Source organism: Diadema antillarum, unplaced genomic scaffold, assembly GCF_040938485.1.
Source record: "Diadema antillarum isolate AM-2024a unplaced genomic scaffold, OU_Dant_1.0 seq00001134_RagTag, whole genome shotgun sequence".
Classification (NCBI taxonomy): domain Eukaryota; kingdom Metazoa; phylum Echinodermata; class Echinoidea; order Diadematoida; family Diadematidae; genus Diadema; species Diadema antillarum.
In genome coordinates, this window is record NW_027271946.1 from 25,717 (window position 1) to 86,664 (window position 60,948).

General features: G+C 38.0%; 2 protein-coding genes across 4 annotated transcripts; both read right to left on the reverse strand.

Moving 5' to 3' along the window:
• Positions 1-2,950: 2,950 nt before the first annotated feature.
• Positions 2,951-8,441, reverse strand: LOC139744070 (SUZ RNA-binding domain-containing-like). The gene is made up of 5 exons (XM_071654524.1): positions 8,317-8,441; positions 5,985-6,034; positions 5,308-5,449; positions 4,606-4,706; positions 2,951-3,302 (listed from the first exon to the last, which is right to left on the reverse strand). Exons 1-5 carry the CDS (start codon positions 8,368-8,370, stop codon positions 3,215-3,217), a joined length of 435 nt encoding a protein of 144 aa, XP_071510625.1. The 5' UTR covers positions 8,371-8,441; the 3' UTR covers positions 2,951-3,214.
• Positions 8,442-33,127: 24,686 nt separating this feature from the next.
• LOC139744071 (serine hydroxymethyltransferase-like) lies at positions 33,128-49,892 on the reverse strand. Of its 3 annotated transcripts, none has more exons than XM_071654525.1 (8): positions 49,714-49,892; positions 45,557-45,824; positions 42,876-43,234; positions 39,225-39,437; positions 38,455-38,568; positions 35,824-35,946; positions 34,195-34,422; positions 33,128-33,417 (listed from the first exon to the last, which is right to left on the reverse strand). In XM_071654525.1, exons 1-8 carry the CDS (start codon positions 49,751-49,753, stop codon positions 33,248-33,250), a joined length of 1,515 nt encoding a protein of 504 aa, XP_071510626.1. In that variant the 5' UTR covers positions 49,754-49,892; the 3' UTR covers positions 33,128-33,247. The 3 variants fall into 3 exon arrangements, with proteins under 3 accessions (XP_071510626.1, XP_071510628.1, XP_071510627.1); XM_071654527.1 differs by lacking the exon at positions 49,714-49,892 and adding an exon at positions 49,572-49,670; XM_071654526.1 differs by lacking the exon at positions 49,714-49,892 and adding an exon at positions 49,232-49,449.
• Positions 49,893-60,948: the final 11,056 nt, after the last annotated feature.

Genomic DNA, 60,948 nt, shown 5'->3' on the forward strand with positions numbered 1-60,948 from the left:
CCATCGCTGTTTGTTAACTAATCTTACTGCTTTTCCACTTCATTCCTATCACACACGGCTAAGACAAAGAACTCGCAGATCAGTGCAGAGATATGCATACTCGGCTTTAAGAGCACATTTGCAATCTCCTCTTGATCCGTAATTGCTCATGACATATGTAATTGCAAATACTACTTTTCTATCCGGCCAGTGACCACATTTCATCATCATCGGTAGGTATTGAAGTGCCTATTTTTGCCTGTTTTTCCTCACAAACTTTATGTACAGTGGACTCTCCTACAATGTATGTCAAACTCTTGGTGGACCACTGAAATCACTTTGTTACATCCATGCAATTTCTAAAATCATTTCTGTGTAAGGGCTTGAACAACAACGAAGAAGAATAACAAATGTTGACCTCTGGGGTAAGGAAATTACTTCGTTACGATGAGAATTTGTTATAACAGATAATAGTGTTTGTTATAACGAGAGTCCACTGTATGAAGGCAAAGGAGAAACAAGAAGAAATATTTTAGGTTAGAAAAACCTTAGTACAACTGGATTTTTCTTACATGTAGATGGGGTTACACACACGTGGGGGTATAAAAGAAAAGAAAACAAAAACACAAACGTCTCATCAAGTCATGTACATGACGTGCAAATCTGAACTGGTTTGCATGTCGTACATGAAACTGGTCTTCATAATCATACAAAGCACAATCAAGCAATCCAACGTTTACATTGTACATCACCAACATGATACCATTTTCATAAAGCCTTTAATATATTCATTGCTACTTAGTAGAAAACTGTCTTGGACGCAATTTTCAAAATCTCACAGAGCTTCTAATCTGCTTAAGTCACAATTTGGCACAACTCAAAGTCAGATATTCCTATAACCCTATTGAATCCAAATAGTCCTTGATCACATCAGATTATCCAGTGACTTGGTGTAAGTTCCGAAGAAGAAAAATACCACAAAAATCTGTGCATTATACAATTTATAAATCCTGCTCCTACGAGTTCTGCTTCACACACGCAAAAAAAGAAAACGAAGACAAGCTAAAAAGAACACGTAAGCATTTTACAAGAGAGAAGCTTGAGAAATTCTTTTTTGTCATCGCCAAATGCACTAAAAGAACAGACAAGATTATTTCCTCTGATGGGATACATACACTGCATATGCCATAATATTATACTTATTCAGCGAGTGTTATTTTTTTCCAAGCTGGGCCTTCCCTGGGATCCCAACGATGATTTTGCGAGTGTCTAAATTCGCGATTGTGGAGTACAATGGTGAATTGAGAAATGTGCATACACTATGCATATGCCACATTCATGTTAGGATCAGTGTTCATTAAGTCATGTGTCATCAAATTTGCGAATAGCACCCCAACTCGCATATTCGCAAAAATAAAAACCTCGCAATTGTGTGTACAGTGCATGAACCTTTGCATGTGGCACAGCAATCACAGCAGCCTGTGATGCTGGCAGGGTGACAGATTGTAATTCAAGTTTGCGTAACCAACAACGTGCAAATCATTTCTTATTATTTATCTCATCTGTTATCTTTCTTTTTTGTAAGAGAGTCATATTCTGACCAGGAGATTCACAAGTTGGATGTAAATGTCATAACAACAAAATCATCATAGTACCCAAAAAGTCAATAGCAATAAAGCCGATATGCCTCCCCCCCCCCCCCAATTCAAAGCATGCTATCAAAGATATGAAACATATACACAATCACCGTACTATCTTACAGCCAAACTCTTTGGAAACAAAGACTCATAATCTGCTGCGGAGCATACAATGTAAGCATAATCTCCCACACTCTAACATCAACTAAAAAAGGGCACATCTTGACACTCTGAGCCACCATAGAGATTGCCGACAACAAAGGGTATAACCAAAAATAAAAAACAAAAACAATAATATGCTACATGTATCTTGCTCAACTGCCCAAAGGGGCATTGCATATATTGAACAAGCAAATGCCAGTTTGATTCACTTGCTCAACATTAAGTTTTGGTGGTCCTGGGCACACAGATGAGTGGGTTAGTAGCACATTGCAATACATGATGCAGAAATATTTGTGCTTCTCTTCTATACTCACTGAAGGGTACAGTGGCATAATATAGGCCACCAATATCACCAATGACCAATGTCAAAGTTCCCTGGTCACACTTCAAATTTAGGCAGTTGGTAAATTTGTTCAATGGTGCCTCAGAAAGTTGAGTACAAAATATAACCATAACTCTAAATAACAAAGATACTTCATGCATATTTACTTTGGTTTTGCTTGTTTGTTATTACTGGGCAATTCCTATTTCTCATTAACTTCATCATAATCTAGGGTGTTCCCACACCTATTTTGACAGCATTCTTGCACGATCTTCACCAATTTTACCTAAATTTTGTCACTACCATCTGTCACTGTAGTTCACAATGACAGTGGTTTCTTGAAGAAATGCCCATCGAGACTCTCAGAAGGTCAAAAAGCCCCAAAATCAAACACTGGTAATTCTTCATCTCCTCTACATGAGGAGAGTAACATGTGGATTTGAGTTGAGGGGCCGGTACTGAAGAATGGGGGGAAAATTGAATGGCAAGATCTCCCTGCACTTACTAATCATCTGACACAAAAGTTCGGATGCATATTACAAACTTTTTCTTTTCTTTCCTTTGCTTTGTTTTTAGATACCACTGGCTGAGCAGGCTACTATTAGCAGTCACTTTCACCAGCCTAAAAATGTTTATTGGTCTACATCTGCATCAGAGTTGTAACTTTCATTCTTCTGCTACATGTAGTCAGAGGGTTGGCATCATTTTGATTCCCGCCCATAAGATGTAGACATCTATCAAACGTGAATCAATGCTGATAGAGAGCTATAAGGTCTTATAATTCATGCTCTTTCATCACTCCTCCAGGAAATACAGTATGTCGCACAAACACGACTTTCCCCTCGGCTGAAGTATTTCCTCACAGACATGTGGGATATGCGGCATCCGTCAGTTGGAACTTACATGTACAACCACTCTCCTACCGCGGGGATCAGTCGACCGAGCTGGCTTCCTCCCCGCCGAACTGGTAACCGCGGCCCGGGACGGGAGCTTGGCACACTGGGAGACACTAATAGTGGGACAGGACTCGAGGCCTGACCACTGCCTTAGAATCTCCATGGTTACCATTTCTTTTTCTTTTTTCCTTGTTTGCTCCTCGTTTGACCTTGCGTTGTTATCTCTTGGCTGCGCTCCCGCTGTGACCAAAATTATTTGATTTTGATGAGCTGCCATCTCTTGGTGGTCTGGTCTCCAACGATGGCCTAAAGATACAGAGATAAAATTTTGTAACTCATAAATCAACTCAGTCTTTTTTTTTTTTGGCCTGTGTCAGGGGATGAGACCATCATCAAATCAGCACTTTTGTTTCCATATCAACATCAAGACAAAACACATGTGTTTTTCCATTTTGTCCTCTGATTACATGCAGTATTCTGATGTATAATTTTTCTACTTCTAACTCAAAACCACTGGCTGGTTGAACACAGAGATGCAAAAGCAGTGGAATTTCAAAGTTGTTTTTGTTTTTTCATGAATCTTTGGTCATCTTCCTGTTCCTTGAAGATCAAAGTGTTGAATTACTAGACTTACTGCTGATCTTGGACCACAACGTGTAAACTGAGACGTGCTCACCACACGAGACAAAGTATGGAGAGACTTTTTCCATTCCAGACTTCATACAATGTTGTAGTCAACGTTACATAACTCCAAGTACATAACTCCAAGTGAGTATGTCTGTGATCACAAATACAAGTATGCTTGACCCACTACAAAAAATTTCAAGTTTAAATAGAAAGTAGATGTGAATTTGGGCTGATAAGTACTCTATATTCCTTAGGAAGTAGACTACCTTTTCATTTCATACAACACCTCATTAGAATGTAGCTATCCGACTGGTCGATTGCCCATCACGTGACATTTAGTTAAAAGTTCCATCGCACATTGTGTGGCTATGAGCCGCGCAATTTTGTTTGAGCAAAATGGATAGTGCATGACTGACGTCACCAATTTCCATCGACTCCTGCGTTAATCTCACAAATGACTCGAAGTTTTTGTTCCATCGCACGGCTCTGATGTCACAATAAACAAATATTTGCCACCCGCACTCAACAAATTACAAGCGTGCTTACAAGTGTACAAGCGTGTACTTTTGTCACTCATTCTTGTAAACAACTTCAAACGACTGGCTTCGTGTACTACACTGTATGTCCGTATGCGGTGACTGTGCGGCTACTCATTCATCTCTCACGGAAATGGTTGCCATTTCTGTGCTAAATTCAAGAATCTGTGTGGACCACATCTGTTGACATTCGAGGTGTTGTATAAAACAAATAGTGTATGGTCTTTACTCCTGCAATGGAACAAGATTTCGTACTCGGTGAAAGATGAGGCGCACTATTCAACTCGGATTCGCCTTGTTGAATAGAGCGCCTCTATCTTTCACCTCGTGCAAAATCTTGTACCATCGCACTTGTGACCATTCACTATTTGTATACTATTGTAATGATGACATGTTCCACACAAAATGGAGGAGATCACAAACAGAAGCTCTGGCTGATAACTCACCTGGGTGAAGCCTCAGAAAAGTCGGTCTCAGCCGAGCCGAGAATTCTCAGCCTTGCCTGCTTGTACTCCTCCTCTCTCTCTGCCAGGGTCTTCTGGCGTGTCTGACAAACGAGAAATTAAACTATTATGCACGGATGGCCGAAGGATACAACAGTAATTACAGTAGACATTAGCTATGAAAAGTACTTACACCTACAACCAAGCTTAACGGGTGTTCATAATTCAGAATGGATTTTAAGGTGAACAAAGAATTATGGCGGTGAATGACGTTTTTGTATTAAACTCACTAGAACAGAATTCAGCATCAGCACAAATTTTTCTGATATTCAAAATTGTGAACAATGCCTGAAATTAAGCACCTAGCTGGACACAAAACAAAATATAACATTTGATTTTAAAACAGTTGACTTCTTTTCTCTATTTTTCCGCTGATCACATCAACTCCATTTATTGAGATAACATTCTTATAACCTCCTCTTTATCTGCAAATTGTATCTTTGAAAATAGAATCAATTCTATCTACCACGGTATGTACAATAGATCTGATGCTCTATAGAAGTTTCTTGATACAATGTAGGTCTGTCAGTGGTAGCTTTATCATGCAGAACTTAAGCAGAAAAATAAAAATGGGGAAAAAAATAGCAGGGAGAACTATGGTCTTTGTAACAGGGATGGGTGGATTGATAACTTGGTGAGACCAACCTTGTTGGCACCCTTGTTTTCCACTGGTCCTGGGTCACCGGCAGCCTCCGTGGGCCTCTTCAGGATCCTGAGCTGGGGTTGGTAGGATGTCCTGTGTGTGTCCTCCTGCAGTCTTGACACCTGGATACTGGCCTGCAGCTTCCTAGAAACATGCAAGCGGCAGAGAGCATTCTGTATGTGTGCAACACCACGAAGGTTCGAAAACTGTGCAATTGGGGTGATATTTGTGTAATACCTACATCTCAATGTAGGGGTACTAAACGATTCCTGAAACAGGAAGACTTTTATATTCTCTTACAAATTTTGACATGAAGAGACATTGAAGTTCTAATGAAGCCCCCTGCAGAATGAGGGGAATTTGGCAGCTCTGTTGTACATGTACATGTACATTTTGTACATGTATGTGAATATGAACAAGGGATGTTACATGTGTATGAGAATGGCTAGCACACCCACATGGAGAGGACTGGATGTAATACACGCGATGCATGTACATGTACCTGTTGCAAGTTCATCAAAAGCCCTCACATACAGTATTTTAAATCATCTTATAAAATAATCTTAAAACACAATGTAATATAACAAGATTCAGAACATGTTTACATATCTAGATTAGACTTAATAGTCCTGTTTGCATCTTTCTGAACACAGAATGTGACACTAGGTTTTTCACTTACTGCTGGGCCTCATGCTGTTTCTTCTCTTCCTCTAGTCTCCTATCAAGTACCTGTGTCAAGAAAAAAAGAGAAAATACTTTGTTGCTGTTAATAGCTCCATGTATACCTTTCTTGCAATAAGGGTGAATGTACAACATTGTACATTCTACAGATGGTTCCCCCCAGAGATGTTCATACCTCAGTCCGGGAAACCCGCTCACGAGGCCTGCTCCCCTGTACGAGCACTCCTCCGCCTCACGACATCTGACATATACATGTAAATTGTCGCAACTTTTCACGGTGATTTTTTTGGTACACACACATGTCCACTATCCATGATGAAAAGAAGAAAAAAATTATGTTTTTTTTTTTTTTTTTTTTTTACAACAAGCAAGTTTTAATCAACCAGTGCACAGCGACCCATCGAAACACGGGCGCAAGTGGGTTCGCTCAAAGCAAGGCTGCCGTACGTAGTGGCCTGATCCGACTATATATTTTCAGTGCTTTTTTCTGCGGCTCTCACCTCTCCGCGCACGAATCAGCCTCGTGAAGCTGAAGTCTGACATCTTTTTACAAAAATTCGTAACGAGAAAAATAAAATCAGTACTAACCTGATCTTGTGCATATATTCCAAATTACTATTCCACACTGATAGAGTAGGTGGGTAGGGTAACATCCCCAGTATTCGGTCACTTAAGCTTTTCTGCAATATTTTTCAAACTAAAATAATACAAACATACATCATATCTACAGCAATGTATGTGAAATATATCAAATTTCTTTAATCTCAATTTTTATTTTGTTAAATATCACACAGAATTTCACAAAATCGCAAAATATATCACCTTGAAAATTCCCCAGTATACGGTCACCGGCTCCAGTATTCGGTCACGCGATATGCGCGTTCAAAGTCAATGCGTGTTCAAGGCAGCTGAAAAACGCGCGCGCGCGCTACCTTGTTGGCGCAAAATTGCATCGGCGACGTTGCGGCGCCCGTTAGTGACCGAATACTGGGGACTCGGCACTTGCATTCAACCCTTGTGCATTGAGACACTGTATCGGCACGTACGGAAATTTAGTTTTTCCTTTGCGTTTTTGAGGATACCATCACACTCCAAGCTTGCAATAAACAAAAAATCCCGCGAGAGAACGGCCTATTTCTCGATTTTTAGCGCTTTTTCGGCGACCCGTATTCTTAAGACTGGGCCTTATCCACGCGCGCTTTTGGAAAGTAGCGCCGATTCTGCACTTTTTACGGTAAAATTTGGGATTTGGATGGATTTTTAGAGGGGGCTAAGGGAGTTTCCTGTTGTGAATGAGTGTGCAAGTATGTGAATTAGTGTGATTTGCGTGTGTTGGAACAGTTGAACTTACTGGCTGGTGACTAGTAATAAGTGACCGAATACCGGGGGCTGACCGAATACTGGTGCCCTTACCCTACTCCAGTTTGTTAGCAAACTAATCACTTTGTAGGTATGATGGGTTCACTTTCTTCGTCAATTCCGCTATCCGCTAACCTTTGGGCACTTTTTCTGGAATCCCGCGACGAAGAAAGTGAACCCGTCTCCACCAATGATGGCCTAAAGATACTACTTTACAGACATAAATTTTTGTAACTTATGTGTCAACCCAGTCTTTTTGCCTGTGTCAGGGAATAAGAAGAGCATCATCAAATCAGCACTATTGTTTCCATATCAACATTAAGACAAAACACACATGTTTCCTATTTCATTGCATTGTGGGCTGGATGGTATAGGCACATGCATGGTTCTGCTTCTGCTTCTGGTTCTGGTTGTATACTGCACACAACGCCCTGGTGGGCTATCATGGTACAGTGCATGCGTGTGGCTGGAAGGTTAGTTCCAGTGCTGGTTTAATACACAAACACTACAGGTTATATAATGTAGTTCCTGTTTTACTTAGCTTAGGCCTAATTACTGCCAATGCAATGGCAATGCATTACTGAGACTGAGACTAGCCAAGGACAAGGTAGATTAGAAAGTGTGTGGAAAGACATTTCATACACATTTATACATCAACGACAACGTATGCAGTAGCTGAGGCTTAAATATTCTTCATAATCTCTGGTAGATCTATATTACGCTAGTTTGTAGAAATTAAAGTGTGTCAAAGGAAAGCGTCACAATTTCTGGCACTGATAGTCATGTCAATAACACGAAAACCGAGGTACGGGACTACAGAATATCGGGCCACCATATCACAACCACTCTCAGTGATGATACAAATTTCGGCTCGCGCGGCGTGTGTAAGTGTGGTCACTGTCTGGGATGAACATGGTATTTTGCCAGACATTCATAACATCGTAGATAGAGTTTAGTCTCAGAATACTCACTCCACTGTCAGCCATATCTTCCCAGCTGTCCCAAACATCTTCTGAATCTTCCATATTCCTCGGATTAATACCTTAATAATCACAAAAACCTGCTAAATGGCACTTCGTTCCCAGCATATCATGCGTCTAAAAAGGTCAATGAAGAAGTTGGGTGACGTCCAGACGTTTGATTAAAAAAAATGATGTATTTGCCAGTATTTTTCCATGAAAAAGAAATTTCATTTGAATTTAATTTACTAAAAGTTTATCTTTAATAATTTTGTTTTAAATGCACTGTTGATAGATGCATAAATATACTTACAGCATCACTCATTTCTAGAAACGTCTTGATAAAGTCTAGCATACAATACCAGAGTAAAACAGTATACACACGTATTTCTTGTGTTCCCATCGTTGTTGTTGAACTGGCTGGTCCATGTACCTGTACTGTCGATGTACACAAGTTTCCCCCACAACGCAATCCAACGTGGTTCCTGGACAACTCGACCGCGGGATAAGTCGTCCCTGGACAAGTCGTCCCTACCCCTGGACAGCTCGACCGGGTCGAGTTGTCCAGGGTCAGGTTTGCGATTGGACAACTCGACCCAACTTTATTTGTGCCAGATTTTTGCAGAATGAAACACATTTTAGTCATTAAAATGGCATAGGTTAGTGGAATGATGTATGAAAAAAATGTTTTATCGCATTTTTAAGGCAATTCCTATTTATTTTCTGATGCTGCGAAGCAATATTTCACGGTATCTTCCCTGCTCTGAGAATCTCGGTGACGGAGCTTTTTCTTGTGACGACAGCCTGCATGGTAAGGTGACATTTGTTGAGAAATTTCCATTAAATGCTTATAACCAGCAAGAAAATATAGTATTTTACATAGTTATACGTGTTTTCTATCCTTAGTGACATTTTCATGAGCAGAGGAATCATTTCAGTATGAAAAATGAAACAAATGTCTACAGTATGTCGATTCGTCTTCGTTCGTACTTGTTCGGTTTCCATATCGTGGGACGCGCGCTGCTAGCTAGCTGCTAGCTGAGAGGCTAGGCTGAGCGTGGCGCTCGCTCGCTCCCTGGCCACCAGACCCCCTCCCACCGATACCAGCCCAACTTGTGACGACATCCTGTTTGGTAAGGTGAAATTTGTTGAGAAATTTCCATAAGATGCTCATAACCAACAATAAAATATAGTATTTCATATAGGTGCATGTGTTTTCTATCCTTGGTGACATTTTATGGGCAAAGGAATAATTTCAGTAAGAAAAATGAAACAAATATATCTATGTCGAATCGTCTTCGTTCGATAGGTGTCCACACCGCGGCACGCTGCTGAGAGTGGCTCACGCTACTACCGATACCAGCAGAACGGGATACCGGCCCGCGGGCCCCGCGGGCCGTAGGGCTGGCAGTCGTGGTGCTCGCTCGATGGGTGGAGCGAGCTGTGTCGCTGCGTAGCTACGAAGTCGACCGTGATCTTTTCTTCGACATTTGGACTAAATTCCAGTCAATGAAACTATTTCATACCTTTCTCTTAACTTTGAACGATGTTATACTGACTAAATGGTTTGAAAAGTGTCTGAAATTTTACCGTCACTGTATTGATTCATAAGTAAGCCATCAACAACATGACGACCAGGCTACAGTCTTTGTCTTGCAAGCCCAAATTCTCTGTACTACGTACCACACCACTACCCACAAGCTATGGAGAACCTGACTCCGTATTGATACAGTGGGGACCAGTACTGTACTACTGTACTGTCAACAAATAATGGGGGAAAAAGATAGTGACAAAAAAGGAAATAAGATTTCTCACTCTTTTTCTTTTACTTTTTTTTTGTGGTTGGTTTGTTTATTTCTGTTTTTGCCAAAAAAAAAAAGGATTGCCCTGCATGTCTTGCATTCATTAAAAAAAAAGAAAAGAAAAAGAAAAGAACAGGGAGTACATGAAGTACTGGCTGTCTTAGCTTGTCTGAAAACTTCAAATATGTAATCCTCTATTTTTTTTTTCTTCTACGCACTTCTCTCGGTCTTTGCCAAAGATACTGTTTTGAAGAAAAAAAAAAATTCTTGTAACTTACACTTGAACACTTGTAACTTATATTTACCGGTGATTTCGGACAGTACTTTTCTGAAGTTGATGATATGATCTGAACTAATCCTTTTTAAGAAAAAAAAGGGGGATGGGTGGGGGGGGGGGGGGGCATCCCAGGCCTGCATAGAACATCATTCTAATGCCCTGGGCAGAGTTGTGTCAGAAAAACAGAAATGTATATCTTAATTTGATTTTGTTACGTATGCATGATACAGGTTACATTGTCTCTGTCTGTCAAACTCACAGGTACTTTTTTTTTCTTAAAATAGAATTATGGTCATAATAAAAAAAAATTCTGTATGGTACGGTACTTAAAATTCTGTCTTTGTCAAAGATATAAACTGCGAAAACTGTTTGACGTTACAGACAGTTCACTACACATCGGTTACGGTGTAACATTATCCTAAATTCCTAAGGCCACGTTAAAGTCCATCAAACCATCCAGATCTCTCTAAACCTTAGTTTCATCACAGAAAACAATGTCACACCTTTCTTCACAACATATTTTGGGTCTGGACATGACTAATTTTCATCACATTTCATTTATCAGGGCATAAACAAAGGTGCATTTTAAATTCCACCTTGTCTTATTTTATATGTCCCAGTTTGATGTGAGCTCATCAATCTACTTATCTGGTATCTAGATAGAACAACCTCAAATTTTGCTGAATAGCCCTTTAAAGACAGGAGTATAAACGAAAACCAGAAATGTCATTGTCAAAATGATTTATACCCCCTCTTGAAGTACTGGTGCCTATTTGACCTCAAAAAAATATCATAACACTTACTATATCTACAGATTGAATGTGCACAAATTGGAAAAGAATTTCATGACCCTGCATGGCATTCCTCATTTTGAGGCCATCAGAAATGTGCTGTTACCATGACACCACACTTTACTCTTTAAAAATGTATCTTGCACTTTGAATATCAATTTTTTTATGTGTTCCATATATCTGGTAATTTCTAATTGAAAAAAATGGCAAATTAAGTCTAATTTGTTAGTCCATTACCGCACTTAAAGGGTTATAATTTGCTATTGCCATGGCAACACACTTTCTCCCCAGTGCTGATTAAAATGTTATAATGTAAACAGGACTCCACAGCTGGGATATTTGGTTGCAGGTGCAAGGTGGCTAGCAGTGCATAAAGCCCCCCCCCCCCCCCCCCCCCCCCAAATGCAATTTGGCCAAATGCAATTTGGCCTATAAGGCTGCGTTCACATAGAAGTATACTATTCGGGTATAGTACGGTACGCGTTTTCGAGGGCACGCGAATAGCTTGAATCGAACGATATGATTTTCTAACACGGGTAAGAGGGCACTATTTGAATATGCCGAATAGCACAGAATAGTAAAGCATAGTGGGAATCGCGCTTGTTCGATTTTTGAGCAGCGTATACCGTCTTTCGATTTTGAAATGGTAACAACTTTGGTCTCGATTAGCCCTTTAGCAAAAATAATCATATAGACTGACATTCTGATGCAGTTTAGAAATTGTTAAAGGACAAGTTCACCTTCATATACATGTGGATTAAGTGAAGGCAACAATGTTAGTAGAACACATCAGTGAAAGTTTGGGGAAAATCCGACAATCCGTTCAAAAGTTATGAATTTTTAAAATATCTGTGCAATCACTGCTGGATGAGAAGACTACTACAGTGTATGATGTCACATGCGTACAACGATATAAGGAAAATAAAAAGAGAATTTCACAAAACTTGACTTTTTAAATAAAGTGCACATTTTCTTGACTTGTTACTGACTTATGTTAGGGGTAATATTATTCCCCCTGACTTCTGAAAGAGAGAAGTCGAGTGTTCTTTTATTATGTGAGAAAAGTGAGAATATCTTGAATTTTCTTTATACTTTCTTTATATAGTTGTACTCATATAACATCACAAGCTACAGTAGTCTTCTCATCCAGCCGTGACTGAGCATAAACTTCAAAAATTCATAACTTTTGAACGGATTGTCCGATTTATCCTCAAACTCTCATTGATGTGTTCTACTAATATTGCTGCATTCTCTCAACCCACATGTCTATGAAGGTGAACTTGTCCTTTAATAAGATTGCTGGGATGGTTGTGTAGGAGGAAGACATTCGGATGGTGCGGGTGATGGTGTACTGGGTCGACTTGACGACGCATAGGGAATAACGAATACTGAATTCTTCTATGTTAACGCAGCCTAAGGGTATACACACCTTTACATTGAGCCTAACATGACCAATGTGTGCTATTAAACTTATGTCATCACTTAAAAACTGGAGAAGTGTGATCTGTAAGTCTTTTTGTAATTTCCTGGGCCATCATGTAGGGCTTACAATTGTCATGGCAAACACCTTCGAATGCATTTGTATACTAATATATCTTGCACAACTTTATATTGAGTCAATTTTTGCTTGAATCTCTTGAAAACCAGCATACTACAGTGTAGTAGTTTGAGAATTCTACAATTTTTAATGATTTGTACAAAAATGTTGTTACAGTGGCAAGACATCTTTTGACACTCACACAAAAGTGTCTTGCACAACTACACATTAAAATATAGGCCTACTGATTGTAAACATACAACTGAATTGCCAATTGAGAGAATATATTTCAATCCACAACTTTAGATGCATGATTTTCATAAAGTTTGCAGTTATCAATTAATAGGGAGGAAAAGGTGTCGCGCATATCTGCCTGTGATTTAGCGGCTACACCTGCCAAGATTTAGGTTTACAATGTACAAGTACTACTAAAAAAATGAGGGTAGTTTGATCCACAAGACTTTGCAATGGACTGACCGATGGACCATCCTTTACAAAGTCTTGTGGATCAAACTACATGTACTCTAATTTTTTTAGTACCAGCTTCAGAATGGGGTGCTGTTCGTTTAATTCGCAAATTCCCTATACCTAGAGGTTCTTTAATCCGAAAATGAAAAAGGGTTCGTTAGTCTTAACATTTGTGGCATTATTCCGAAGGTTCGTTATTCCCGAGATTTGTTAATCCGAAAATGAAATTTGGAATGAAGAACCTTCAGAATAACGAATCTTAGGACTAAAGAGCCTTCGGAATAACGAACCTTTCGAATAACGAGCTGTAACCTTCAGAATGATTCCTCTTGCTTCAGGTAGTATTTCTGCTCAAAATGAAACCTCAAAATGTGGTATTACTGTATGAAGGTGATTACCTTGTATACAGGTACTCCTGTCTCCATCCAGTTTCCTTCTCTCTGGGAGGTTTTCTCTGAGTTATAATGCAACAGGCCATGACCATGTCAAGGAAACCTAGTGTCTTGCATTCTCTTATCGAGGCCAACAATAGTGGCAAAATTCATGAAAATTACTGGTATCCTGTGATAAGGTTTAATAATCATGCTTCATCCTTTATTTTTGCTATGCCATTACCATAGCAACCAATTCAGGACACTGCAAAGATGTGTCATGGACTTTTTCATATCACAGTCATCATGTGTACCAAAGTTTGAGATATTTGCCTAAAAACTATGAATACAGATTAAAATACATTCATAATTAATTTTTTTAAAAGAACATACATGTACTATGTAGCTTTACATTATCATGAATTCATTAGCCTTCACCACACCTTCAAGAAACGGCATTATCTTGATAAAGACACAAACTCAAATAATGCTTGTCACATTTTCAACTAATACATTGCTGTTGTCTTGTACGACCTGATTGGAAAAAATTGTTGCAACACAGGCAAACTCCTTTCAGAATGAAGTGGTCACTAAAGTTTGATAGAAATTGTGGAATATAAAGCAAAAGGGGAGATGTCTGATCTGCACAGATAGTCCGGATTCATGAAATGAAATTGAATGTGGTTCTATGCGTATTTATGCCAGCTTCAACCTAAAATGCATTTTCTCTCCCAGGGATTTTGTGTATTTCCTCCCTTTTTCATATTTATACATATTTTTTGTAATTATCATTTTTATTTCTTTCATCAATATCATTATTACTCTTATTATTAGGTCCCTATTATTATTATTGTTATTATTTTGTTATTATTATTATTATTATCATTTTCATTATTAATATTATCATTATCATCATCATTATTATTATTGTTATTATTATTATTTTATATTATTATTGCCTTTGATATGATTGAGAACTTGCATTGGTTGGTTGACACTCACTTTCATTTTGTTGCCTCCTCTTGGTACACCTTATTAAGGCTCACTGCTTGCTCAGCCCCCCCCCCCCCCCCCATGCTTTTCACTCTTTTCCTTTCTTTATCCTCTGTTGTTCTTTATCTTGTTTGATTTTGCCTCCTTATTCATCCTGTTCCTTCAAGGTTTCCCCCTTTGGTCCTCAGATCTGGATCATCACTGACCCTCCTCAGCCTTTTGTCTGTCAACCTCCCACTCTAATCCCCCTCCCTATACCTGTTGGGCTCCTTGCCCATGACTTCCTACCCTCCCCTTTTGTTTTCCTTGTTCTGTGTCCCTAGCGAGTCTCTGACTGTTCTTTATGGGTGAAGTCCTATTATATGATTGCTTTCCCTGCCTGTTTGTCGTTTTGCCTCTGACAGAGATTCTGCTAGGATTGAAAGCTCAGGCCCATTTGACTCCATTTTACTCCACTGGCTCTCCACAATTGGATTTAAGCAGTTTTTGAACAGCAGTTGTTTTTTTTCTTCTCTCTCTTTTTTTTTTTTTTTTTTTTTTTTTTTGCTACACTGAAAAAACAAAGTGTGTACGTAGGAGTATGCTGTAGAACTAGGAAAACATTTCATTTTATGATGCCTATAGGACAAACACACAAGCATTTTTATAACATGAGCAATTTCACATTTCTAACCCATAGGGCATATATGGTTGTTTGTTTTCACATACAATTGATAACATAACACAATCTGATTAAAAGACGATCAGTATTCTTAAAAAACTAACTAAGAAGGCTGAAAATAGATGGTAAATTTTTGGTCAAGTTATGATGTCACGGTATTTTTTTTTTTTCATTTGTGCATGCACATGTGTGTGTGTGTACCACATAATGTCTTTTAGCAGCAAAGAAATATCATGTGATCATTTCAATCATCAGAATATATAACAGTCATGTTGCCCCCCCCCCCCCCCCCCCCCCCCCATAAAAATGTCAAACATACCAGGCTCATTGACTTTACTATCTTTTTCCTCATTAAAGTTCATATTGCATACACACTCACACACACACACACAAGGAGGGAAACGGTCGAACAATCAGAACATTACAGTAAAAAAAAAAAAAAACTCAATCATGTATCCATAGTGTAAAGATTGCAAATGAATGTGATTTGACTACCTGACATCCAAAATGACATAGTTATAACTCACAGAATTGGTATTCAAAAACTATTTTAATCTGTAAGTGGAGGATTTGAAGGGGAGATAGAGATACAAGAGAGAGAGCCTGGAAAGAGAGATGAGGTGGTGGTGGTGGTGGTGGTGGGGAAGGTTAATACAATTTATTATGTTACCTATCACAAAAAAAGTCCAACTGTAACCTGTTTGTCCAGTTACCTGACAAAATTATACAGGGATCCCTGATATAGAATTGTGTTGACCATTGTTGATGAGACCACCAACAACAACAAAAAAATGCACAAGGAATCCATGACAAAACTAAAGATCAAAGTCATTGAAAAAAAGTAGAGGAAGTGTCTCTGATTGTACGAGTCCTTTTGCATCAATCTGTCCATGTTATGCATTTTTTTATTTACCCTGACCCTAATGGTTTACACTGACGATTTGCTGCGTGAAGGGATCGAGTCATCATCTATTTAATCAGTGTCACCTAAAAAGTTTGGTGCATTCACCTTTTATGCCATGATCATCGGTTGTCAGTTTGTTACTGTCAGCTCCATAGAAACACTTTCTTGGAATAAAATGAATGGGGTTAACACAGTTTTGTATGCTATGTTACCATATAGAAATATCTAATTATGACAATAATTAGAATTGTGTTGGCCATTGCTGATTAGACCAACAACAACAAAAATGCACAAGGAATCCATGGGGGGGGGGGGGGGGTCCCTTTTTTATGCACTGCTAACCTTGCGCCTGCAACTGAACATCCCATAGCTGTGGAGTCCTGTTTGCATTAGCCAGAAGAAGAGAAAGACACATTTTAATCAGTGGTAGAAAGAGAAAGACACATTTTAATCAGTGGTAGAAACTGTGTTGTCATGGCAACAACAAATCATAACCCTTTAAATGCAGTAAAGGACTAGCAAATAAGACTTAATTCTTCATTTTTTTTATTGAAATGACAGGAAAAAAGGACACATAAAAAAGATGATATTTGAAGTGCAAGATGCATTCTTAAAGAGGAAAGTGTGGTGTCATGGTAACAGCACACTTTTGATGGCCTCAAAATCAGGAAGCCATACCGACAGAGCGGTGAAATTCTTTTCCAATTTGTGCACAGTCAGTCAATAGCAATAGTGATTATGATAATTGTGAGATGCACACAATAGTCACGTCAGCCCAATTATTTTGTGGGAAATACCCCATGCGTACAGTAGTGTCCATTTCACATTTAAATGTATAGCACTGTATAGTACATCCCCATCTCCAGACCACAACAGGTGGCAGTCCCCAGGAGCTTAATGTAAGATAAATCCCCTGTCCAGGGACAAACATCTCAAAGGTTGGGTGGTCTTAACCCTTAGGGTAGGAGGCTAGCAGGAAATAGAGATATACATTGCTGGTCCAGACAGAGAGATGATTGGTTAAAAGTAATTTTCTTTTGTGTTTCTTTGAATAGATTTTCAGACAATGAATAACATAAGTTATGTAAGAATGACCTTCTTTATGATTGGTCAGAAGTGTAGATGCTATACGACTCTTTATTTCTCACTCCAGACAAGAAGTAACATAAGTTATGTAAGAAGGGATAGTGGTGTGATTGGTCAGGAGTTATTTTCCATGTTATGTCTTTGTGTGGAATCGAGACAAAACAAAAGTTAGTAGCAGCAATGTGCTGACTTGACCAAGGTAGTATTCTTTTTGTTTCCCTTAATGTACCCTTCCCCTTTCGTAAATGGCTGACTTGTCCAAATAGGACTATTTTACTCTCCCTTTATTCATAGAACCACCGTGACAGTCCGAGCAGAGTCCCAGGTCGCGTCAAGGGTGAAATATGGCCACGTCACTCTCCAAGAGGATCTCGATCGCGATCGCGAACTGCAGTGCGCACTGCCACGATGAGCTCCGGGTCGAGATGCTGACGTGTACACTGTTTGGAACGGGTGTTCGCCGCCTGGTCGTCGCCTGGCACTCACATCACTTAGCGCTGACACTAATGCGATTGTCAATGATGCGATCCCAGCTTGGAGATTCACATTTGCGCTAATTCGTCGTGAGCTGGAAATGGATGAAGTTCATCCTCAGTCATTGATGACAGGGTTGACAATGAGAGGAGATGCGAGACGAGCTCTGATGCAATAGCCTCATGCAGCATCCGCAAGTGTGACAGGAAGGCAACTCCTCTTCCGTAATAATTGTTCCAAAACTATTTCAAATCAATGTTGCTGGAACCAAGCACCTCACCGATGTGGTGTAAAATAGACATGTATGAACTTAGAGAATTTATCAAAACCGTCTCAATAAGGAAAGGACGTGACTCTGGAAAGTAATATTGCATCTCCTTTTTGTATTGGACGCAGGAGAGCTATGGTCTACTGTATGTCCATCTCCTTTGGAGGTTAAGGAGCCAGAGTGAGAAAAAGAGCTTTGTCCACGGTTAATGTTAGGAAAAAGGGGCTACGTGGCAAGTATTATGGGATAAGCCTACGTGTACCTTTTTACGTAACCGTGGTCAAAGGACTGGTCAGCGAAAATGAGCTCTTTTGTTTCTTTTTGCCATCAGGGAGCGTCCGGAGAGAGTAACATGACTATACTACCGATTGAAATGGCTCCCTCTCTCGGCCAGTGACTTACTGTCAAACTAACGGGGTACGTGCTGCTACAAAGGTGTGACATTGTTTTCTGTGATGAAACTAAGGTTTAGAGAGATCTGGATGGTTTGATGGACTTTAACGTGGCCTTAGGAATTTAGGATAATGTTACACTGTAACTAATGTGTAGTGAAGTGTCTGTAACGTCAAACAGTTTTCGCAAGTTATATCTTTGGCAAAGACAGATGTTTAAGTATATACCGTACCATACAGATTTTTTTTTTATTATGGCCATCATTCTATTTTAAGAAAAAAAAATACCTTTGAGTTTGACAGAGAGAGACATTGTAACCTGTATGATGCATACGTAACAAAATGAAATTAAGAATTATACATTTCTGTTTTTCTAACACAACTCTGTCCAGGGTATTAGAATGATGTTCTACGCAGGCCTGGGATGCCCCCCCCCCCCCTTTCATCCCTTTTTTTTTTTTTTCTTAAAAAGGGTTAGTTCAGATCATATCATCAACTTCAGAAAAGTACTGTCAGAAATCACCAGTAAATATAAGTTACAAGTGTTCAAGTGTAAGTATTTACCGGTAGGCATTTTCTTTTTTTCAAAATATCTTCGGCAAAGACCGGGAGAGAAGTGCATAGAAAAAAAGAAAAAGAAAAGAGTTTTCAGACAATATTTGTAAACGTGGAAATTTTCGTGGTGTTGAAATTTTCATGCATTTCGCGCAACCAGAAACTAGCGCGAAAATAAAAGCATGCAAATATTTTTGCTTGCCATATGTTATTGTGCATGATGTCTGGATTCCGCGGAATTAAAAACAGGCGAAACTCTTCTGACCCGGCCAAATGCGAAAAATTAGTCGCGCGAAAATATCCACTTTTACAGTAGGTCCTACACCCGTTTTTTTTTTTCTTTTTTTTTATGAATTTCATGCAGGACATGCAGAACAACTCTCCTTTTTTTTGGCAAAAACATAAACAAACCAACCACAAAAAAGTAAAAGAAAAAGAGTGAGAAATTTTATTTCCTTTATTTGTCACTATATTTTTTCCCCATTATTTGTTGACAGTACAGTAAAACAATAAGTGTATCAATATGGAGTCGGGTTCTCCATACTAGCTTGTGGGTAGTGTGGTAGTACAGAGAATTTGGGATTGCAAGATAAGACTGGTCGTCATGTTGTTGATGACTTACTTATGAATCAATACAGTGCCGGTGAATTCCAGACACTTTTCAAACCATTTAGTCAGTATAACATCGTTCAAAGTTAAGAGAAAGGTATGAAATAGTTTCATTGACTGGAATTTAGTCCAAATGTCGAAGAAAAGATCACGGTCGACTTCGTAGCTACGCAGCGACACAGCTCGCTCCACCCATCGAGCGAGCACCACGACTGCCAGCCCTACGGCCCGCGGGGCCCGCGGGCCGGTATCCCGTTCTGCTGGTATCGGTGGTAGCGTGAGCCACTCTCAGCAGCGTGCCGCGGTGTGGACACCTATCGAACGAAGACGATTCGACATAGATATATTTGTTTCATTTTTCTTACTGAAATTATTCCTTTGCCCATAAAATGTCACCAAGGATAGAAAACACATGCACCTATATGAAATACTATATTTTATTGTTGGTTATGAGCATCTTAGGGAAATTTCTCAACAAATTTCACCTTACCAAACAGGATGTCGTCACAAGTTGGGCTGTTATCGGTGGGAGGGGGTCTGGTGGCCAGGGAGCGAGCGAGCGCCACGCTCAGCCTAGCCTCTCAGCTAGCAGCTAGCTAGCAGCGCGCGTCCCACGATATGGAAACCGAACAAGTACGAACGAAGACGAATCGACATACTGTAGACATTTGTTTCATTTTTCATACTGAAATGATTCCTCTGCTCATGAAAATGTCACTAAGGATAGAAAACACGTATAACTATGTAAAATACTATATTTTATTGCTGGTTATAAGCATTTAATGGAAATTTCTCAACAAATGTCACCTTACCATACAGGCTGTCGTCACAAGAAAAAGCTCAGTCACCGAGATTCTCAGAGCAGGGAAGATACCGTGAAATATTGCTTCGCAGCATCAGAAAATAAATAGGAATTGCCTTAAAAATGCGATAAAACATTTTTTCATACATCATTCCACTAACCTATGCCATTTTAATGACTAAAATGTGTTTCATTCTGCAAAAATCTGGCACAAATAAAGTTGGGTCGAGTTGTCCAATCGCAAACCTGACCCTGGACAACTCGACCCGGTCGAGCTGTCCAGGGGTAGGGACGACTTGTCCAGGGACGACTTATCCCGCGGTCGAGTTGTCCAACCCCCTTATATATATACATATATATATATGGTCAATTCCAAAGAAAAGTGTACAAATGAGGTTTTTGACTTCCAAATTTCAAAATGGTTCCACATTTCTCTAGTTTTGCTTGCTCAAAGTAGACATATTGAGCATACCCGGAGAGAGTTTGCCATCACTAATCTCGACTAAAAACAAAGTTGGAACCTTTGGAAGCAAAACTGGTAATTTTCAATGTTACCTACGATTACAAGCATTTTAGTTTAGAAATGTACACCTGGATTTTTTGTTTTCCATATATCTTCTAAATAATTGCTATTAATTAAACAGGGGCCAAATGTACTTGTGAAAGATGTTTAGTTCATTCAAATCTACTTTATTTTGAAATTTTGGGCATGTTATACACATCGATCGAATTTCAGATTTTTAAATTTTGAAAGTAAGCTTTGTGTAACTTCCTATATTTCTGTGGATATGACATATAAACAATGAAGAGGGTTTCTCTCATATCTTACAGATGAAGAAGAGTGCTTTCTAACAAGTTAAAGTTTGGAGGCAATCAACACATTTTATTACATGATCATATCAGTTTCAATCTTGTGTATTCGTAGGTAACGTTGTATTCGTAGGTAACTTTGGCATTTTGGTCGTTTCTGTTGAACATGTAGTCAATGAAGAGACGTTTCTAAAGTTTTATAATAATGGCTCGGGGTGGATTCCTCCTTTTGAAATGACAAAAGTATATCAAATTATCTATGGATCACACTAATTCAGGATTTGAAAGAAAAAAAATATTATTTTACCATTCTAAATGTTCTACTTATAATGTAAAATTAACCTCCAAACATAAAGTATAGAATATCAAAATTCAAATTTGAACAAAGCTTTTGCTGAAATAAAGGAATATTAAAGGGATCGTGTAGTTTTGGTTGGGACCTAATGTCAGGTTTCTAACATTTTTGGTGAGATAATGAGAAACCTCTTGTGAAATATGAAAGAGCGTGTAATTCCTCGAGGAATTCAACGTTTATTTGATGAAAATTGGTTTTGAAATGGGTGAGATATCCAAAACAGAGCAATTCTAGTAAAGTGTGGGACCCACACTTTATTACGATTGCTTTGTTTTCCTTTGTTTTGGATGCTTCAGTCATTCCAAACCCGATTTTCATTGATTGAACTTTGAATTCCTCCGGAATCCGCCGCCCCCCCCCCCCCCCTTGACGTTTCGCGCAATATCTTTGCAGCGCGATAAGCTCCCGCCGCGATGTTTCATGACTTTTTTCTTTCAAGTATCGGGCAACTTTTGAGACCAAAATTGTTGTCCCCGCGCATTTCGTTTTGACGCGACGCCCGTTCGAAAAAAAATTGTCAACCCCAAAATTGCTCCAAAACGTGATTTTGTGTACAAATCCAATGCAAATTGTGTTTTTTTCAATTAATTCACATAAAAATTCATATCTTGACTTAGAATGGACGAAATCAATTTATTTTAGCCTAATAAAGCTTCGAAAAATGTCTGCGACAAATTTTGGCCAAAAAAACAAACAAACAAAAACAAAAGGTCGAAAAACAAAGAAATACATAAGAAATTCAAAAACAATCAAATACATAAGAAATTAATTTCGATACAGATTTTTTTTTTAATCCTATGTCTCAGGAGAATGATACTAGAAACATGTTTTAAAAGAAATTAGCTTAATTAGAGCATTAATAAGTGATTTAGAGCCCAAAACTGATTTTATGCATAAATTACAATAATTAATTAATATAATTTAAAAAAAAATTTCGGGGGAAGCAACCATACATTTTGATAGTATACGTCCCGGGCGTCGCGTGTGCCGATTTTCGGCGCGATCACGCATTCCATAGGCGAGATCTGAAGGCGGAATCCGCCCCCCACACACACACACAGATATAGCATAGCCAAAAAAAGCCAGCCTGATTAGCGTTAAACTGTATTGTAATTTTTGCCGGATGATACAGAAATTACAATTTGCACCAGCAACAGAAACTCATCAAATTTTCTCATTAGACGGCTTCATTGAGCAAGTGCATGTGATGCATATAATACGTGTAATACACGTTGTATACATTTTTCTAAGAATGAGAAGTAAAAGTAATGTTTATCATGTGAGTCTGAATTACATGGGTGAAACTTCAAACCTTGCTTTTCTCGTTTCATTAGTCATACTGGTATCAGAAAGTTTGAAATTTCATATCATTCTCAAATTATTGTTTTCTTGACTGATACCTTTAGGTATTCTATGATTTTCATAAGGGAAAATTGATGAATGACATGAATCATCTTGCTGTCTATTTGACTAGCAAGAAATTAGTTAAATTCTCCTTCCTTTTTTTTTGTTGTTGTAGAAACGTATTTCTTCCATTCTCATTTGCTCTTAATGCATACTGGTTCATCAGGTTTCTTGAAATTACTGCACGTATTTTGGTACACACTTCCTGAAATAGCAATCAGTCTACATGTATTTTGAAGTACAGTTTGTCTATAAAATGACGAACTGCAGTACAGATCGACTATCTCGAGAGTTGAAAGGTGGGTACACCATGAGGCATACTACAGATTGTACCTTCGAACTCCTTACGAAATATTTTTTAAAAGATTTCTTATCTCTTATATGTACATTGTATGTCAAAAGTAGCTATTCGAATGAACAGTGGACAAAACGAATTATAATTCTAAAAGTATTCATGTCATTTAGGCTTTTCTCTTTTAACCGAAGTTTAACGCAACTTACTATGATTTAAGCACAAGTACATGCATGAGAATTTACTCAGTAGGGCACCTGTATACTTACCAGCCTTCACGTGTTGTCAGCATATAATATCTTGAGATAATGGCAGTGTAGTCATGTGAAAACGTAACCTTTCTTCGTGTTCTGTGTCAAGGCAATTGGATACGGTTACGGATCACTACAGAATGTTCAAAAAACAAGTCGACATGGTTCGTTAACTTAAATTCATTTCACTTAATTTCATGCCAGGATGGTCAAAATGAGAGGGTTTTAGATCTAAACAGGGTTGTTTTTTTTTACATTTTTAAAGTGAGACCTTCAGTTCAAGACACTGTCCATAACTATTGTAAACAATGTTACTTGAACGTTTTGGTGTTAGTGTTGATGCTACTGCAAGTGTTATGGAACAACGACAAAATCTGGTTACTTATGTAACGTGAAATCTTTTCTCAATGCCATCAAATATGATTACAGTACATGTACTGTCAGCTTCGGTTCACTTTCACAATCCTGTATGGTGCATGAGCTGATCTGCTCTGTATTGTATTATGTTGTCGAAATTCATCAAATGATTAGTTCTCTGTTGGAAAGCAGGCCATTGTAAATATAGAGCTATGCAAATGGTCATTAAATCTTAACAGAAGAGTAGATGCAGTTGTTTGCTGTGTCATATGATTCTAATGCACATTAAAGGAGATATTTGGCGAGGAAATGAATACATGTATTCAGTGTTACGGGAAGAGATCAGTTGTGGTTTGCTTACAAAGATAATTTATATAAGAAGAGTTTGTTTGCAAAAACCGATAAGTCCATATTTGCCAAATGGAGATATCTGCGATTAAAGGTCAAGAAAAATAAAGAGAATAATAGGAAAATTTTTGCTTATTTTGACCATAACTTTAAAAATATACCTTTTTATGAATTAACCAATATATCATTTAAAAGGTATTATTTTGTACTTTATGACAGAGACCGTACTTCAAAATCTTCAAAAATGGACTTATCGGTTTTTGCAAACAAACCCTTCAATATATATATACTATATTATATATATACATATATATACTATATTATATATATACATATATATACTATATTATATATATACATATATATATGGTCAATTCCAACGAAAAGTGTACAAATGAGGTTTTTGACTTCCAAATTTCAAAATGGTTCCACATTTCTCTAGTTTTGCTAGCTCAAAGTAGACATATTGAGCATACCCGGAGAGAGTTTGCCATCACTAATCTCGACTAAAAACAAAGTTGGAACCTTTGGAAGTAAAACTGGTAATTTTCAATGTTACCTACGAATACAAGCATTTTAGTTTAGAAATGTACACCTGCATTTTTTGTTTTCCATATATCTTCTAAATAATTGCTATTAATTAAACAGGGGCCAAATGTACTTGTGAAAGATGTTTAGTTCATTCAAATCTACTTTATTTTGAAATTTTGGGCATGTTATACACATCGATCGAATTTCAGATTTTTAAATTTTGAAAGTAGGCTTTATATAACTTCCTATATTTCTGTGGATATGACATATAAACAATGAAGAGAGTTTCTCTCATATCTTACAGATGAGGAAGAGTGCTTTCTAACAAGTTACAATTTGGAGGCAATCAACACATGTTATTACATGATCATATCAGTTTCAATCTTGTGTATTCGTAGGTAACGTTGTATTCGTAGGTAACTTTGGCATTTTGGTCGTTTCTGTTGAACCTGCAGTCAATGAAGAGACATTTCTAAAGTTTTATAATAATGGCTCGGGGTGGATTCCTCCTTTTGAAATGACAAAGGTACATCAAATTATCTATGGATCACACTAATTCAGGATTTGAAAGAAAAAATATTATTTTACCATTCTAAATGTTCTACTTATAATGTAAAATTAACCTCCAAACATAAAGTATAGAATATCAAAATTCAAATTTGAACAAAGCTTTTGCTGAAATAAAGGAATATTAAAGGGATCGTATAGTTTTGGTTGAGACTTAATGTCAGGTTTCTAACATTTTTTGGTGAGATAATGAGAAACCTCTTGTGAAATATGAAAGAGCGTGTAATTCCTCGAGGAATTCAACGTTTATTTGATGAAAATTGGTTTTGAAATGGGTGAGATATCCAAAACAGAGCAATTCTAGTAAAGTGTGGGACCCACACTTCATTACGATTGCTTTGTTTTCCTTTGTTTTTGGATGCTTCAGTCATTCCAAACCCGATTTTCATTGAATAAACTTTGAATTCCTCCTAAAATGGTATGCACGGTACTATTTCGTAAGTGTTTTCTTGGTATCTTGCAATAAGTTAAAAGCCCAATTCTCATCTCCAATACTATACTATCCCTTTAATCTTATTTACAGGTTAGCATTGTGTGACATTGTTTAGCAGAAGGTATTCACATGGTTACAGATGTATTCGTAGGTAACAGTTCTTTTTTCATGTTATTAACTTAAAATACCATGTACATTATCCTACTATCCTCCGTTCAAATACTTCACCCCCGGAACATCAAAGGGAAAGAATGATTTACTGCATTGAAACTAACCATTCACAAAAAAGTTCATTATCAAAACTTTCCATTATTTATATATGAATTTCAATTACAGTAATCTTTTTTGTGTGACAAAAGGGGAGTTGAGGGAGGTTCACTAGTGTTAATTTTTTCTGTTGTTTGTGTCATAATATTTTCCTTCATTTATGTGTATGTGTGTATGTGTGTGTTTCGGTATTCACAATCAGAAACAAAAAATTGTGATTGCGTGTGTGCTCTGTCATAAGAATGTACGTGTGTGGGTGTGTTTGAGTGTGTAACATTGATTTTGGCATGCTTCTTCAGCAACCAACCCCCACCTCAAAAAAAAAAAAAAAGGAATCAAAATTGTATTGAATATTCTATACACTGAAAATCGAAAGTTAGTCAAATTATATCGAATGAAAATATTAAAGTTTTATTTTTGATCGCTTTTTCATATATAGGCTCTAAACTTTTACATTCACGCGAAACGATTTTCTTATTCATTATCATCAAATCATCAATTAGAATTATTAAGTATTAATCATGAAAGGATGATTAAATTTTTATTATAGTCATATTAAATTACCATATTTTTTATTATTGTATTCATTTTTCTTTAATTCTTTGCTACTGTGAAGAAGCCCAACATCCATTGTCACTCATTGAATTCAAATACATGTATATGAGATTTGGGCAAACATCCATCAATAAGGAGTGAAAATGATGGTCACTACGTTACTTACGAATACATTTATTACCTACATATACAACATTACTCTCTGAATGATTAGGGAGCTTATTCATTAAAATGAGCACTTTGCATTAAATTTGATATCCATAATTATAATTAAGGGCTGTCTTTTATGATAAATCACTATAAATACACTAATAGAGCCAACAAATTTTGATAAGTGGGTGAGTTGCGTTAAAGATACTTTTGTGCCTCTCTTTTTTAATCGATTGTCAAATTTATGATATCCACATATCGTAGTTCAACTTTGGTTTAAGTACAATAACAATCAAAAACAATGTTAAACAAAACACCCATAGTCTTCTGAACACATTTCGTAAAATAATTGTGACATACGGTTCCGAAAAATGTGCTGAATTGGTCATTAAGTAAATGGTTGTAATCTTGTATTCGTAGGGAACATCTCTGGCATGTAAAATTACCTACGAATACACATACAGTATGTTGCATTATCTTAAAAATCTGTGATGCAATTAGAATGAAACTTTCCAAATATCACGAGGGAATAGTCTTACATATTCCCTCTCAGTATTTTGTCTTTTTTGACCAGCACTTTCAAACTACAACATTTTAAAATGTATTCGTAGGTAACGCCATTTTTATTACCAAATGGCACTTTTCATCTTGATTTTACAGTTCTATCTACTTTTCAATGGCGTATGTTTTTGTCTGAAGGGCGCATGTGAGTAACTTTTTACACTTAATTCGTATTGTATTTATGAATTCAAACTAATTTGTGAGCATGTTGAAAAATGTATTCGTAGGTAACAACTAAATTTTACCATGGGGAGAAAAATCAACAAAAATCAACGGTATATTCAATCATCATGAAATTTTAAGAAAAAAACGGGCCTACGCTGTCAACATTGTGGCAAGTTTTTATCAAGTTTGAGTTACATCTTCATATTAAAATTGTAAATTTTCTGAAAAAGTATTAAGAAAACTTTTCCAGAATGGCCAAAATTAGCATGTTTTTTTACTCATAAAACCAAGATTATATGACCAATCACATCATATTTGGTATGGCCCGAAATGTTTCATCGAGCTCTTTCACCTGAACACAGCTGCAATAATGTCAGACGTCACAGAAAAATCACATTGATCGGGACATCATTTGTACACTTTTCGTTGGAATTGACCATATATATATAGCATTCAAAATCCGAAAATTCGGATTTTGAATTAAAATCAAGGCAATTGGCATGTAATGCATTCCTCTATTGTGACATTATTACTGCTATTTCTAGTACTGCCAATACGCGGAGCAACTACAATATTATACAGTGTATAGGTATATACATATATACAGAGAGTAGATGTGTTGGCTCAGTAAAGTATAGCGGCTGCCTCACAATCGGGAGGTCGTGGGTTCGAAGCCCGGCCGCGTCATACCAAAAGACGCTAAAAGATGGGAGTTGCTGCTACCTTGTTTGCCGTTCAACAGTTGAAAAGGTTAGAGCAACGTCGATCTGGCGTTGCTCAGTGGCTGCCGGGCCCGTGATCAATTGGGCAAAAAAGTTCCCTTTTCGGACAATATTTTGGAGTTGGAGTTGGAGTTTATATATCAACAGCAAGGTAATCCAACTTTTTTGGCTACCATTTCGGAATTTGTCAGTTCTGGAAAGTGCAGCGTTGGCTGTGAGGAAAAAAAAAAAACTCTTCCTCTTTCCATTGATACCTAATTATGTTGACAAATGTCATGCATGACTGAGCATATGAAATTTAAAGATAACAATGAGAAATTATGCTTTTTCCAAATTTGAGTGTCACATGAAGGAACAATGAATGTCTCACTGAATGGATTGGATCCGTCAATGAAAGTGGTTATGTTAACTGGCCAGCCTGCATGACTGCTCTGTGTCTAGGGTTAGTGTTCAGGGTTTCTAACATTTTAAGGTCCATAACATTTTTGATGATATTATGGCCACCTGTCATATAGCGTGGTCACTCCTACTAAGGCCAACCCATACAATCAATTTTCCCTGTTCATATTCAACACATAGCTCGCAGCGACAAACATGTCTTGAATATGAAGAGAGATGATGGATAATGGTTCAGCCTTTGTAGGAGTGAACAAGTTATGAACATGGTCATGTTGAAGGTTGTGGACCATAAAAGGTTTTAAGACACCCTAAACACAAACCTACAGTCATGAAGACTGGCCCAAACAGATCCCATCCACTTCACTTCACCAGTGAGACATGCATTGTTCCATCGCCATAACACTCAAACTTGGAAAAAGTGCAATTTGTTATTGTTGTCTTTAAAGTTGATGTGCTCAGTCATGCAAGACATTTTTCAGCATACGTGTAGTTAGGTACTGTATCAATGGAAAGAGTTTTCCTTTCCTGTCAACTAATGCTGCACTCTCCAGAGCTGACAATTTTGAAATGGTAGCCCTCCAAAGTTGGATTACTATTTTGATTTGATATGCTCTGTACATATATATGTGCAGTGTGTCTCTAAAAAAAGTAAACCCAACTTCAACGGCAAATTTTCAGAAAACTATAAAATATTTACACATTATTTTTTCATGTTTACATAGTCCAGTAAGTCCTCTGTCCAATGATACCACATAGCTAGGTTATGTAACTCTCATGCATGACTGAGCATGATTCAACTTAGTGAATGGGTGTGAAATCATCACTGTGGCAAGTTCCGTGATCAGCATACTTTCTCACATTGTACCAGATGGCTCTTTTTGTTGGAGGCTGCCTGTCGGGGGAACTGCACCCGAAAAGCCTCTTGAACTTCCACGAAACTTCTTGTTTCCTGGTATCGAGTTACCAGGAATACTCTCTGCTCAATTGTCAACTGTACCATGTTTGGAGAGCATGTGAAGTGTGCCTGTGTCAGGAACAACCTTTGCTGAAGTTGTTATGTAATCATAGGCCTAACATGTGACAAAAATTGAACTTCAAATATGCCCTGAATGCATGACAATAGCAAGAAATGACTTGCCACAGTGATGATTTCACGCCTATTCACTAAGTTGAATCATGCTCAGTCATGTATGAGAATTACATAACCTACGTGGTATCATTGGATAGAGGCCTTATTAGACTATCTGACCATGAAAAAATAATGTGCAAATATTTTATAGTTTTCTGAAAATTTGCTGTTGAAGTTGGGTTTACTTTTTTTAGAGACACACTGTACATTATATGTACATGTATATGACACGTACATGAAGGGAGAAATGTACAATTATGCATCTTATGCCTACTGTTCTAACATATACATGCATAATGTTTATTGTGTCCATGTATTGTGGCGATGCTTTGGCCTGCAGGTAATGTGTTAAAGGCACTGCTATATTTCTCGTTACAAAGAAGAATTAAGACACATAGCCATACGTACCCGTCATCCTGGACCATATGTTTAACCACTTGAAAAGCATTTTACAGCTTTAACAAAGGAATTTGAATTGAATCTGACTTCATAAATTATTACAGGTTAGCCTCATGAGTGTAAATGCTTCAGTTATTGTACATGATTACTTTAAACATACATTGTATTTATTAGTAGACTGTAAATTACGGAGAAGCTTTGTGTCAGTAAAATTATTTAGGTGATAAGTTAGGAAACGCAAATTATGTTTCTTGTTTATTTGGTAGTTTATTTTTAGTGGACTTTTGTTTCTCCCATGAGTCTAGATTTAATGAAAAGAAGGTACGGTAAACTGTCATGGCCACTTGTAAATCAAAGTAAATACAGTTGAAAAGAAAATACATGTACTTCTTATTAAAACCAATTTCACTTAAACTTATAAATTTTATTTCAATGACACACACAAGTTTTATTTTCATTTATCATTATTTAATATCTAATATCTTTGCTCATATTAATTAGCTCGACTCACTGTTATGAACCTCCTTGTTCTTACTACAGTGTACAATAATCTAATTGAAAACTGCATTCTCATGTTTAACGTAATCCTAGAATGTTCTTTTGACAACTGTTCATATTCTGTGAAGATCTGTATTGTACAACCATTGCATACACAGTAGTTCATTGTTTTCATACAATTTTGAATGATGGGAATTCTTTGCTTTTAAAGGGTCAAGAAAATGCAGACCACAACAGATCAGGCAATCAGACATTAGATGATGGTATAGTTTGGGTAGAGGCAGGGATTTAGCTTTAATAACTAAGTTAAATAATTACAAAAGCACTTTATCAAATATTATAGAACATACAAATCCAAGCAGAATTAAAAGTTTATTTATTGAAAATCATTTATGAAATTACTGATATCCAAAAAAAAAGGAAATCAAAGTGATCTTAACTCCACCTTTTACAAATATCAGGATTGCTTTGTTTTTGGATATCTTGTTTCATTACAGGTTTCTCATTATATCACAAAAAAAGTTTGAAACGGGAAGTCCCATCTCAATTGAAATCATATCATTCGTTTTTAAAAAAAAAAAAACTGTTGAAAAACATTTGAAAACTTTTGACGTCACAACAGATTATGCAACTTTTATTCTCGTCTTTACAATACAAAGACATGATGAAAGTTTGTTAATACACAATTGAAATTTTTCTCAGAATGCAAACAATAATTTGGTGCACAGTTCATGACATGTTGGTGATCAAAGACCAATTTTGCCTTTCTCCCACGGCAGTTGCTGAGGTTTTGTTCTTGAGCATCATGTGCAAACTTAGAAAAGAATCCCATCACAATGACATACCTGTGTGATTCTGAGAGTCCTCAGAACATCCACTTAAAACAGCAGATTACTGGTACAATATACCTGTAATTTAGGTACGTATGTATTCAACACCTTACATGTATCAGATTCCTCTTGCTCATGGTCTTTCAACCATGAAAACAAAAACCTTTTTTTTTCACAGTCTAAGATGGCTGCGTTACTGTCGGCACTTTTCAAGTTTTCATGTGCCTGCCACCTTACTGATTTTTAAAAGAAGTATTTTCAAAAGGTCTGATGAAATCTTCCAAATATTCTCAATGTCTATCTTGTTCTTCTATATCTGTCTGTTCATGCATGATGACAATTATTTCTTTCTACAAAAATCTGTTTCCCCTAGACTATATTGTTTGTTACCATGAAGTTCAAATGGTAACATCATACAGACTTCTTACCAATATGGGTGTGCAAATACATTGTACATGTTTGTGTCCTAATCGAATCACTCATATTATTAACTGAACTTCATAGCTGCCGTTTCTACATTATTGTATCTTCCATTGGCATGTTGTGTCACATGTCATCTTTAACTTGAATGGTTTTGAATCAATTTTATTTTATGACAATTGGAATTAGGAATTATACAGGAGGAAAATACATAAACACACTTTTCTGGAAGACAATGCTTTTGTCAGTATGTACACTGAAACTTATTCAATCTTGTACGTATGATTCAACATTACAATGACCAGGGTAAAAGATTACCCCCATTTTCAATACTCCGCTTTCGAAGTCTGAAGTACAAGTATGGAATTGGCAAAGTTCTGCCAAACACAACAAAATGTGGTATTGGTACCATTTCCTTCGCAGAAGTTTCACAACAATTGTAACACAGACAGACACGTGTGTATGTATGCATTCTCACAATTGGCACAAATCTGGGGATATTGCTGTGTTTCAATCAAGGCAATAAAGCAAAATTTGGGGCATATGCCATCTTTTCCAATGTAGGTCAAAATAATGGAAAGTGCCCTCATAAAGCCCAAGGGGTGCCCAAGGAGAATCCTGAGGGTATGACATGCACCTGTCTGTTTCGCATTTCAGTGCCAGCATGTGTGTGAATTGGATTTTGCACAATTCAAATTTGAATATGTTTTCAATATATCCCTGATTGAAACCTTTACTGAGTATGTGTCAATGTATGTCTGTACGTATTATGCAGTTGTACGTGGCGATACAGTATATGAAATATAGGCACTTGTGGAATACAGCTTAAAAGCAACATCTGCCAAATACACACTCGTAATAGACAAATCTCATTATAATAACCTTGTTATTCAACATCTACAAGTTGAGCTCACAACTACAGAACAACTTAACTCGTTTCTACATGTACCACATACTTTACATCACTCATGCTGGTACTGCATCTTTTTGCTGTTCACCAGCCCAGTGGTGTGGTCCCTAGTTTCAGAGAGTCACAAGCCTCGGATAACTCGACTTAAAACTTCCCACTCTTACATGTATTGTGGCATGAACTCTGGCAGAAGACTATCCCACTAACTTCCCAAAATCTCCAGAGTTACTTGTTTTGTTTCCAAAATTTCAGTACAAGAAAGAGAGAGAGGGGAGTGGGGGATGTAATAACCCACTCAACAAACGTGAATCTGATTCTCGATACCTCCTGCAAGACATGTCACAAACAATATACAAATCGAGCAGGCAGCACACATGATTTTGCAAGGAATGTATGTCCAAAGTGGAAATCGTGTCACATATTTGCTTCAGGTTTTGTAGTGGGGGGGGGAAATATATCCTAAGAAATTAAAGGCCAACAACCCCACTTGTCACAGTCTGGAGAGTCAAAATTCCATTAAGGCAGTTCAAGATTTTTAAGGATAACTACCACATTGTGGACTGAACAGATAGTGTGGGTTTCATGAATGCGAAGACCTGCTCAGAGGATCTCACGGCCGGGAAGCGGGAAAGATTCAGCAAAGGTTTCGACCTCTTTCTCCAGGGCAGCCATCTTGTCAAGGAATGCCTGGTCGCTTGTTACAAATGCCTTGAACTCTTTCAGGGTGGGACCCGGGCTGGACTTTTGAGCCTCGAGCGTCAACTGCAGACCTAAAATGACAGTGAATAAAGTTCCTCAAAATCAAATTCAAATTTTACTTGAGCACAATCGTCTCACATTCTTTGCAATTCCACTGCAACTGAGCACTATAACTAGGAAGACTTAAACATTAACATGTTTCATGCAGAACATGACTGTATTCATAAACTGGCAGACTGCACCTCTATCTTAGGCTTGAGACACAACTGGGATTAAAGGTCCTGTTTACCTTCTGGAACAGTGATTTAAAAATGTTCAAGATATCACATTTGATGCAAACGTGTAGGTCTGTTGTATCACAAAACATCCTACCATATGAAATTTTTGCAATAAAGCCTAAAATATATGGAGATATCAGTATATTTCTCATTAAACCATAACTGTGGACGGTTTAGTCTGGAAACATTTTTATCACAACTATTGTTCACATTTTGTGTATTTAACACATACTTAACATCGATTAAGCAGATTCAAATTTTCAAAGTGTAAAGTTTCTATCCCAAACTCACATGCTGGGTTTTTGTTTTTATCTGCAAATGGTAAATTATGCCTTTAAGCGGCTGCTCACATTCCCATAATAAGATCAAGGAGGTTCAAAAGAGCAATCAGGGAGATATTATTTTTCTTTAATACAGGCATGTAAATGAGAAAAAATATTTCCCAACACAGGGATTTACGATATCTTTTTTCAAGACATGATGATACTTAAGTTTTCAGGAAGCCCCTGTAGTATCAGAGTGACTTGTCAGCTCTGGGGATATCATGTAAAATGGAATGGCTTGGCTTACCCCTGTCAATGAAATCAGCCACTTTCATGAAATCTTCAGCCTTGAATTTGCGTGATGTCAGGGCAGCCGTTCCGATTCTCAAGCCGCCAGGTTTGAGAGCACTCTTGTCACCTGGACATGTGTTCTTGTTGAGGACGACTCCAACTCTCTCCAGCACGAACTCTCCTCTCGCACCATCCAGGCCAAGAGGTCGAAGGTCAAGCAGCAACAAATGTGTGTCGGTTCCACCTGATGGTGATGTAGTTGGGAATGCAACAAAAGACTCGTTTCCTGCACCTTTGACTTACTAGGCCCTTTCCTGTTTTTTCTCGACTCCGGATATTCAGCATCCAGGAATAAACATAGCTCAATCTGAAACTGTCATTAAACTAACTTGCACTTAGCTGAAAAGTTTCCCAAGCTTTTTCCTCAGCATGCATTAATCCACAAAATTTGACATAAGTTTTAAAATTAGCAAGGCAGAAGAATTCTGTTCATATTTCATACATATCGTTTCCTATTTGTGACATCACAAACTGTAGAGTCTTCTAATTCATAATTGGTTACAGCCGTACATCAAAACTTCAGCTGCATTTTTCTTGACGCAAGGGTCCTTGCTTTAAAAAAAAAAAATCATTCACTAAATTGACAAATTCCTGGAATTTCCCTTTGCTGGTCTACGTTAACGATACATGTCTGTTCACTGTTTATCGCTTTCCAATTATTGGGACCAATGTGACAGTAATAGAAGAGCAAAAGCTACAAGCACACATCACATGTACATTAGGCATAGACTAGCCATACCATCATGAATGCATGCACAGTGGTCGCGACTGGTGGCCAACAGGGGCAACAATATACCTATCTGAGATATGCTACATCAGTTACGTCAAAGGATGCATTGCTACAAAGCATCAGTCGGGCAGAAGATTGTAAAACCATGTTGATCTTTTTCTGGAGCTAGTTAGAATGTTTGAGATGGAAATAAGGAGTGAGGTATCTATCACACAGCATAAAACAAAGCCTCCGCCGAGTGGTATTCTTTAACTCTTTATGTGCCATGATGTAAACCCCAGTGTTTCACATTATTCTGAGACAGCAATGTAGTCATGTTTTGGGAAAACATTCTGTTTTTCAAATCAATGTAACCATTATACATCAAGGACATGTAATGAGCAAAGTTGCAGAGAAAATGCCAAGCTTTGCTTGATGTAAATTCCATGACAAATCTCTGATTGTGTTTCTTTCAATTGACCAGTAGCTACGGTGTACATTATTGTAGAGGCGGGACTTTTGCATGCAAAACAGTGACAGAAACTTAAAATCTACTTGTAAATCCAGGGAGGAACATTGCTTGATAGTCAATCACCAAATAAAATGCAAGTTACATGTGACAGGAATGGAATCACGTGGAACGCTTCCATTGCACTGTGGCATTTGGCAATTTATTGGTCGATTTGGCTAGGTTTGTGCGTTTGAGCAGAATATTCAAAGCGAACTTGGCACGCAGGCGATTGAGTCTAGTGTGCGAACATGGCAAATAAAGAGTTAAGTTTCTAGAATGAGGTAAAAATAGATGATCTGCCCTGAGAACCTAGGCACCAAGGGGTCACCAACTTGGCGACTTGCGATGATTGAAAGCTGACTAACCTGATACCAGAGTGTATCCTCGTTTAATGAGTTCCTCCCCCATCACCCTGGAGTTGGTGATTACATCCTGTGCATACTGCTTGAACTCTGGCCTGCAAGCCTGTCGCAGGGCAACTCCCACACCTGTACACGAAGAATTTCATTGCAAAAAAATAAAATGAACTCCACACACCAATTTGAGATATTAGCGACTAAACCTGCTAAAAATCAAGTAAAATCAAAAGAAAATATAGGATATTTCTAATCATAGCTTCAAGAATATTCCTTGTTACGCAACAAGTGAGGTATCATTCGAAAGATTTTATTTCACTCTACCCAATGGTGGACTTACCGGTACTTTAAAATGTTTATAACTGGCGCTTAACCCTTTTGCAATAAAACTCTTCACACGCAGGAGATAGAAAGGGAAATTGATTGACTCAAGCTACCTGTACATGTAGCAACAGGGAAAATCAAGGTTAACAACACATGGGACTATCATTGTTCCATTCACTTGCCATTCTGTTGTGACTTGAAATTTTTGGCAGGCAAGAACATAAAACACAACAACATAATCAAACTAGAGAGGGGCCGTCAAAGGCGGCAGACCCACGCCTAAGTACAAAGTCGGGGTAAACATAATGTGCATTCGGTCATCTACCAGAATTCGGCCACTTAATTGCCAGTGTGCTTTATCACCAGCCAGTGAGTTCTACCAAAGATCGTACACTGAAGTGTACGATCTTTGGTTCTACAGTCACATCACACGCAAATCACATAATTACACATACGGTATTAACACTCATTCACGTACAGGAAAGTCCTTAAGTCTCCTCCAAAAATCCATCGAAAATCCCAAATTCCACCGTCAAAAGTGCAGAATCGGAACTTTTCCAAGCGCGCGCGAATTAAGTCCAGTTTTAAGAGTATTGTCTACGCGACGGGTCGCGGAAAAAGCGCTAAAAATCGAGAAATACGCCGTTTTCTTGCGGGATATTTTGATTATAGCAAGCCGAGAGTGTGATGATATCAAAGGTCGTATGAGTGTACGATCTTTGATGGTATCCACAAAAGCAAAAAAGAAAAACAAAATTTACGTACCCCCTAGGCAATTACCCCTATGATTAGTGTCTACGGGAATTATTCAATGCAAGGGTTGAATGCAAATGTCTACTGCACCAGTATTCGGCCACCAACGAGCGCCGCAACGTCCCCGGTGCAATTTTGCACCAACAGTGTAGAGCGCGATGCATTTTCAGCGGCCTTGCACACGCATTGACATTGAGCACGCATATCGTGCAGTGTGACTGCGACCGAGCAAAATGCTCCTCCAACGAAAAAAACAATCAATGTTAATTTGAAAAATCATCAAATATCAAAGGTCGTATGAGTGTACGATCTTTGATGGTATCCACAAAAGCAAAAAAGAAAAACAAAATTTACGTACCCCCTAGGCAATTACCCCTATGATTAGTGTCTACGGGAATTATTCAATGCAAGGGTTGAATGCAAATGTCTACTGCACCAGTATTCGGCCACCAACGAGCGCCGCAACGTCCCCGGTGCAATTTTGCACCAACAGTGTAGAGCGCGATGCATTTTCAGCGGCCTTGCACACGCATTGACATTGGGCACGCATATCGTGCAGTGTGACTGCGACCGAGCAAAATGCTCCTCCAACGAAAAAAACAATCAATGTTAATTTGAAAAATCATCAAAATACGGGCCAGTTTGTGATGACGGAGAACGAACTTTCATAAATCTAGAAGGACATAGTCCCTCAAATAGGCCTAAACGTAAATTTCGGAATTCTTACGAACATTTGAGCAGCGAAGTCGGATCGTTGGGGAGTTTATGTCTTCGTATGGTAGCGGAAAATCGCAAAGTGAGAAACGGGAAATTTTCGGAATAGTCACTATACCATGGGGTCAAAACTTCAAGGTCACACAGAATTTGCAAGGGTCAACCGATTATCACCAAAATCTAATCGATTCTTTCCTGTCATTATCCAAACATTCCCTGAACATTTCGTACAAATCCGTTTACCCGTTCTCTTGTTATCTTGTACACAAACAAACAAACAAACAAACAAACAAACAAACAAACAAACAAAAAAACAAACAAACAAACAAACAAACAAACAAACAAACATACGGAACCCTTTACATAACCCCCTGCCGATTTTCATCGGCGTGGGTAATAAGACTGGCGTAGGACATGAAGAACATACAATGTAATTACACAAACTGATTTCCCTCTAAAGCAAATAATTGAGCAACTATAAAAATCTCTGTTTGCAAAGTCATCATTGCAAAAGCAAGACATCGGTGGAATAATTTGATGATATTTGGTGAACTTTTCAAATTAACGTCAAAACATCAAATTTCAGCATATGTCAGTACAGTAATGATATCATCTCATCCAATTTGTTCTATTTGATTGTATTTCATTGCTGAATCTACAAAACATCACTGAGTTCAAATTCCATACTAAAACTGTTCATTTAGTCAATTTTTCTACGTTATTAATCTCACTTCCTGGTTTGACTTTAATCTGCTGCTTGGAATCAATTTTAACACAAAAGTTAAATCTCTCTCTGCGTTGTGAAGAGCCCAAGGACACCACTATGCTTTAAAGACGAAGGGAACTAACCAGCAACAGCATGCATGTGAGGGCCTCCCTGAAGTCCGGGGAAAACGGCATCGTTGATCGGCTTCTCCAGATCGTACATGACTTTTGTCCCATTCTTCAGGACCTTGCGCACACCTGTACAGTAACCAGCACATCAGTAACAACATGAACAGCATAGTCATTGTCAAGTGTTGTCAATGTCATGAACATGTCCACAATACCAACCTTCAACTACTGTGGCTATAAGAGTCAAAAGACAAAAGAAGTGGAAACTGGACAGTGACCTACTTACTTCACACCTGCACATCTTCAAATTTGCCTACAACAATATTAAGACTGGACCACAGCAAATTGATACATGGCTTAAAAAGAAAATACATTGTAAGGTTTGGATATGCCTTTTAAATGATAGAAGTGCAATGCTGTCAGGGAGAAATTATTCAGAAACAAGTCATATTGTATGACTCACAATGCTTGCATTATCAATATGCATTGACATTTTATCATCTTCAATGATTGATCAAAGAATTACTGTAATAGGCAATTAACAATTTTGGAGTGGGTTTCTTCTTTAAAAGCATCTACTATAGATTGCTACAACACTATCGTTAAGTCTGCTCTGACAAACTAGACTGATTGTAACTCACAAATGTGAGATGTTTTTACATCAAATAGCACCAACATTACAGTGCAATATGAAAGTATTCATCCCCCCTTCCCCCAAAAGGCTTTGAAACATCGCATGACGTGAGATAACAAACGGGGAGGGGAAAGATTACATAACAACGTACCTTTGCGGAAGAAAATGATCCCTGACCTCGGCCCCCTTAGGGTCTTGTGCGTCGTGCTGGTGACGATGTCGCAGTACTCAAATGGATTGGCCACGACTCCCGCGGCCACAAGACCGCTTACGTGGGCCATATCTGCCATGAGGAATGCATCATTTTCATCAGCGATCTCTCGGAAGCGCTTGTAGTCCAGATTCCTCGGGTAGCAGCTGGTGCCTGCAAGTATAAAAGAAATCTCACAAAATTATCACAACCGACGCAAGCGCATACAGTAGCTTAGTTGTAAATTCAAGCGATACAACAGGGTAAGTACATGTACTTCCTTGGACCTGGGGTCTGGGACAACTCTGAGTTTAAAATATGAGCATTTTCAGGAGAAATAAGATGACATAAAAGCTTCACAATGGACAAATAATTAAAACTTGTTGAGCAATACATGCAGAGTCACGAAGACTTCGTGAAGGACACGACTTGTGAGTACTGACTGTGATGGAAGATGCAGCCACTGCTTTTTATTATTGACATATCCTAGCAACATGCCCAGCTTTGGTATTGACTACATGCTTGCCTTACATTGTATAAGACTTAACATACTTTAGAAACAGGTTTGTTTGTTTTGTTTCAATTGGTTAAACATACAAAATCTCAGACATATAGCAAGTACATGCTAGCACCAATTGGAAAAGCCATCACAGCCACACCCCCCCCCCCCCCCCATATAGGAATATTTACATGTCCTGACTGTGTGTGACACCAAGTACTAAACAGACGTATTGTAACTTTGAAAAGAATTACGTTGTAAGTTCTTCACTTGTTAAACAATAATGAATAATATCGATGCCATCAAGTAACACCTGTAGTAATTCTTATGTAAACTTAACTACAAATTATGTCAAATTTTGTTAGTCTTGCTACTCTGTCCACCAATTTCATACAGTGTTGTGACATGCATTCCAGCTTTTCTTCCTAACCCAATGCATTACAATTGATTTGTATTGACAGAAACAAATAGAAATCTTGTGCCTGTTACGGACTTATCCCTGTCCTGTAAAATTCATGTGTAATTAAGGTGATATGACTTGATCACACACATCCTGATATCGTAGCTCTCAAAAGAAAATGAGTTGGGGATATACAATGTAGATATCAAAGAATGCTGAATATAATCTATGCATTTTGAACATGTAGTCACAGTGAACAAGTATTTGTCTATGGTACATGGCATTGGGCATAAATGAATCCATAAACATGCTATGCATGGCAAATTATTTCCCAATCTATATACACATATAATTCAGTAATAAACATCCTACGGTGTGTAAATACCAGTATCTCTCTTTATCTCTTACAATCAGAGTATCTTTTGCATTTAGTTTTATGACTACTATCTGACAACAGCACCCAGAGTGGTAAAACTTTATAGCAATATGACTTCCATCTTTTGAAAATAGATTTATGGTTTGATTGCTGCAGTCGGCAAATGTCTGATATATATAATAATGAAATAAAGCTCTACGAGAGAATGGATGCCGTTATTTGACTCCAGTGCATAGAAGGAAAAAAAAATTGCAGGCTAAAGAGAAATGGTTACTGGCAAGAAGTTTAATAGCCCTTACTGCCTTTTGTTCACTGGTTGGTGGGCTGAAATGTTGGAGAGTTCTTCCCCAATTGGCATGAATGTTGGGGAAATTATTGTCAATGAATAGAGGTTGCATAATCCCCCCCCCCCCCCCCCCCCACCTGCGTACACATACATGTATTGTGTTGCCATAACCTTCTTGTGGGCTTGCTAACTTTAAAATGAGCTATTTTAGAGGGATTACTGAATGCCTTACCACAGTGTACAGCTTAGCACTGCATGGTCTTTATAATCAATGAAACTAGACTCGATTGGTCCCTAATTTAAAAGGTAGACTTTGGGCCACTGGTTCACTATAATGCAGCTCACATATTAATTTCATCAGCATAAAACACAAAAGAAAGGCAGTGAGTTGGCTTGGTTTGTACGGTGTAGCATGTATCCTCTGTCATCCATTAGAGGTCTCGAGTTTCATGGCCAGTGAATGAGCTGAGCAATATTTATTGTGATATCATGCCATACCCTGAGTGAGAGGCCAATATAATCCCTCCCTTGCATAGGTAGTACATAAAATGAAGGTCATGCATGTGTAAGAGTCATGGCTAATGTATGCAGGTAGATCCCACCACTTAGCTTGACACCAAGAGAAGGGGGCATATTAGGGGAGAAGGCCTGCCCCACATACAAGCTGGAAAACAGACAAAACTGTCCAACTCATGACTCATTCAAAGTGACAAGCAATAGCAGATGACATCAACCAAGCCCATCCCACTACACAACAAAAGGGATAAACAGTCACCTTTATAATACAAGGGTCCAAGTGATAGGTAATTGCATGTAGAAGGTAACTTTTCACATCCGGAAAACCAATGTATAGCACTGCTTTACTAAGGTGGGTTTAGACTAAATTTCATAGCTACTGCATCCACACTGTTCCTGCTGAAAGACAGAAAGACATGTGCATTATCTGTTTTATAGAACGGTTGACAAATTTTTGCCCCCCCCCCAAAAAAAAAAAACACAACAACAACATTTGATTCAATCATGCCTCTAGTAATGATTTTAGAATGGCAAATTCACAGGATGCATGGCTAGCTATGTGTGCTGACTCTTCATTCACGAACACAAACTATTATTATTGTGCGCGATCGCATGTCTAACCTGGGTATTATCAGTGATCGCAATAACTATATGTGACCGTGCATCACAAAACCAACAAAAAGTCGCACCCCTTGATTTTATGTGAGGACTCAATAGAGGTAAAACAGGTCAACCAAGTCAATCTTGACCTTTTCATATTTTCTGAAAAAAAAATATTCTTCTTCTACATTATTCCTCAGTTTGGACTCATTAATGAGAAAGTGTGTTTCCAGTAGTTTTTTCTACGACCCCTTTTTGTAGAGTAGAGAGATCAGGTATGTCTTGGAAGCCCCTTTTCATTTCTTGAAAATCCTTTGCACACGCTTTACTTTCTAATACACTGTATACGGTATTTGAAAGGATAATGCTACAGCTTTGAAAGTTGGCATTAAACATGGCCAGAATGTGTTAATTAAAGGATGCTCAATTTTAGCTTTATCTGATAATCCCTTCTTTGTTGTTGCTACGGTGGCATGCATCCTGTTTTTGTCCCATTCATCGCACAGCTAGCACAGCTTGGTAAAGATTAAGTGCTTGAATAGACACTGTACTTCAGAGCCTCTTTTCTCAGTTCACATTTTTCCAGAGTGTGTGCTTTGCTTTCAATATTTAGACAGGTTAGGAGAGTCCATTTGCATTGAGTTATACATCATTTCAAAGCTTAGAGTCTGCTCTTTCAGAATCTGCCCTTACCTACAAATCCATGTCTGGTGACTTATTGTTGGTTTTGTCAATGCAGGGTCACATATCACATTAACTGTGCAGCCAGTAAAAATCAACGCATGGCTTTAACCCATTGAGGACGGTTTGATTTTGCTACAACACGCACTTCCCATAGACACTTGCCCAGGTATACTTAGGACTCGTCCTCAATGGGTTAATACTACTACTGAGAAGGAATAACTATCTCAACACATTCTATAAAGAATACTGACCAGCAATTATCATCTGTGGACGGAACAATTTGGCGTTGGCTGCCAGGCCATCGTAGTCGATGATCCCGGTGGCCTGGTTCACTCTGTAGGGCATTGACTCAAAGAAGACCGATGTGGCCGAGATCTTCTTCTTGCTGGTCATGAAGCCGTGGGTCAAATGACCACCATCGGGGAGGTCAAGCCCCATGATGCGACCATGAGGACCGATTACGGCAGTGTAGACAGCAAAGTTTGCCGGGGAGCCCGAATACGGCTGGACGTTGACACCCCACTCCTCGGCGTTGAGGTGGTAGGCCTCTAGCGCTCTCTTTTGGGTGAGCAGCTCCAGTTCATCGTAGAACTGGGTTCCACCATAGTACCTGACGAGATACATAGAAAGGCTACATATAGTTCAGTGTTTCCTCAGTTTTTAGAATCAGTGTGTATGTTTTGAGTTTGTAACCTGAATGTGAACTGTTTCCACATAAAATATATGGTGATTTATCTCATGCTCAACCATAGCACACATACACAGTTGTACAACTGAAGTGATTTGGGGTTGATTGTAAGCCACATAATATTTCACACACACCAAAAGGATTTTGAAGAAGGGAAGGGAAAAAACAAGTACAATGATGAAACTTCACTCATTCATTCATCAGTATTTCATACCTATACCACATTTAAGGTAATGACTTGCTCTTCTGGTTTACATATGTGTGCTTCCAACAGCAACAACAAATCTACGATGTAGCATAAATTTTAAGGCACTAGAATCAGAGATCTATGGGTTATATCAGGTTAGTAGCCTTAACTTAGATGTCAAGTAGTTTTGATAATCATTGGTATCGCATATCATACATGTACATATAGGTCATCAACGATTCAGAACTTGCAAAAAATTTAATTTCTTCTTGTTTTTTAAATATGTAGAGCAGAATTACATACTGTCATACGAAATGTTTCAAGTTCTTGATTTCATGCAGCACATGCATACTACCAGTAAAAGTCTCCCAGCACAATTAATTGATGACCCTATGACAATGACATCTACACAAGGACAGCTGAAGTACACTGCAGTATGCATGACCAGATCTGTTCAGTGCCATTCCAAGTTTAGTACCCCAAGACCCTATCATAAGGTTACTTTGAAGGTGAACAGTACACTGTACCATTGAGTGATCTTCCTCCTATTCGAACAGCACGTGTGCAGAAGCAGGGCATGGTACACTCCTTGCTTTATCACATGAGTAAATATGCACAATGTAGTTAATCTTCTTTCTCCTTTTTATTCTTTCTCCTTTTTTTCGGGGGGGGGGGGGGGGGTGGGGGGGTGGGGTGGGGGACCTTGGTGTGGACAGGCCTTCATTGATGGTAAAAACTTTGTATACATTTTGTGACTGCCAAACATGGTTACTACATGTTTCTTCTGCATAATTGCTCATGAATCTCAATGTGCGGTGAAGCAATGGCTGTTAGTTTTCCACAAGGCATGTTAGAAATCCTGTTGCAAAGGTGACGTTTCCTCTCCTTCAATACACTGCTTTGATAGTTTGGTAGTTCAGAAACCGTTGAATTAATACCTCTTTAAGCAATCACATCTTCAAAGTCAAATTTCTGTGATTGAAAGCTGCATTTTCATATCACAACTTGAAGAATCTATTGCTAGCATATAAGACAGAGTACAGAAATATTTTTCTTTCAGTTTAATGGGTTGCAGCCACTTTAGTGCTAAATTCATTACATACCCTTAAATTGGCAAGACTTTTTAATAATATTTTAGAGCACCTATTTCTTTTTTTTTTCTCTCTCTCTCTGAAATTGTCATTTTTTCCTTTTTCTCAAGGTGAAGCATTAGATTTGGAGCTGGAATCCCATAAATTGCAAGTTTGGTACCAATTATATATCCTCATATCTTATGCAAGTGGGATACACAGGACCCAATTAGAAATAAAGGGTGACTACCTTCTGGGGAATGCAAACAATTGTACAGTAAGTCACAGTGATATGAAGACAACTGATAACTTTAGCTGTAAGTCCATGTTATCTGAGCCTATACAAACGAACCGCCACACTAGGGTCTGATTATGAATTGTCATTCACTTCTGAACGTTGGTACCTTGAAATTGTGTGATCCAGAGTTACAATGGAGTTCATTGACTTCAAGCAGTGTCTGCCTCAAAGTGACATTGCACATACAGCTCAGCATACCCCTCCAAAAAAATGGATGTCCTTCTAGTGAGGTTAGGCTTCAAGTAAGGATTACACCACCTGTATACTGTAAAAGTAGATACTTTGACGCTCGGCTGGGTAAGATGGATTTTGTGTGTTTTGAATTCCGCAGAATCAGGACATTAACTACTAGAACATACAGTGTATGGCATGCAAAAATATTTGTGAGCTTTTATTTTTGCGCTAGCATCTGGTTGCGCCAAATGCACGGAAAATTTCCACTTTCACAGTAAATTGCTCTGGTCTGACAGTCCCTCTTCATATGAATGACAAGTTTTCAGAAAAATCCAGACATTATCAATAAAAACAAAGAGACAACTGGGGAAAAAGATTTGGTTCCTTTGGAAAGAATGCTGACGGCTTACTTTTGATAGTAGACGTTCAAAACGGAATTAAAATTGAAAGAATACATTTGCAGGTATGAAGGCAAGAAAGCCTGTGATTGGTCAGCGGGACTGGACAATACCAACCTGTTGCCAGGGTAACCCTCGCAATATTTGTTCTGCAGACACGAGCCCAGGGCCTCCAGCACGGCCCGGCTGGGGAAGTTCTCCGAAGCGATCAGCTCCAGTCCCTTCCGCTGCCGCTCCTTCTCCTTGATGATGATGTTGTACATCTCGGGGTCGTTGCTCTCCAAGGGTTCGTCTCCAAACCACCTGTGCCCGTCTCCGTGACCGTTGACGACGACCGGCGCGCTTGCATCGCTGTCACTTGCCATCTTGATAACTTCACCCTGGTCTGTGAAGAGAGAAATATATTATACCAAAATATGTTAGAAATGCATTGTGGAACATAATTGATGTCAACACAATAAACCACTTTAATATTAAAAGTATTCAAATTTCATACAATACCCTTGTAACAAAATCTTTTACCTGAAAACCAGAAAGTTTTCATGACAGCATGTACTGGAATGACTAGCTTGTTACATAAAAGAAAGTATTCATAAATTTGAAAACATTAGAAAAATAGCCAATTATAACGAAACCAGGTGCTTGATTTGTTAGTGTGTGTCCCAATCAAGCTCACAAACTCTAAAGAGAGCTGAAATGGGTTCATTTGGAAAATTCTTTAAAAATAAATGCTGAAATCTAGAAAAGACTTCAACAGAGTATTTCAACTTTTATGGCTTAACTCAGACATCAGTTGAAAAGTGGGAAGGTTGTAGATGTACAGTAGTATATTCAGATCAAAGTTGTAATATCATGGGGGGGGGGACAAGATGAAAGTTACTCACCTGATAGATGAATTTCAAAACATGTTTTGTAACTAGAATACATTGTATCTAGGGCTAAGGAATTCAATTCCAATGTGTGCCTCACAGGGCATTGCAAAAGATCTTCCCACAGTATACTGTAAATGGATGTTATGGCAAAGACCAAACAGCCAAGAGGCAAGAGCCCAATAGTGATCTCTGTACACAAAAAGTTGCCCTTGTCAAGCATGTACAATGTAAGTCAGTGGGTTTTGTACATGTAGATCTTTGCTTCATCCCATCCAATTGTGAACTTGGGGGTTTAAGTGTTTCTTGTTCAAATATTGTACCACGAGTATGCCATTTGTATTCCTACATGTACTATCCCACATAATGGTGACCTATCCACTCTGCACTGCATGGGAATCAAAGCAGTAAAACTGCTTCATACTAGAAAGGCAATTAAAGTTTAGGACAATATATTTTAGCTACAATGTACAGTACCTTATCGCACTACATGTACATAGTACAGCCTGTAATACTGTACGTACATTAATTTGTTTTGTGTTCTACAACCTTATCCTTTGCAGCATTACCAGCATCTATCCATCCATGGATTTTTAATCGCTGTCTGTTGTTAATCATGGCCTGACAAGATGTCGTTTTCTCTCTGCTTACAGCAGTTCTATCACATGCGTTTATCATAATTTGTAATGCAAGCCACTTCAATGCCTGAAAATTCTTTCTAGTTTGGTATTTTGCCACGAGCTGGAATGAAACAGAAGTCTACATTTTGATGGTCTCTTCGATGTAATCTTTTTTGTATCAGTGATTTAGTCCAGTCCATCACAGATGAAACATTCACACTGCAAGATGCTACATACTCACCTACCTTCTTGCCAAGCGAAAGCTAAAATTCATGCTCAGGCAAGCAATACATGATACAGTGTACTGTATACATGTACAAAAGTACATGGACACTTGCCCTTGAAAGTGTGGAGCCCTTTCCCTTTAGCATTAGTGAAGGTGATACCAAGACTCACAAGATGTTTAAGTGTCTACAGATCTAGATGCACAGTCATAATTTTTATCAGGGGAGCAGGAACAGACCTGCCCTTGTTGACATTTTTAAGTTTTGGAATGGGCACCATCATCAAACCCAGTCACTTCAATTCTTTTTTTTTTTCCTTCTTCTTTTTTTTTCTGTATCCCTCACAAGTACTGTATGCACATCAACAGACATTCCGAATAACAATAGCTGTTCCACAGATGCTATTTGAACATGCAACCAAGCTTGCAGGCCACTTCTGTTTAAACAGAGTGGAAAGGCCAAGGAACGATCTTCCACAGCTTTATCGTGTCTGCACCCAGTAGAAGAATACAGGACTGTGATACATGTAAAACTGTTTGTATCAATGCTGATAGCATGAGAACTTTGTTATAACACTGTCAATTCTTGATTCACTGAGCAGCTCATAGAAATGGGTGCAAAACCTAAATGCCAATTTTCCCAGGCGAGGGAAGCTCACTGACATCGGGCAAGTAAAATGAAAGTACCGTACACTTGCATAGGTATGGCATCCTTACCCGTGTATACATGTACACTTGCACAAGTGGGTGAGCTATACTTTTTTTTTTTTTACATAAGGATAGTAATTTGTACCTGTACATCGCATACAACTGGCTGACAGCAGAATTCACAAAATGTATTAAAAACACTGCCATAGAGTAGCAAAGTGATGATGTCACTGCACAGTCTTTTGTATTTCGCTTTGGTTGGAGCCATGTGTGAGCATAGCATTAAGCAGCAAATAGTGTTGACACTCATAGTTCACAGATATTCTGGCCAGGTTAGGTTGTTCAGAACCAGTTTTCATGGCATGACATCAAATTTTCAATCTCTTTTGCTTCGTGTCCAGAGATACAACTTGTTGTACTACTAGATCTATCAACACTCATGCGGAAGTAGGGCCTACCAGTAGTGAGCGTTAAATACCTGAACACCAATTTAACACATGTACAGAACCGGTACTGTTTAACAATTCAAACAGAAAATGTATTTATCCTCTTTGGAGACCCCTTGCAAAGGAATGCAATCATTCAAATGACTGTTTTAAACTTCAGTTTGTACACAAAATACTGCAAGTTACAGTAGAAACAGTCTATTTTGTGTACAAACTGAAGTACTGTATACGGTGGTAGGCCTAGGCCTATGTTAATAATTGTTAGTGCCTATTCCTAATCCTTCCTAATCCTAATCCTCCGTGATAAAAAATCACTTAGGGACTTGTTCATTTTTACATACAATTCTAAGGGGAATAAAAAAATTATTTGATAAAAATCAGTTTTTAAATAACATTATTAAACAACGATACCGGTACTGGCGGTAGGCCTAGTGTACTGTGTAGATGTCGACGGTTCTATCTCAAACAATGTAAAACAAAGAGATCCACGGCCACATAACACTTTTAATAAGTTTTATCAACGGCCGTGGCATGTGGCCTGTCAAATCTTTGGATCACCTTTTTGGATATCTCACTCTCACTGACCCAACGTTTGTCGCCGCCATTTCAACCAAGCCAAGGCAAGGCTAATTTTCATCAAATAGCTAGACTCAGAGGTCTAGTAGAATAGTACAACACCACCTGAATGGCATGCTTTACCAGATGTCCTCTTCTTGGATCTTGCTGCAACTCCACTACCTCCCTCTAGAGTCTTATTCTTGAAGTTGAGCTCTCTGACTGGAGAAACCCCTGTTTAACTAACTGTTCAAAAAAACATTGTTGAATCCTTCTTGAAATCAATTTACATGCACTTTTGTGACCAATAATGAGAGATTTCTCATTCATTATCTCACCAAGAGCTAACAGTTAGGCCTATGCCACATTAAACCTGAATCCTGAAACCAGTACAGTAGTGGTAGGCAGTAGTACTGACTGTACTTACTCACCAGTTGCAGTTGAGACTCACGTGAAACTCAATTATTTTTGTGCCACTGCTTGTTGCCTTGTGGGATTGGGTACAATTGTATGCTCTCGCTCCCCACTGCACTGCATACATGTGGATGCACTGCCCACCGTTGCGTTGTTGTACTTGTAGTTGTAAAATTTACCGTACCAACAATTTTACGTTCAACATCAACAGCAACACACTCCACAGGAAGGTAGTTTCAAGGTAAAACAGTGCAGCAGTGAGCTCACACATACACTTGTTTATACTATGAGTTTAACGCCAAACGGTGCTACACACCCATTTGAGAGGTTACTTATAGACAATGAAAGAGCGATTACCAGGTAGTAGTAGTAGTAGATCGTATTCAGGCCTACTATCAAACAACAATGTCAATTCCAAGGCCTGCCGAATGCTGGCGGTAGTACGATGGCCGTACAATGCATAGTGAATTCAATGAATGAACCCGAACGACTGACTCACCGTCTGTACACAATTTTGCCCTCTTCTCAGGCGACTGCATTCCTGATTTAACCCGGTCGTACGTTTGTAAACTTCAGATGATACTGATAGTGATTGTGTCACCCACGTGATGACTACTTTTACGTAGGCAGATTATTTAGTCTACGAAATGTTGACGAACTAAAGCAGTCTTTGATTGAGGTGGGATCGCGACGTGTGTAAACAACAAACACATTTGACTTGAATTGCCATGCATATGCGCACATTGAAAGCAGCGCAAGCAGCTGGCAATTCAAGCGCGCGTTTTTCAATCAATTTCGCGGGGAAATTGCACACCCAACGGTAGGGGAAAGACAGGCTCAGGTCGGCGTTAGAGGGAGACTGGAACACTTTCTTGGTATAGAGAGTGCCATTTCACCCCACTACGTGAAGTCAAAGATGCTATACTGTACCACCCACACTTCGGTCATCGACAAGGACTGCATGCAGGGTCGATAATTTTCCCAACATTATTTAATGTTGAACGAAATTCAGAAAAGATTACTAAATTGACACTCGGTGAGATAAAGAGTGCAAGAACAACACTGTCTACTAATAAGGCATTCAAAGGTAGCCTACATCTAAAGATCACTGTCATGACATAAATGTGTTGACCTTGCATGGCCTTTCCTTCAAATGGGCTGGCTTGCATGGAATTGGTATAGGGCCTAGCTACTTAGTATCTCACGATGGCAGGTCAACGAAAATAATGATGTGCAGATACTCTATCATTTATCGTTTATAAACAAACAGAATTCTTGATGCAAAATTCTTTGGTATTTATTAATATTCACGGCCGGCGCAGCCTCGGGGGCCGTGGGGGTCTGGCCCCCACACTTAATTCTTGTGCACCATACAAAGGAATACATAAGGTGTCATCACTTTGGGCCTCCACACTTTTTTTTTTAACCCGGAAGTACGTAAGTGGCACTAAAATAGAAATAGATAGAGATCTTTAAGTATGGCGGTAAGGGTATGTTTTTTTCTCTGAAGACCTTTGTTTGTTTGTTTTTTTTTGGTTTTTTTTTTGTTTTGTTTTGTTTTGTTTTTTTTGCCTGTCAGGTGAAAACATAACACCCGGAAAGGGGAGAGAATGAGCTGAGGACCTTTTTTCTTTGTTTTGTTTTGTGCCTGTCAGCTGAAGAAACCCGGAAGTGGACGGGTAGAGATGAGCTGCGGACCTAAGTTTTGATAAAACGGGGCCCTGATCTTAGGTCTTTATATCATTTCCATAGTACAGTCACTCTATATAAAAAAATATCAACCAAAAATCTCGTCCTCCGTTCAGGACCATCAAAATGGTCTCGATCTACATGCCTGAGTTATAGAGATCAAGCGGCAGGGGCGGATCCAGGAATTCCGTAAGGGGGGGGGGGGGGGGGGTGGGGCAAAAATAGGCCTATTTCTGGTGCTACTTCTGGGTTGTATGTCATTTTTTCCTTTTATTTCTTTTGTTTTAACAACAAATAAAGAGGGGTCGCGCGCCCGGTGCTGCCCCCCTTTCTGGATCCGCCCGTCTGCATGGTATGCACGGTGCTGTACACGATCAAGTTACGAAACTTAGTCAGTCCGCGCTACTTCGAAGTTATATCACCTTAAAGATTGGGTAACTCCGTACAAATTACATCACATGGGTACACAAGTAGGTTCTGGTCTCTTATATATCACAATAGGCATGATAGGCCCTATATTGACTCAGTGGCTTACGCAGCTTTTGTCTGCACCTGTTCCTTTTCCCCGTCCATGTAAACTACATAATAACGCAGTAATTGCTCTGGCCGCACCCATCTGATTGAGTGTTCTTTGTGTACATGCGGTACCCCTGGGTGATGGAATGTTACGTACCCTTTCACACAGACGAACGCACAAGCAGACAAACAGAGATAGGACCCTATATAGGGCTTATATCCCCCAAAAAACAAAACAATAACAACAGCAACAACAATAACAACAACAACAACAAAACCCCAGATAAACAAGAGAAATTTTTTGAATGTCTGGTTTTATTTGTAACCGTTATACTATATACATTTTTTCGATGCAGAATGTAATAGAGGGCCCTTCATCATGATGTAACGGTATTCCATGATGTAATCATGAGTTACAACCGTAATGTAGTTTCGTTACATATAAAGCTCTGAGGGGGCACATTTATTGCGTCTTTAGTAGGGCCTACCATATTTTCATCATTTCCACTCCCAACACCCTATATCCCATGCACTTTCAATCAAATTTGATGACTTTTGAAAAAAAAAATTGCATTGCGAGCATTATGACTTGTTATAGATTTTAGCCGAGGTATAGCCTACGTCTGATATTGCTGGTTGCCATGGTAACCGTAAAGTGACAACCATGTCTGTCAGATTTTGCGTGTTTTTCTGTTCCAATTTCCAATTTCAGTTAGCATTGCGTTTACGGTGAATGAAATGGAGTTTCCTTGGCTGTAATTTTGCTGAAGGAGCAAAATAACTAAAATTAATAATTATTGCTGTGAATGGCCCTGAAATGGTCTTCTGTTTATTTTTATTTTTTTCACGTGACAAGACAACGAACTGTCCAGTCCGAGGCCTTTGGTTCGAGTCCCCATGGCCTTGTGGAAGTTGCGGCCTCACGATAGGTGAGACACTTTAGGGCCTTTACATCATTATTCTTGAATTGCCTAATGATCACAATAATACTACATTGTAATCCTTTACGAGGGAACTAAAAGCCATCGGTCCACGCATGGCTGCTTGCTTATCAGAAGCAACGTCCACTGCAAATTTTCTCAGCAGCCATTATTAAAACAGATCTTCGCACAATTACAAAACTAGAGAGGGGCCGTCAAAGGCGGCAGACCCACGCCTAAGTACAAAGTCGGGGTAAACATAATGTGCATTCGGTCAACTACCAGAATTCGGCCACTTAATTGCCAGTGTGCTTTATCACCAGCCAGTGGTTCTACAGTCACATCACACGCAAATCACATCATTACACATACGGTATTAACACTCATTCACGTACAGGAAAGTCCTTAAGTCTCCTCCAAAAATCCATCGAAAATCCCAAATTCCACCGTCAAAAGTGCAGAATCGGAACTTTTCCAAGCGCGCGCGAATTAAGTCCAGTTTTAAGAGTATTGTCTACGCGACGGGTCGCGGAAAAAGCGCTAAAAATCGAGAAATACGCCTTTTTCTTGCGGGATATTTTGATTATAGCAAGCCGAGAGTGTGATGATATCAAAGGTCGTATGAGTGTACGATCTTTGATGGTATCCACAAAAGCGCAAACGAAAAACAAAATGTACGTACCCCCTAGGAAATTACCCCTATGATTAGTGTCTACGGGAATTATTCAATGCAAGGGTTGAATGCAAATGTCTACTGCACCAGTATTCGGCCACCAACGAGCGCCGCAACGTCCCCGATGCAATTTTGCACCAACAGTGTAGAGCGCGATGCATTTTCAGCGGCCTTGCACACGCATTGACATTGAGCACGCATCGTGCAGTGTGACTGCGACCGAGCAAATGCTCCTCCAACGAAAAAAACAATCAATGTTAATTTGAAAAATCATCAAAATACGGGCCAGTTTGTGATGACGGAGAACGAACTTTCATAAATCTAGAAGGACATAGTCCCTCAAATAGGCCTAAACGTAAATTTCGGAATTCTTACGAACATTTGAGCAGCGAAGTCGGATCGTTTGGGAGTTTATGTTTTCGTATGGTAGCGGAAAATCGCAAAGTGAGAAACGGGAAATTTTCGGAATGGTCACTATACCATGGGGTCAAAACTTCAAGGTCACACAGAATTTGCAAGGGTCAACCGATTATCACCAAAATCTAATCGATTCTTTCCTGCCATTATCCAAACATCCCCATAACATTTCGTGCAAATCCGTTTACCCGTTCTCTTGTTATCTTGTACACAAACAAACAAACAAACAAACAAACAAACAAACAAACAAACAAACAAACAAACAAACAAACATACGGAACCCTTCACATAACCCCCTGCCGATTTTCATCGGCGTGGGTAAAAAGCCTATTATAGGCTACTTCTAGTATCAGTTGAATGCACAAGCATATAGGTCCTAATATAATTTATCTTACTGTTTGCATTCACTGATCTGCATCGCTAAAACACGGTGAGTACCGACTTTTTAATTGGTATTATACCCATATCCTTCAACACAATGTCATACAGGTATACCGTGCATTACCAAACTATACGTAACAGGCTGGACAAAATATATTATTGCCGAATCTATAGTTGAACATGCTGAAGGTTTGTCTGAAATGATTATTCCTTGCCAAGATTCTCATACATTGATGACCATGACGTATACATCTTTCTCCCTATATCATTGTGAATGTAGATGACAGTAGTAGATAGTTTATTACGTATATGACATTGAGCATTCCCATAAGAAACCTATTTATAAGCTTATGGATGCACAATCCATGTTTTTCATTTCTTTTCTTCTTTTTTTTTGGGGGGGGGGGTTAGGGGTAGGGGTGGGTAAAGTTCAAAGGCAATGGTGACCTTTGACATTGAAAGCTTTGATCGAAGTGATATTTTAGTGTCAGATGACCTTCATTTCAAATACTAGTATTATCTTTTATCACACTTGGACTTTGTATCAAAGCAAACCCCTAAGGATTTTAATGTACGTACTTGACGTGTGGTTGGGTGGACAGGACGATGCGCCAGGGACAGACGGACGGACGGACGGACGAACGCAGACAGATGATTTAAGAACCCAAACGTTATTCAGTGCGATGACCTCCAACACTTTACTTTTTTTTTTGTCAAGCAAACGATGTAGGGCTTACTGTATAATATCAAAATCCTTTTTTTTTTGCACACTCCCTAGTAAGGTGATGAAATAATACTAAGAAGGATCTTTGTGCCCAAGCATCATTATGATTGATTTTATCATTATCATTATTATTATTATTATTATTATTATTATTATTATTATTATTATCATCATCATCATCATCATCATTGTTATTATTATTATCATCATTATTATCATCATCATCATCATTGTTATTATTATTATTATTACCATTATCATCATCATCATCATCATCGTTATTATCAGCAGCTGCATGCAGCATTGTCATCACATCTGAAAGAGAACGTTCTTCTTCAGACGTTAGCTCAGATTTTAACTGTTCCATTTCACATGATTATCATCAGGTAGACATCTAATCACGGGCCGAAACGGGGAGTTCACTCATTAATCCTATCAAATCAATTTGTGAATTCGAGCAAATCTCTTTCAATTGATGATTATAGTGTCTGAGATCTTCCGAACGGATCCTTCCAATAGCATTTTTCGCTGTTTGCTGTTCAGTGGTTTAGTGAAAACTTTCATGATCATCTTTAAAGAAAAAAAAAGAAATAAATTATAATAATACGTTGTTGTAAGATAAATTTGTGTGTTATTGTGCCTTAGAGAGGAATGTTTACGCAAAATGAAAAAAAAAAGTAGAACATCAATAACAATGTGTTCTTTCCACAGTTCATTTGTGTCTCCTTGGGCCTATACCAGTTTCACAGTTTCGAAAGAGCTGATGCACCTTGCACGACGCGGGCTGTGGTATTCACTGGGAGATCAGTGGTTGTATTGCTAAGTAACACTGTGCGGTATATAATCACAAGAGGGCGCCCGTCTTTGTCTCTCTACGGCTCTGATTGAAGATCACATTTCTTCGACTTGCTTCTTGTGTACATACAAATGCCTGTGTTTGAGGCTTGTCTTGCCTCTCAGTGCTTAATTCTTGTCACCGTTTGAGCACACTTTGTTGATCTATTTACACGCGAGAGTTGTGTTATGTGTATCTTACTTGATTTGGATCACCATTTTTGTGTTGTGCTTTTATACATAAGCGCTATAAATTCATTCATTAGTGTTTAGTAATTTTTTATCTCCGTTACTGGTAGTTCAGAGAACGTTGAAATACTAAGCATATCTTTTATATCGCCGCAAGTCATATTGCTATGTTTGATGTGTAATAATGAAGAGTCTTAAAGCAAAACTGATATACGCCATTTTTAATTCTTTCTATTTTTTAAGTATGGTCATTATCAAGTTGAGAAAACTTCATCATTTTTATGATACTGCGCTTACAGTGTATATCTTTGAATATTTTCAAAATTATCACAAAATAGTATTATCATTATTAAATTTTGATAATTTTCTCTGTCTTTCAACAGCTTCAATGTCAAATACCTCAAGCCGATAAAAATGGATATATCGGCGTTTGCATTTGAACTCTTCAATACACACACACACACACACACACACACACACACTTACATAAAGCATACAAATGAAGACCTGAATATATGAAAGACCCAAGTCCAATTTTTGGCCAAATTCAGTGTGACATGGGAAATTGTAGCTTATGCATGGACTCATCTTGTGTATAAATGATAAATCCTAATTACCCCCGGAAGTGCCTGAAATGAATGAGTTAAATTTTATATTAATGTAAGAATGAAGGACTTGGGTCATTCTTACATTCATATTATAGCGCCCTCTCTCATCCTTCTCTCATCACTATAGCAGAATATCATGTATATGAATCAAAGAACGACCCAAGTCCACTACACAAAATGGCCTCTCCACAATTAATGTAAATGTTATAAATTGTCAAAATATTATATGTTCTAATTTGTACATGTAATGTTGCATTCCCATCACAGTTAAATAGAATATTATTGGACAAATAAAAAAGATATGAAGTTTTGTTTTTTTTAGTTTACTCGAAATGGTCTTCCATGGACTTCGGTCGTTCTTATATTCATATACTCAAATGAAAAATCTATTCAGAAATTGACCTGCGATGGTTCAAGAAACTCTAAATGCTATTAATATGCCTTTAGACCTTTGGCAGTGGTGGAAAAGAGCTGCTCAAAATGTTCATGAAAATAATGGTGTAAAACCTTGCTAATACTGTCGATCTTCATTTTGCACCAAGAGAGGGAAGACACTCACAACAAAACAAACAAAGTCATGTACAACCATTAGACGCTTGCACCCTATGTATACATGCAGCTAATGTAGCTGTGTTGCTTGTCCGTCGTCGCTTCCCCTTAGACACATTCAAATAATACTTTGGTCTAGTTATAATCAGGGAGGTCCGCTCACCTCCCTGTCACATTAATGTTGTTTCCAACTGTGAGCGTACAAATTGAGAGATAGCAGGTGTTTCTTTGCTCTGTGTTTGCTAGTGATCATTTGTCGGCCAGAACGAATCAATTTTTTGTTGATATCTATATTGGGCGAAAGGTTGCAGTGAAATAAGTAATCGATATGGCATCCATATTCCACTGCCTAATTTATTCTAGATGTTCTTATATCGGAATGTGACGGTGTGAATACAAACTCGTAGTTTATTAAACTAGTAAGTTTATATGCCAAACTGCACCTTATCGCATGTTCACTAAAACGGCACTGTTTTTCTGACCACGGCAAGGTACACTTGTCGACCACGACCAATGTTATTTCGCGCCATGTTCAAGTTGCCTTTGATATACATGATCGAATGAACAGAATCATAGAAGCAACATAGTACAATTATACTTATTTATCTATCGTTAAATCAAATGTTACAATGGTCTAAAGTCATAAATGATAATGGTCCCAAGTCACAAAGCAATGACAACAGTCCCAAGTCACAAGCGATAATGGCCTCAAGTCATAAGTGGCAATGATCTCAAGTCATAAGAGGCAATCCACGTCCGACAAGCTTTGCTTTTTAGTGGATACAGTGTTTTTTCCTAAATATTGTACATGTGTTGTTTATGTTGTTCTATAATTTGTCTCGTATATATATTACATGAATCTTTTGCAAACGTTTGAACCTTATTTCATCACATGTATACTTTGTACTGTGTTTTTTTTTTTGATTTTCGATGATTGGAAATAAACTATGATTGATTGATTGATTGATTGAATGGTCCACATTTTTATTATCATGTAAAGTAGCAGAGACGATGATGTCACCAAATCAGCATTGCTTTTTGGTTAATGCCCTAGCCTATCATCGCTATGTACATGATGAGTTTGATCGCAAAAGGAGTTAACTCCCTTCTCAATATAATGTGCGATTAAAGATGCTAACAGCGAAGATAATGAAAGGAAAATGTCGGACACTTTAATCATTACTTCAGACATATTTCTTGTTACGTATGATGAGTGTCACTGAAATGGCTTTGATATGCTTTATCTGATGATGGACTTATTTTGAAATGTTTAAAAATGGCCTTAAAGGTATTAGCCCACATTTGTAAACCTGCAGCAATTGGTCTCATAGTTAGCATGGAGTTTGGGTATGATTGCAGTAACACCTGTGCAAAATTTCGTTCCAATTAGTCCATTACTTTCATAAAAATAAACGAAAATGCACCGTATGCATGCGTATAACGCTCGCTAGCTCCGGTCCACGTACGTACTACATGCATGCGATATGTGTAAGTTACACGTACGTAGCTAGCCCGCGCTCGTAATTCGATTTTGGGTCGGGTTGACCCATTGATTTTAAAACGATGATTTTCTCTCTTTTATCGAATGGTATAGACAAAGAGCAACAGGTGAGGTATGTTACTGTTATAACTTGTACTTGAAGTCATATTGGACCTGTTTTATGCAGTTTTGATTTTCGTGGGTTTGCATTATACGCAAGATGAGTCCATGCATAAGCTGCAATTTCCCATGTCAAACTGAATTTGACCAAAATTGGACTTGGGTCGTTCTTATATTCAGGTCTTCATATATATATATATATATATATATATATATATATATATACATATATCTTTTAATACAAAATATTGCATTTTTAGGTTAACATTGAGCACCTTTTTCCACCTCAACGTCACCCTTGCCAAATTATCACCTGGATCTATAATGCGAAATATGATTTCTCTTCTTGTAGTTCATGTAAAGTTCATATCTAGTGTCTAATGAAGATTTCCACATATTAATGTGAAACGGTTAAATTCCACAACTTGTTCCTTAGTTTTGATGAAATTCCTACCATTTATTCGTTTTTGCTATGAAATCAAACGTAAACATGGCGTGAAATGTCACTTTAATATAAACCGGAAGCACTAAGCCAGGCAGTATATAATCTAAATTAAATTCAATTCAATTAAATTTCAATTCGATAAAGATTTTATTCAGTCATGTATCGCAGCCAGGGGCTGAATTGCACATGTTTACAAAAATAAAAGATACAATCATGATTATTAATTCATATAAAACAACAAGAAAATTGAAACTCCTACAAAATACACTTAACTAAAACTGAGAATATTAACTTAAAATCGAACATTGAAAAGCTTAAAATATGCAAAAAATAATTACTAAAATAATTATCACTATTAATGGTAAACAATGGAAAATAATAATATGAAAATGATTAAATCATCAAATTACAAATACTAATTACATTTCTATCTATAGATCAACAATTCAAAACTTAAAAAGACACTTATAGCTGATGGCATAATTGCACATATTTCTATAATAAACATTGATATAATCGCTATTGAAAAAGGTTATATCTATATAATACACTCAAAACAATAAAAACTAAACTGAATCAATGACAAAAGCATGAAAATATAATCATAAAAGACATAATTATAGGAAGAATAATTCATATAATATACTCTATGTTTGATCACAAAAATAGTATATTGCACTAGGAACAAAATCAATATTGAAACTTTAATTATATATTTGAGAGTGTGTGTATGTTTGCGCATGTGTGTGGAAATGGGGTGTGTGTGTGGGGGGGGGTACGTGTGTGTGTGCGTGTGTCTGTGTCTGTGTTTGTGTGTGGGAGTGGGTGGATGTGCGTGTGTGCATACCCACAATCAATGAATCAAAGTTACATGATAAATTATATCAAAATAAGAACAATGAAAACATTGTCATAATCACCTAAAATATATAAAATACACAATCTTAAATCTTGTGCATTGTATTAAAATAAAATGCAAACCTATTTTAATAATGAGCTATAATTTATTACTTATTCACCATCTAATAAAAAATGACACATTACGCATATCTGAGTGTATAAATGAGATGCACAAACCAAAGGAAGGGGGGGGGGCATAAATAATGATATTGCATATTTTTCCAACTAAAAAAAAAAATTTGTTTGCAAAAACCAATAAGTCCATATTTGCCAAATGGAGATATTTGTGATTAAAGGTCAAGAAAAATAAAGAGAATAATAAGAAAATTTTTGCTTCATTTGACCATAACTTTAAAAATATACCTTTTTATGTAGTGACCAATATATCATTCAAAAGGTATTATTTTTTACATTATGACGGAGATCTTACTTCAAAATCTTCAAAAATGGACTTATCGGTTTTTGCAAACAAACACTTCGTATATTAAACATACAGACCAGATATACGACAATATTGTGGATTTAATTTTTCCCCCAATTTCCCAAATGATGCTTATGGTTACAATACACACATATCAGCAGTGACTATTCTACCACTTTAGAGACAAATTCCAAATAAGGATATTTATCACCATAAAAACAAATGACAAATTATGATATTTTTACCATTCAAATATCTTAAAAATTACTTAGCTACTAGTATAGGCGGTGACATGGGGGAAAAAGAGAAAAGGGGCATCGGAACCCACTGAAGTTTCAGTACTGTGAAAAAAAATGAACTAATAAGATGCATTTGTAGCATTAAAAAAGTGATAGCAAATAAGATATATCAATTTTCTTATTAATTACTAAACTACATGAGGGCAGCTGCAATACTGCATTCAATCAACTAAGAAGTTTCACTATTAAGAAGTCTGATGAGGTAAGGTATAGAACTATCCTGGAACCTTTTCGTTTTACATTATTTTGAACATTTCATACTTTTTCTTTGAACGCAATGCAAGGTCATGGGTCGGTTTTTGTGGTAGCCAGTTACAAACCAGGGGGTTCTTTTCTAAACTGTGGGCAAAGTCAAGACACAATTTTTGTTTCTTCTTTCTGACAAAGTGGTGATATTACACAACTCCAGGGCCTCAGCGTAAGCGGAGTACGATGTGCCTAGCATGATTTTGCATGCCCTTTTTTGAATTTCCGCAGTTGGTCACGCATGCTTACAAAGCTATGTCATACATGTGTCATAAAAGCAGTATCATTAGGGAGGTGGGTTAGAACATCAGGATCTTCGATGT

What these genes read in the sequence shown, in the direction of transcription:
- LOC139744070 (XM_071654524.1), bottom strand. Translation starts at nt 8,370, where the DNA reads ATGGAAGATTCAGAAGATGTTTGGGACAGCTGGGAAGATATGGCTGAC. An exon ending in AAGATATGGCTGACAGTGGA is followed by an intron (nt 6,035 to 8,316) that starts GTGAGTATTCTG and finishes TTCTTGACACAG; the next exon opens with GTACTTGATAGGAGACTAGA. An exon ending in TTTTCTGAGGCTTCACCCAG is followed by an intron (nt 3,303 to 4,605) that starts GTGAGTTATCAG and finishes CTGTATCTTTAG; the next exon opens with GCCATCGTTGGAGACCAGAC.
- LOC139744071 (XM_071654525.1), bottom strand. Translation starts at nt 49,753, where the DNA reads ATGCAGTCGCCTGAGAAGAGGGCAAAATTGTGTACAGACG. An exon ending in TCCACAGATGATAATTGCTG is followed by an intron (nt 39,438 to 42,875) that starts GTCAGTATTCTT and finishes TTATACTTGCAG; the next exon opens with GCACCAGCTGCTACCCGAGG. An exon ending in AGGATACACTCTGGTATCAG is followed by an intron (nt 34,423 to 35,823) that starts GTTAGTCAGCTT and finishes CATCACCATCAG; the next exon opens with GTGGAACCGACACACATTTG.